This window comes from Labrus mixtus, chromosome 4 (genome assembly GCF_963584025.1).
Source record: "Labrus mixtus chromosome 4, fLabMix1.1, whole genome shotgun sequence".
Lineage (NCBI taxonomy): Eukaryota > Metazoa > Chordata > Actinopteri > Labriformes > Labridae > Labrus > Labrus mixtus.
The window spans coordinates 10603745-10675833 of record NC_083615.1 but is presented as its reverse complement, the minus strand read 5'-3'; the positions used below and the strand labels follow the sequence as shown (position 1 = coordinate 10675833).

The 72089-nt window shown below is 41.1% G+C and overlaps 3 protein-coding genes across 3 annotated transcripts; 1 reads left to right on the top strand and 2 right to left on the bottom strand.

The window, feature by feature from the left end:
• Positions 1 to 26395: 26395 nt before the first annotated feature.
• Positions 26396 to 44763, bottom strand: nuak1b (NUAK family, SNF1-like kinase, 1b). The gene is made up of 7 exons (XM_061035819.1): positions 43461 to 44763; positions 38860 to 38980; positions 34127 to 34278; positions 32988 to 33053; positions 32747 to 32866; positions 31054 to 31186; positions 26396 to 30784 (listed from the first exon to the last, which is right to left on the bottom strand). The coding sequence occupies exons 1-7, from the start codon at positions 43767 to 43769 to the stop codon at positions 29691 to 29693; spliced, it is 1995 nt and encodes a 664-aa protein (XP_060891802.1). The 5' UTR covers positions 43770 to 44763; the 3' UTR covers positions 26396 to 29690.
• A 4683-nt stretch (positions 44764 to 49446) lies between these two features.
• On the bottom strand, positions 49447 to 56404 carry LOC132973485 (excitatory amino acid transporter 3-like). Its single transcript, XM_061036976.1, has 12 exons — positions 56374 to 56404; positions 55178 to 55315; positions 53948 to 54040; positions 53564 to 53669; positions 52742 to 52784; positions 52596 to 52652; positions 52307 to 52488; positions 50918 to 51028; positions 50680 to 50802; positions 50323 to 50514; positions 49719 to 49853; positions 49447 to 49622 (listed from the first exon to the last, which is right to left on the bottom strand). Exons 1-12 carry the CDS (start codon positions 56402 to 56404, stop codon positions 49502 to 49504), a joined length of 1332 nt encoding a protein of 443 aa, XP_060892959.1. The 3' UTR covers positions 49447 to 49501.
• A 973-nt stretch (positions 56405 to 57377) lies between these two features.
• On the top strand, positions 57378 to 71359 carry mov10l1 (Mov10 like RNA helicase 1). The gene is made up of 26 exons (XM_061035818.1): positions 57378 to 57481; positions 57595 to 57782; positions 58035 to 58194; positions 58722 to 58834; positions 59015 to 59202; positions 59457 to 59597; positions 59857 to 60156; positions 60679 to 60876; positions 60951 to 61065; positions 61412 to 61589; positions 61676 to 61746; positions 61841 to 61932; positions 62024 to 62079; positions 62716 to 62783; positions 62866 to 62938; positions 63009 to 63190; positions 65119 to 65265; positions 66628 to 66749; positions 66833 to 66932; positions 67367 to 67513; positions 67638 to 67811; positions 67984 to 68133; positions 68296 to 68403; positions 70348 to 70488; positions 70602 to 70693; positions 71081 to 71359. Exons 1-26 carry the CDS (start codon positions 57382 to 57384, stop codon positions 71106 to 71108), a joined length of 3432 nt encoding a protein of 1143 aa, XP_060891801.1. The 5' UTR covers positions 57378 to 57381; the 3' UTR covers positions 71109 to 71359.
• Positions 71360 to 72089: the final 730 nt, after the last annotated feature.

Here is a 72089-nt window from a genome sequence, read left to right as displayed (position 1 = left end):
TGTGTGGGAAAAGACGGGTGGAGAGTCATAAATCTGGCTGCGCCTTGCTGTCCTGTCTGCTCGGCTCCACACTGGGTTTGTTCAGGTGGCCCTCTCCATCAGCCTCCTCCTGCTGCCGCCGCTGCCTCCAGCTCAGCATGCTAAAAAAGCACCGCCTAAAGAGAAATGTGTCGGTGGGAAAGAAGGGAAGCACTTCATGGTTTTATGGTTTCCTCGTCTTTGCAGGCAAGTTCGCAGACTGAGTGACATGCACTGGGAAGCATGACCTGTGAGCACAAGTTTGGGAGACAAAAGAGTTATTGGGTTGAACTTTGTGCAATACTGTGAACCTTTTTTTACACTTTTATTGTTGAAGAAAAGGTTTTGTGCTGGCTTCCTTTAAATAGTTCTGTTTATGCTTCCTTTGTTGGATGCAAATGTCAAGACAGAGCAAAAGTACAAATGTCCATAAAGACCAATAGATGAACCTTGTAGTAGTAGTGACCACACATTATGCTTTGATAAGATACCGGTTTGAAGGCTTGGGTTTTGAATATTTAAACCAAGTGAATGACAACATGGTTAACTGTAAATGTAGGTGTTTTTATATCTCTTTAAGTGCAAACATGGCATGGAATTTCACCTTTCTTGGTTCTCAGTTCAGGGTTTATCAATGTTTTAACTATTTTTGTTTCATTTTTAATATTACCTAAAGTGGAATAATTGGTATGATTCAAAACAACGACATAACATAACATAACAATAGGAAATCTTTACCATGTAAAGAAAATGCAGACTTTTTACCAAGCTATTTTTATGCTTACAAATAAAGTGAAAATGCTACAATTTTCTTCTGAGAAACATAAATCCAAACTTGTATAGTAAAGGTTAAAAGGTTAGCATTCTTACATGTGTCAGTGCGCCACAAACCCAAATGTAAACATCTCTTTGAGTTTAGAATAAACCCTAACCCTAACGGCTGCAGTTTACACCTCTGCATGTTAATTTTTTCAATGGGTGTTATCTAATTGTTTTGCTACATGCATCTGGCACCATTTTCACACTTTAATTAATGTTATTTTACCTCTACCAACCAGCATTGGGATTCAAACCCGCCCCCTTACAGCCAGAGGCCGTCTTTTCTTGAAGCTGGAGGGTCTGTTGAGTTCAAGTAGGGATTTTCCGCACACACCACCAGAGCCAGAAAGTGGCCTCTTCATGGCCAAGGTCCAGAGACGCTGGCCTAGTGGGCAGACTGACAGTGAGAGACGATACAGAGAACAAGAGGGGAGAGGGGGATAGATAATGGAGAAAACAGACATTTGGTGTAATTCACACTCACAGGAGAGTACTACAAGTGGTCTTTCATGACACATCACGTGAAAAACCCCACACACAAAGAATTTAATATCAAACCCACATTCTGGATAAACAAGAATTACATACATATGCATTAGAAATGGAAAAAGCCATTAGATTTTGCACGCAGAAAACATGCAACACAGAAAAACATGCAGCCCAATGTGAGCACAGAGCCTCATACTTTTCCACTTTGTCTCACGTGCTGGTGAGAAAGTGAATGAGTTTGCTGTGCAGACAGGGCCCATTTTTCTCCTTTCCTGTGGTCAGTGTGTGTGACTTGGGATTTATTTTAACAGTTCTCCGGAGGGAGGTAACTGTTTTGCTGAATTTGAAACATTTGAAGTATCCGAGGCCCCCTATCCCTGTTCCACATTAGAGGAATGGCCCATTCATTTGGAGCTGTCAGAGTGCATAACGCTTCTCAGAGCGGGTCTGCTTTTTGCTCGTCAAACTGGGTCGCACAGACACTCTGGCCCTTGATCTCATTATGTAATTTACCTCTTTACATATTCTGTGCTCACTATATGTAAAGGTAAGATCATTTTTAAAAAAGAGCGAGTGATTAACTACAAGATTGGACAAATTTAATTTAATTTCAGTTTGGGTGAAGTTTCCTATGTCAGAAAAACCTCTCTTGCCGATAAATAGTACACAGACATTAGCTTTGGCTGTATGACATGTATGTAGGCTTTATTTCACTCTTAGAGCCTTATTTTATCATAATGGTAACTTTAAGATAAGGCTGAAGCGGCAAAAAGGATTTCCAGAAGTTTGTGTTACTGTAGGACGATTATAATGGAGTTCAAAGTGAAATCTAGCCGCAGCGACGATCCAATTAGACAACGATTGAAAGAAATCCTCTTCCATAGAAAGAAGTGCATTGACAGTTGGTGATAATTTGCCATCTACAGTGACACTGCTGTGTTGAGTTATAAAGCTGACTGCTGATAGCCCCTTTTGTCTGTAAAAGTCTTAATCTCAGTGGCACTGCCTCTGAGTTCACATTACACTCACTGAGGTAAAATGGGTGTTTTGTGTGTTGAAAACGGGCCCAATTTGAAACAGACCCACTCCATTTTGAGTCTGGTCCACTTAAGGTAATTGAATTTGACTCGAGCATTTTTTCTCCGCTCACTAGCTGCTGCACGTTCAAACTTTTTAAGAAGAAGCAAAGTCTTCATCTGTGTGCTACCTCACTCGGCCTATAAAATGTTTCAAAGTCATGCGGAAAACCACAAGGGTGCAAACACACATTCATGCTCACACACACAAACACAGTTGGGCCTAAAAACACAAGTAAACATTGAGGACAGCTGCCCTTGAGAGAAGTAGACCAATTTAGAGGAGGCCAGTTTAGAACTAGGCCAGATATTCTCAGCCTCATGCTCACTCCCACTCCTCCTAGTCTCGAGATGATGTTTGTGTACTTACATGCCCTCTAAAAAAAAGAGGTGGGTCATTCCTCGTCCACAACAGTCCCTACAAATGTGTGAATGAGGATTACTTTTATTTTTTTTTAGTAGCGCTTCACTTGTGAGGCTCCAGGGCATTTCTAGGAAGATACCAATTTTGAACCCGTTGAAAGTGTAAACAAACATTTCTTTCTGTGAATTTTTTCAGTGCTTGGATTGTGTACTCAAAGGATTAACAAGCAAAGGTTAACAACATATAATGCAATATGAAGATAGTGAACATGATCTGCTACATATCAGCATGTTAGCATCCTCTTTATAAGTAAGTTAGCATGATGACATTAGCACTTGGCTCATAAAAGATTTGTACCAGAAGCTAAAATAGCGCCCACCAGAATGACGTTTACTAAGTTAGTGAAGGTGACGACAATTATTTATATTCCTGGTTTACTTCAGTAATGTTTAGACCGCTGCCTGGCTAATAGACTTCATAGGGGATTTCATATAAAAAATAATTGCATGTTGAGGCTCTGGAGAGGTTTTTGCAAAAATCTTTATGGTTAAATAAAAAAAAGGAAATAAAAATAAGTCTAGTGACTAACCTTGACAGTACCGACATATCTTTCAGAATGGTTTTAGTGTTTAGAAAAGCTGTTTTGATTCTGTTAATATAAAACTTATATCAGCAAGTAAACCTTAGATATGCATCTCTTGCAATGACAACAACCCCATCATTTACCAAGAACAAGTGGTGGCGGAGTCCATTATGCAAAACTAACACGGGTTTTGCCTCATTTGAAGTGGGGTAATTAACAGCACACTAAGTGCATTGGCCCTTTTTATTGAGCCACGGCTAAGTGGAAACCCCTTTTTACAGGAGTCAGTGGTTCATCCCCGAGATATTTGGGGGTTGGCCAGACAACACAAGGCCTCTGACAATGATGAATGGAGGCTTTGCACGCATAGAGCCTCTCGCTTACCATCTTCAGTCCGAGAACACAGACTCGTTCACCTCCTCGCTGTGTTCGTCCACATTGAAAGGCTCCTTGGCTGTGTGTGTGTGTGTGTGTGTGTGTGTCTAAGAGCCATTATGTCAGTGCTAATGGTTGAAGCTCACCAGTTGAGATGATAAAGTGGAAAGAGCTGGTACCATGATGTGTGCAGGTGTGCAGGTGACCTTCTCTGCTTTTCTTAGGCTTTGACCATATAACCAGAGTATGAGTCAACACAAGAGGCACTTACTCAGCTGTGACACTTGTTTCTTGTACTGACATGTGGTTTGTGTGTGTTTATTTACAAGCGTAGCACGTGTGTGGGTTTATGTTCAAATTCACAGCTGTTGAACGTGCCCCACTTTGTGACACAGTGCTTGTTCACACACAGGGACGCTTGTTTTACTCATTAACACAACATTACAGCACATGAAAGTTCCACTTGTCAATGCATATATGTTTTCTGTTCGCCCTATGTAAACACAGCTTCTCTGGCTGCCTGTAAAGACGAAAGTCATGCATGCACAGAGCCTAAACTCCACCCTACTCACACCCCCATCTTCCGTGGGCTAATTAATTTTCCCAGTCAGGCTGCTTGTACACGGGAACAGACCATTTCATCACTGGTATGATCGCTGGGCCTGGCCATCATAGGCTGGTGGTGAAAGACATTGATCGAGGGTATGCAGGCTAGGCAGCGTACAGTAGATTTAGTAGTTCAGTGAAAGCTATGAGAGGTCGTTGGCATGATTTACCTGTCAGAGGAGCCAAACACAGGTGTCAGAGTTAAGGAGGAAGCCGCAGGGGAATCTAAGGACCAGCTGTGACAGAGTTAGAAGAGGATGGCGTAAGACAGCTACCACCTAAACCTGCTCCATCAGTTACATCAAAACTGTGATCAAAGGCAGTATAGATGGCTCCTATTCACGGGAGGCACTGGCAAACAGCTTCACATCAAAGTTTGAATGACCTCATTTGGGTGCATGGGTGGTAGCCAGATCAAGGAGGAGAGGAGAAGCCAAGGCGTCAAGGACACAGAGGGGTGGAGGTGGAGGAGTTCAAGTTGGAAAATGAAGGAGCCATATGACCTTTATTTTCTGATGAATAGATTAAAATGGATGCAATGCTGAACTCTTTTGAAAACATGTAATGTTGTAAAATGTTATTTTTATACTCTTTTTTTCTATCTATTTTTCTATCATTTTTAACTTGCAGATTTGCTTACAATGTAAAGTTCCGTACTAATAAAAAGTGTTATTGTCATTTAAAAAAGTGCCCATTCTAAAATCTGCATTTTAAGATGGGGCCTAATAGGGACTCCTTGGCTTTTGCAGCCAGTCTCCAGGAACTGCAGTTTTTTTCACTTCTGCATTGGCTTCATTTTTCATCAACGGAAGCTGCCACTTGATAGACACCCGAAGAACTGAAACTACTTGAAAAAATTGTTATGCCATTGATATTGTATATGGGTTAGCTTTTAAACTGTATGTTATGATAACTCCCTTGGTATACAAAGTGCCAAACTATTAAATTATATTCCACTATTTAAAAAGTTGGTATCAAATAAAAATGTCAGGTGACTGTGAATATGGCGATGTGACATCTGGCAGTGGTGCAAGATTGACTTTGTTTTTTTTTTACTGGTCAGGTTTGACCCACTGGATAATACTTCTCAACTCTTGAAGAAAATTATAATAATCTTTCCTAGAAGTTACACACTGGTTATGCAAATTATCTGTAAGAAATTGACTTGCCAGTTACAATACCACTGAGTGTTGGTTCTTCAGGCTTTTTATAACTTTCTTTTGTGCTGGCACAGTGCAACTGTGGTGTGGAGACAACTTTGGCAATGTGAGACTATAGGGTCTGGCTGAAGGGCACATAGCCACCACAGAGAATTCCCATTCCTTATTCTTCCCAAACTCCACATTAAACAGCTTCAGCCTCTTTTTTTCTTTCCAGACTTCCATTGCCTAAACAAGGGAGGTGATTTCTATGGAAAACGGATGAGATCAGTCTCTCCCTATGCCGTCTCTTGGGTGTCACATCGTCACGATCTTGGTTATGGAGCCCAAAACGCTCATGGTCCCTGTTATACCCATCTGCTGCTTATAGAAGCCTTGTGGAGACATCTGAAAGGCGGCCACACGACACAACACACACAACCAACCACAGAAGAACAAGGATGAGGAACTGAGACAATTGGAAGAGGATGAAACGTGTATAGAGAGGAAGGCAGTATATTTAAAAAAAAAAGGAAGACAGGGGTCACATGTGCTTGTGGAAAGAGAAGAATGCTGCTCTGAAGATCACAAGCAGAGAAATAATTTATCACTGCTCCCTCTATCATTTCTTCTGGCAGAGAAAGATTGCCTGGAGTCAGATTGGATCACTCCTGACTTCTTTGGGGTTTTTGCCTGCTGTGTGTTTGGAGAACATATACACATAACACATTCATTTCCTCATACATACACACACACGCACACGCACACCCCACACACACACATACACACACACAGCGAAGGAGACCGGCAATTAGCTGCGTCAGCTTAATGAACATCTGCCTTCGATAATGAACTGACTTCATTTGAAAACATGATAATTGTAGTGACAGAACTCAACAGCAGGAACTCATGCAAGGTAGTTAATCTTTCATCAAATCGATTAAAGGGTATATTTAAACAAGTTTTTTATAGGATGAAGAATTAAGAGACCCTTTGAGATAAACTGCAATCCATCATCCTTAGCGCCGGAAAAATATTAGTTTTTGGCTGGTTCCAATTTCCTGCCAGTGATAGAAACTTGAATAAGCTTGCAGCACTGTTTGAAAAGTTGTGGTACAGTAATTGTAGACGTAATTTAGAAACATTTTGCACATGGCCCACCTACCTACTTCATTTAGGCTTCAACTTTTCAGTAAAGTTTGTAGCATTGTAGATTGCATTTTTTATTTTTTTTTAAACAGAAAAAGTAGAAAAGGAACTTTGAAAGAGGCAGAATATAATAACATTAAGTTATAACAGTCTTTCTCCAACTGTGTTAGTGCAAACTACAACTGCAATGAAAACATTCTAGCTTTACACAATGCTTCTGTTTAAGAAGAGGTACGCACTCATGCATTATTAGGACACAGGGATGAGTAAAATTAAGGAGACAAAAAACAAATATGATATTTCCAGATGTATGTAAGATATCTTCTTACATACAAGAAAGAAATGTAACTTAGCATTCAAATCATTTATCAATGTGACAAATGTATCAAAGAGTGGCATAGTGATCCATGCCATAGAAATGTGAAAAAAAAAAAAAAAAAAACTACTGGTCATACTTAACCACCCTAAATACCATTGGCGCTCTCAGACAATCCAATGTCAGAGCTTGAAGACCCAAAAAAGCGGCATACAAATGAAGGTAAGCATACGTCTATGTGTTGCCAAATAATATTAAAATGACTACGTAAACGAATCACTGATGAACAAATGTATATTGTTGCTAAATTGTATTGACAGTCACACTAACTTGGTGCTAGCTTATCCAACTTAGCTGAGACAGAAATATGTGTCACATGATCCGTAGTTGAGTATGATGCTATGGCATATTAACAGTCATCGGGTTAGTAGGCACTATGTATACTGTTTGAGTATGTAGTAGTCAGTGTGGTTTTGGATGCAGCAAAGTTAGTTTGAGAAGGCATTTCCAATATGGCGACCACCAATGTTGGGCTTTAAAACTAACTTGAGAAACCTTCTGGTGATGGCACTGAGACTACGTCCATGTTTTATACAGTCTATGGTTGCAACACACATAATTATAAAGTAATTTAGATAATTGTGTTACGTCTACTTACATTTTTCAATTTCATTGTCAATGGATATGTGATTTAGGCTTGATGCTTGTAAAATGTGACTGTGTCCCTGACCAAACTGGACCCAGAAGAGCTTACCTTTCCAACAAATATAATGATAAGTTTTGCTTAGTGTTAACACAGGTGTTATTATTCCATTCAAGCCTTCTTGTGTCAGGTCCCTGATACTGTGCACGCTGACTCGTTGCCATGGCTTACTGGCACAGTTAAATGGAATGCAGCCATCATTAAATTTATTAGTTGCACCTGTGCTTTTCCTGCAATGGCAAGTCAAAATGTTTGCTGTGAGGAAGGTGTATGAAGGATTTATTGCACTATAGCCTTGCCCCATTGAAGTTGTGGGGATTTTTTTTAAAGATTAAGATGGGATGATTTAAACAACAGGCATGAAAATGTAGAAATGTTTCAACAGATGTATAAGTTTAGAAGGCTTAAAATCTATTTAGCCATTAACGTAACTAAGAAGCAACTTGCACCCCTTGATTCCAGCGGATGCATTTTTATTTATAAAAAGAGCAAGTCGAATCTGACTTGTTACATCTTTAAACGCCGAACTAGCTTAATTCAGATAGCTGCCGGTTAAAGGTTCCCCGTAACAAAAACATAAACTGTGCCTTTATCCATCTTAAATCCAGCGAGTGATCACAGCCGCCATCTCGTAAACACACTCTCGTAAACATGTAAACACAACAGGGTATATAAACATTCACATGGTCAGTTTCACCCACGTAATCATTGCGAAAGCATCCCCACAAAGCAGACATGCTGCGCTGCACGGTAAGTGGACGCTCTTATGTAACTTAAATTAAACCAGAGAGGATGGTAACGGTGATGCCAAAGCACAAGAATGATCTAATTGCTGATTTGTTGTAAAACAAGAGTTGAAACGGCAGTGCACCTGACTCTCTTCTTTGATGATAATGAAATACTGCTGGCCCACTGGGTTTCCACACTGAAACGAGGGCACAGCGCTCCTTTTATGAAATGGAAACAGTAATTTTTGCAAGGATGAAAGTGAGCACAAGGACTCACTCTCCACCTGCTTTTGTATCTATACACACGTACAAAAATGTATCCTCAGATTTAACACTGCAAGGGAACTGTGAAAATCAACCACTTTTTTCAATTGTTATAAACAAATGTGGTTCAGATGTTTTTGTACATCTCCGTTCTTTGCAGGTGTCTTGCCTTGTCTGTTAACACTCAGATGAATCTTGGATTTGAGGAATTTAAGTCCAGGATGTTTGGGAATGCTGATAGGCCTTGTTTTCATCCCAGTTCCATCAACCTATCTTGGCTTTGCGTGCGTGCATTTTGGTGATGGATATGCTTACAGTGGATGCCAACAGCAATCCAAGCGGAAAGAGAGGGAATGATGGGAATAGGCGGAGATTTTGGACAGTGGAGAAGGGATCGAGAGATGGCTCATTTAAGAACCTCAAACACCTGTGTGCTTCAGTGCTCATCAAATATGAGCATGAGTTTTAAAAATAAAGGGGAGGTTAAGTCACACTCGTGATTCACAGCTTGGTTCCTTTGGTGTTCGAGGGATGAGATTTGGAGCTGTTTGTTTGCTCACACCCCATCTCATCGCTTACACTCTTGGGTAAAGTGACTTGCATGAAGTCAAAAAATATGAAGAAACAGTCAGAAAGTGTATTTAACTTGAAAAAAAAAGGAAACACAACATTGCTCAAGACCAACTGTCCTCATCCCCTCCCCCCTGACACAAACATTCATCACCCAGATCAGTCAGCGTGTGAGAGATATGAGCTACCTCCGAGTGATGATGAATAGAGTGCAAGCTCCCCTGAACTTCATAATTACAATGATTACACATGGCTGTAATTCTAACTCGACACACTTAACACTTCAGCTCAGCCTGCTTGGCTGGCACAGACATGCCACACCAATAAATATGCATTCCTGCTCTGCAAAGATTAAAGGGCCGATTTATGTGTACTCTACTCTGAAACTTGCATGTCTGCCTGCTTTTATCCGCATACTGTATTTACAGTGGGATCTTCAGGACATAGTCTCTGAGTTGGCTGACAAAATACAAAGTTTTGACACAACAGAAGGTAATCGCAATGAAGGGTTACATGTTCAGATACTATGAGGTAGTTTGGAAATATTTTAACTGAACTTAATAACTTTTTATTAAATTACATATATAGCAACTACTAGAGTGACAACAGATGTAAGCTCAAAAGTATAAAATACTATTTATGAAGTTTATATTATTAAGTATTAATTAACTTGAAAGTTAGCTCAGAGGAGTTGAACATTTTTGCAAATAGTTATAGTTAGCTTAAAGCAATATTAGAAAGTTCAAGAGAAAGCTACATTTTGAAAATATTCTGAATGTATCCGTAGTATCTGACAGCTGAACATTTAATCAAAACACTATAAGAGATAACTCAGATAGTTCCAAAAGCAAAGCTAAACAGTTAAAGGTTAGTTAAAATAATAAAAAGCTTAGGTTTATCTCAAAAGTTTATTTAAAAATGTACCCCGTGAGCTTTTTAGATTTATGTAGGCTATGATAGTTAAAAGATGGATATGTTTTAATTATATATATATATATTTGCTCAGTAATAGCTAAAATTAATGAGTAAATAGTTTGAATTATTTGCTTAAACCAATGGAAAGATTGTTCATAAAGCTAGCAAATGGCACAAAATTGCTAGTTAGCTAGAAGTAGTCCTTATGAATGAGTGCATTTAACAGTTAGCTAAAAGTAGCCTAGCTAATGTTAATGCTTCAAAAATGTAGCCTGTTGCTGATATATTTATCACATTTTTTATTTTATTTTATCTGTAAAAGGACCATGTACATACATTTTCCAATTTGATGCATTGTACAAGAGTTAGCTTAGAGCTAGTTTACATCTGCCGTCCCTCTGTGGGTCAAATTATGTAATACTTAACGACTTCAAGTTGGATAGTTAGCCTAGCTGCTACTCCATGCAATAGATAGCTGAAAAATATTCAATTGTATGAAAACATAATTTTAAGCGCTGTTTGTATTAAATTATAGATTTTAATAAAATTCCATTTGGCCACTTAAGAATAAGTCTGTGTGAAAATGTTAGACAAAAATATTTAAGAAGCCCTGCTATTAAATACTTACTAAGTGTCTAATTGATGGAAACAGCTCCCACTCTGACATTGTGTTCTTATCATCGACATCCCAAAAAAGCTTCCCGAAAACAAGCCAACATGCCAGCATGCCTCGTTTTCCCAACTACCCACAATCCTTATCTGCAAAGTAAATAAGGGCTCCTATCCTGCCTGGAGGGGGATTTGTCTTTTGTCTCTATCTACGCTGAGCTCTGTCTGCCTACCATCCTTCCAGCATAGTCAAAGGGAAGGAGACAGAGAGTAAGAAAGTGGACGAGGCAATGAATCATCTACCAACTATTACTCTGGCTTAATCATCTCCAATGAAGGAAACAACAAAACACTGTTCTCACTGCTAAATAAAATTCTCCAGCCACCAAACTCCCTATTGTTCCTTCACTATTCAAAACTGCAGCTGTCACTCCTATATTGAAAAAACCTGGTTCAGATCCTAGCAACTTCAATAACCTCCGCCCCATTTCTAACTTATCTTTCATCTCCAAAATTCTGGAAAAAATAGTCGCCACCCAGCTACAGTCTCACTTAAATCAAAATAGCCTCTATGAGCTCTTCCAGTCCGGTTTCCGCCCCCGTCACAGTACAGACACTGCTCTACTAAAAATCATCAACGATCTCCTCATTGCTTCTGACTGTGGCTTATTTTCCATGCTCATCGTTCTTGACCTGAGTGCAGCCTTTAACACTATCTCACACCCCATCCTCCTCAGTAGACTCTCCTCCATTGGCATCACTCACCCCAGGTGTGCCCCAGGGCTCTGTCCTGGGGCCCCTCTCTTCAGCACTGGCAATATTTTCCGTAAATTCAATATACTTTTCCACTGCTTCACGGATGACACCCAGCTCTACCTCTCCAGTAAACCAAACTCCACACTTCCACCCTCCTCCCTCACTTCTTGTTTATCTGAAATAAAATCCTGGTTCTCCTCAAACTTCCTTAAATTAAACAGTGATAAAACCGAGTTCCTTCTCGTCTGCACTAAATCCATACTATCCAAAGTTGGCAGTTTCTCCCTCACTATCGACAGCTCCTCAGTTTCCCCTTCCCCTCTGGTTAAGAGTCTGGGTGTCATCCTCGACAGCACACTATCATTCAAATCCCATATCAATAACATTACCCGGTCTGCATACTTCCACCTCCGCACCTCTGCATACTTCCCCCCTCCCTCACCCTCCATACTGCCTCCATCCTTGTCCACAGCCTCGTCACCTCACGTATTGATAATTGCAACTCTCTCCTCTTCGGCCTCCTTCATAAGTCCCTACATAAGCTCCAACTGGTTCAAAACTCTGCTGCCCGTATTGTCACCAAAACCCCCACATACCATCACATCATCCCCATCCTACAGCAACTCCACTGGCTCCCAGTGAAGCAAAGAATCATCTTCAAACTCCTCCTGTACACCTTCAAGGCCATCCACAACCTCGCCCCTTCATATCTGTCTGACCTCCTTCACATCGCCACTCCAGCCCGCTCCCTCAGATCCTCCTCCTCCATCCACCTCACCGTGCCCTTTGCCCGCCTCAGCACCATGGGGGGCAGAGCTTTCAGCTGCTCTGCTCCCCAGCTCTGGAACTCTCTGCCACCTGACATACGCAACATTGACTCTCATCTTCAAATCCAGACTCAAAACCCATCTGTTCAAGATCGCCTACTCACTCTAACATTTTAACTGTAATTACACTGTCCTACATTTAATTTATTTCATTGTCTGCTGATTCTATCTATCATTGTCTTTTTAAAATGTTGATTGTTGTACAGTGTCCTTGTGTGTCTTGAAAGGCACTTATAAATAAAATGTAGTATTATTATTATTATTATTACAGGCTAAACAGACATATCAGCGTTAGAGACTAAAGGCCTGGTATGTTGCATGAATGTTTGCGGGGAAATTTGTTAAAGAAAACATGTTGGAAGTGTCAGGTTGTAGTCTTGAAAATGATATGGGTTGATCGCAAACACTTTTTGTTCTTTGGCTTGTATCTGACACCTAATAGGCTTACAACATTATTTTGATTGCGACAGATAACTAAAGCTCACACTGAGCTTTCAGCATAACAGACTGAGATGCATTAGTGTCTCCTGAATTGTCATACTTATCTTTAAGCCTCTACTCTTAAGGGAAATAATAATACGTTACCAGACATCTCACAAAACATATAAAACAAAATCCACTCTGACATCAAAGGGCTTTTGTCCTCAAGACGCTTGGTCCTCATGAAGAAGCCTTTTCCTAACATCTAGACTTCAATTCCTGCTTTAGTCTCTTGCAGAGGCAGAGCAAAGCAAGAAGTCGGTTTGCCAACTGGAGAAATGAACTGTAAACACTTGCATGCCTCTCATTTATTCACATTGTAAGCGGAGATGCCAGAAAACAATTCAATTAATCTTTGGCAGAGCGCAGGAAGGCTGTGTGGAGAACAGGATAAACACACACACACTTGGTGAAAGAGAGAGAGAGGAGCTAGATCAGGACATGTAAACAGGGGCTGTGATGAGGAAGCGTGCCATGGAAGCCATCCTGCCGCAGACGAGGACCACGTAAACAGGCCGGCCTGATGAAATATTGGCACAACAGCATCATCAACTGTGGGAATCCAGTTGTAAGCACCGTATTTCAGCAGGATAAGAGGAATGATCGGCCAGTGGTTGTAGACCTGCATATGTGGCAATGTGTGCCAAGCTTGTGTATGTTGCTTCCATGCTCATTTGGTTGTGCATATTTGGGTGTGGACCCTTTTAAAATGAGAGCCCTAAATGTTTATTTTAACTCTTTGTGAAAGCAGCAAATGAAGGTCGCTAGTACAGTGAAGAAGTGGCTTTACACAACCCAAAAACCCACGGCCATAAAGTTGTGTAAACCTCTTCAAACATAGATACGTTACTGTCATTAATCAAAGCAGACATGTGCCTTTAAGTAGTCTTTTTTCTGACTTTACGGTCTATATAACAACTAATTCACTCTGTGTTTATAATGTCATGACTGCATGTTATGTCACCACATCTTAGTGAGCTGGGACCATAAACAAAATGAGCACCAAGGCTCATAATTCAAAATGCAATATCCAGCATCTATATAGGCCTATATAACTTACATACAAAGCAGAAATACCATCTGAAAACCAACACCTCAAGAGCCATTACTGCTTGCACTTTTAAGTGTCCAAACAAAATGTTGTTACTTGGCGCCATGGAAATAAGTGGAGGTAAAAATAGTCCCGGTAAAAATAACACATTCCTACAGAGTGACAAATCTACGTTTGCCCGTTTAGTCCAAATGTTGCTATACTCCTGCGGCTGCAAAGAGAAATATTAGTGGGAGGCACGTTCCCAGGAAAAGAGCCCCCTTTTGTTGTCTGCGTGCTGAAAAGGATAATTGCTCATCTGAGCTCACACAAGACGCCTCTCTCCCTTTCCAATGGCAACATAAACTTCTTCTGCATTCTTGAGAGAAGAGTTATGTTGACCTCCTCTGCCTCTCCCGGCGTGTTTGTGTATTCGACAAGGCTGTGTGTGTGGGTGCCTGCATTTGTGTATATACAGTTTGTGTCTATGCTTACAGACGCTGACTGTACAGTCTGATTATACTTCTATGTTGTATAGGATGTGTATGGTGATTTTTTATACTTCAGGAGGATTCAAGAGAGGGCTTTAGTGGAGTGCGGTGAACTGTGTGGGAGAAGGAGAAGAGTTTGAGGGGTTGGGAGGCAGGGTGGTGGTTGGAGGGTGGTGGGGGGGGGGGCACTTTAGTGGTGTTTGAACTTTTGTGAGTCAGACTCTTGCAATGAGGGAGTAGCAGAGGCCATGAATGAGAGTGCTTGTTTATGTGGGTCAGTGGGCTCCCTTTTAACCCCTTTAGCCTTTTCTGCCTTCGCACAGGAAGTAGCTGCTCCACCCATGGTCGTGCCCGACTGAAAGACAAATCATGTGTGCGGGAAAATAAGTCAAACACACCACCAACCAGACAAAACCCTTTGTAGTCTCCATGGCTTCGTACAGAAAGCTCTCCAATAATTGGCATGTTTACACTGGGGATATGTGGCTTGCTTGTCATCACACGTGCAGCACAAAGCGTCTATCTCCATCCACGGAGCGCAGGGGTTAATTGGAGTGAGATCGTCTTTCTATAGTAAGCTTCATAATGAAACTCTTCTCTCTCTGCAGGAGGGAAACTGATTCCAGAAAGGAACTCTAAACTGCCGCTGACATTTCACTACTGAGAGCCAAATGTGGCGGAGGAAGCCTCGGTGCTTAGCATCGCATGCACACAAATTGCTCGTCCTGTTTACGCAGCTGCTTTATTTCGGAGCTAAATTCCAGATAAAACAGCCATTTTAGGATGTGAGCTGGATGAGGGAAAATACCACATCTAAATACTGTATGTGCACCTGGGTGAACTCAATCAAAGCTCTGTGAGTGCTGGGAAAATATAACGACTTTAGAGAAGTACAGGTAATTTGCAATGATGCACACGATTACCTAGATCGATGATAAAAGCTAACATTATCCTCTACTATAAATGTTGTTTTTTTTTTTGTTGTGGTTTAAAAAAAAAAAAAGCATTGAAGTAGGCACACTAGCATGTTGTTGTTGTTGATATAATGTGTTAAAGGATAGGACTTGAAACAGCCTTTTTGTCCAGTTTCAGGTAGCTGTAAACACAATATGAAGCAAATCAGAACTCTACATTTGTTGCCAATAAACCAAAATTATAAGCTAAAAGATCCTAAAATGCTCTGTAGCTGAGGGGAACGGCAACATTGGGTAATGAGACTAAAAATGACACAAAGAGTGCATAATCTACAGAACACGGATGATTTATTCTTCAATGGATGACTTTTTTGGTCCAAAGGAGAAAAATGCTACAATTCCCTTGAGAGACATACAGTATAAGTGCTGAAGAAACCATCACAGTTTCATTTCCACTCACTTACTCTATCGGTATTGCTGGATACCACTACAAAGATACGGTTTTTCATGACATGTGGGCTTGAGCTGTGTGCCTTAGTTCAGATGACCTGACCTTGAAACCTCATGGCTGTGAGGCCTGCTGAGTCCAAAGTTATTTTTCCTGGTCTAACATCAGAGTCTAAATAAACTTCTGGCGGCTTTTAGATGGATGAGCTTCACAGGGACTCATACAGAGTGATTCACCAGAGTTCAAACCACAGCAAGTCTGGAAGAGGGAAAGAACAATGATATCAAAAGATCCCCTGCGCTGTCTCTGATACCCCCCTCCCCCCTCAGTCATATGCCACACAGGTTGCGAAGAGGACATCTGTCCTCTGTAAACTCACCAAGACATCACTGTCAGAGGGTAGAATGTCTGGAATGTGCCCTTGTGGTCAGCATGTTGGTGAACGAGTCATTTGGCTTGTGTTGCTTCCATAGTCTGGAAACAAAGGATTCCTGGTCCACCTCTCACCTTTGTGCGATTCTCTTTGGACCAGGTCTTTGGAATTTCTACCTCAGGAGTTATGATTCTGACCTCCAGGTCATCCAGTTGGGGACCACCCTCCTCCAACCATATCAGCTCTCACATTATCCAAGGGGTTCATATTTTGGTTTGTAACATCATATTGAGCATATTTTGTGATAGAGCGTTGACATCAGCTGCTAGGAATGTCTGTCAGTTCACTAATCTTTCCCACCCTGCTCAGTGCATAGCTCACCACTATAGCGTGTCATTAGCTTATGAAAGATTTGTGTTTTGAGAAGGGAGACGTGTGGGAGGTGTGTGTGTGTGTGTGTGTGTGTGTGTGTGTGTGTGTGTGTGTGTGTCTGTTATAGTCTTTGATGTTGTCAGGTACCGAATGTCTTGGTTTAAAATGTTTCAGTGGTCAAAGTAACAAGTTATGGCAGCTTCCCCCTAATCACAAAATGATTGTTTTGTAAGAGATGAGACCTGGAATCTCAACGTGTCATGTAAGTGCATGGAAATTATTTAGCATCAAAATTGTTTTTGTTTTTTAAGAAATGCAAACCACCCCTTAAAAGTCTGCTAAGTAGGGTTGCCAAATATTTCATTACCAAACAAGCGGCGAAATATATTTTCTGGGAGTTCAGTGCAACGGGGTTGTGTGTGTGTGTGTGTGAATGTAGTGTATAAGCAAGAAATGTGAAGCATATTAAATCTGTAGTTCTTATGTTAATACTTTAAAAAATGATTTATAAAGTGACAAATTATACCACAGACTTCCAACTGAGAATAGTTTTAGATACTTATATACCAGGAAGTGACTGCAGCCATGACGGAAAGTGTCACTGTGTTATAAAGAATGCATTATTATAGTGGAAACAACTATCTCAATCTTGTCTTGGGACCCCCTGTTGACTTCCTATGCTCTTAATATAAACACAGGAGTAGGCTATTGATCTTAATAGCCAATTGTCAACATAATAAATCATTCCTTTTTCTTTATTCCACTTCCCTTTCACACAACTTGTTGGCATTTTATTCCCTCTTTCTGTGACATTTTGTTCCTTTTTGATATCTGCTTTCATGATACTCTATATTTATTATAATCAGCCCACATGTATATCTTTCTTTAACCATCACTCTCTCCTCTTTTCTTGTCTATATTCATTCCCTGCTCCTCTATCACAATTTTTTTTTCATTTAATTTTTACCCCTACTCTCCCTCCCCACCTCCCCTCCCCCCCCACCCTCGCGTGCGACGGAGAGAGGTATACTCCTTTGTCAAGCCTGCACTAGTAGAGAGAGGAGGGGGTCAGAATTGAAGGGAAGAAAGGGGCTGAGCAGGGAGGAGGTGGAGGGGCTGCTGGGATATATCAATTTTCAAAGCGCTATCTTTTCATTTGTTTTCCTTCAACATTTCCCCGCTATGAGGAGGAAGAGAAAAAAGGGAGGGGGGGGAAAAGAGAAAACCATACACATGCTCACTCACACATACTGAGAAATGGCCCAGATGGCCATCACTCATAAAGGAAATCTTTCAGCAACGACTCACCAGCCTATATACCATGTTAAGACAAGGCAGCCCAACAGACAACCCCCCGCCCCAACAAACCGCAGCTGCCAGAGGAAGATTTGTGTCTTCGCTCGGGAGAAAAAAGAGCAGCGCTTCCATCCAAATGTCACCCCATGTGAGCATCAAACAGCGACTCACCTGTAGTCGCAGAGTGGTTGCTTTTATTTGAAACTCAACCATTCCCAGAAGAACTTCCCAACCTCACGTCTTGGCAGGTAATACAGACCGTGATATCTGTCTAGGATTTTCTTCTTTTCTTAAATCAATCCAAGAAGCGTATATTCACCCCCCTGGGGCTGTTTTTAATCCCCTCCCCGTCATGAGAAGAACCGCAAAAACTCCTCATAGTTTTTTTCCATTCCCACAAGCATGCCTGGGACAAAACTTACTTTCATTTATCTGGTGGAATCCTTTGTCAGTGATATACTATTGATAAAGAACATGAGGATGGTGCGATAGAAAAGAGTAACCCGGGGTGGAGGGGCAAAAAGGTAAGGGGAAAAGGTCACCGCTTTGAGAGTGATTACCTCAGTGGTTAGCACTTCATTACCTTGTGTGTCACGTTGTTTTATGTGCCCGACTGTGTCTTAGGTGGGCTGTAATGGGATAGCAAATGTCAGGCCCCACATACTCATGGGAAGTTTTTTTTCCCCTTTTCCTTTTAAAAAGAGACAATGGTAGATGGACCACCCGGATAGGGATTATTATATACAAGCATTTGACTCCTAAGCCACCTGAATACAGCGAGGGTTCAAAGAGGTCAGTAACAAAACTTTCTTGACGATATGGGGTCACCTGTGTAGTAGTTGTATTGAATAGGTCAAGGTAATGGGGTTTCTTTCTGAACACTGCAGGGACAAATATGATAACTCTCAAACAATACTAATAGATAAAGGAGGGAAAAACTAACAATTTATAGTTATCCCAAAACTGGCAGGGGGAGGTGTTGTAACGTGAGTATGATACATAACAAGGTTATTAGTTTTCGTTTAAGTATGGGTTTTCCTATTTTCTGATGTGCACTTGAACGTCACTCGGTTTTTACCCTTGATTGCAGCACGTTGCCGTCTCGTTCATATTCTGTAACAAACTATTACCTGAAGAGTGACTATCTAGACATAAAGTTGTCGACTGGTCCTTCTTAGGAGTAGAAGTTACCACAAGAGGGATAATAAATCAAAGGATACGTTTAAACAGCAAAGCGCTTGTATTTAAATTCATTTTGCAACCTGAACACACAGTATATCGAAGCACTTTAATTCATTGTTTCAGTCATCGGCACATTGAACTTTACTATACCTTAAATCGTCTATAATAGTGTAAATGGAACTCGATGTGTTAAAACATTTTAAAACAATGTCTTTTACTATTAATTGGACAAAGCAAAGTGGTGGATAGGGACTAAGAAATGTTCAATATAAAATAACCTTTTACGCCACCAGATGGATTTGAGGCGCAAGTCAAGAAAACATTTCTGAATACATAACAGGAAGTGACAATGCCACTAAAAATGACCAGAGATTTCACTGGATTAAATGTGTTTGACGGTTCTGGGTATACAGGGATTCCGCTCGCTATACACTTTAGAGTGGTGTTACCTGTCTGGATTAACAAACAGACCAATATACCTTCTGTACCTGTTATTATTTGTTTGTCAAAGCTTTGGCCAAAATTGTTGGTCTAGCACTTGGGAGTCTGATCAAGCCCCCCTCCGTGTGAAACAGCCACTTGTAAGGACTTGAGGAGGAAGAGGAAGAAGTACAGGGAGTCCACACCCAAGCTCATATCAATCATATCAGTCAGTTGAGGATGGCCAGTCAGCAGGCATGGATGATAAGGCACTGTTAAGACACATTGTAAAAGGGTGGCAGAGCGTGAGAAAGAGTGATAGTGATGCAACAACCGCTTCAAAACTAATGCACAAAGAAAACATAGTAATTACTGTTATAATTGCCAGTATGAACCATCAATGTAATTCATTTTGAGGTTTTGTTGTTGAAGTAGATGTATGACTTAATTGGACGGGAGTTTCCCTGGTTTTTTGGACTATCAAAATTCACAAGAAGAACAGACAGGGGGGGAAGACAGAGAGGAAAATAGCTATGAATGGAAAGAGAGTGGAAAAGCAGAGGGACAAGGAAAAAGGGAAAAGAAACTTTAATCACAGAAACACTGACCCATAAAAGAGGAGAAGCAGACACAAGTGGAAACCAGAGGAATGTTGACCAGCTGGGGGATACATCCATCCATCCAGCTCTTTCTGCTGTATTTCTACTTAAAGCTATTGGTAAAGTGGATGGGGATGGGGGAAGGTTGGTAAATGAAAAAGCCCTCGAAACAAAAACCAAATTGAAGGATGAGCTAAAACCAGTGGTGCTAAAACCGTGCGGCCATGCGATCTGGTCCAGGAGCAGCCAAGGCCGCACATCTCTGAGCTTCAGCCAACGACGACTTTGCTCCCCAGGCCTTTCACACTCTGGAGAGGCACTGCTCTCATCCATGGTGCTGAGGGCTGTTTAATTACCAGACTGGCCAGTTAGCTGGACGGCTCAGCCACATCGTCTGATGGGCTTCCTCCAAGTCTCCATTCTTCCCTCTTCATGGCCCACCATATTGGAGCTAAACCCACATCCCCTTATTGGGAGCCAAAGCCAATTAGCTGTATCCATGCTAACACTGCTGACTGTTCACTTTTCATACTTCCCTGTGTCCATCCTTATTCTAACAAGAACAAGATGTTTTTTGTGATGGGAGTTCTTATCAGTAGCCTGAGAAACAGCAGGATGCAGAGTTCACTGATTTACACTGAAAGGGTTACATGCCACAGAAGCATTTCTCTCTGTTGGCTTCTGAAGAGGCAAAGAGTGCATAAATGCGTGTTTTTAAAGACTTGGCTGTGCACCATCGTGTTATTTTTACACCCTCTTGCTCATGCCCTAATCACTTTGCCTCGAGGAAACCACTCCCTCACCGGATGAACTCTCATTGCCATTTGGAAAGGCAGACTTTATCTCATTAAAATCTGATGGAGACGTATGTAAAACACACCCTGTGGATTCAGATAGTGGCCTTGTGGGAAATATCTAAAGAGCCGTGATTTATATGAATGACAAGCATCAGTATTAAGAGTTTCGTCATTTCTGAATGTGACAGATGACAGATGAAGAAACGCGAGCAGCCCTACTGAAGGCATGCCTATAACGTACTTTTGCAGTGTAGTGCATTGTCTTTGCTTGGGTAATCTTGTGGAATGAATGGGCCTGCGTGCTCCATTGATGTTACTGAGTGGCATGCTGCAGTATGTCTCTCGACAAGGCCCAGCTCAAGCGGATCTCCGCAATCATGAGCAACAGGTGGGCTTGGACAGTGTTCCCTCCACTGCAAACAATTTTGCTTTGAAACCTCTAAAGCCTGATCCAAGACAGGAAAAACTTCCCATTAGTGCTGCTTATTTTCTTTTCATGGACCACACACACAAGCACAAACACACACACACACACACACACACACACACACACACACAATCACACATACACACAAAAATAGTCATAGCATTGACTTTCATTCATTACCTCGAGACTTAACTGAAATATAGCTGTTACCATCACATGCCTTAGCCCAATACTAGCTGTAACTTTAAAATCTAGCACATTATTTTCAGACTGAATAACTTAAGGTTAAAGCTAGCGGCATGTTAGCTTTAGCAAACAAAGTGTAAACAGGGTTAAACTGTCAAAAAGTAACTAAATCCCCAGCCCCTGCAAAGCTGGCTCTTTGTATCCCGTTCTTTCATTTTATAAAAAGGTTGTATTTATGGGGGGTCATATGCCGGGCTTCTTCTTGGCTGGAGTCTCTCCCTGGCAACTGGTCCAAGCCAAGAAATAGTCTGGCACACGACGTAGCTATAAAACTACAAACACTTTTTTGTTCACCTTGGTTTGTTTACCAATGACACTAACAAAATGTTATGTGTTAATTAAAGATCTTGAGAGGAGCTGGTAGATGGAATGTGTAACTCTGAGATAGAACATGGCTAGCTGTTTATTTGTCTGTATCTAGTTTAGATATTTACTAAGCCTATTTAGCTGGCTGCAGCGGCCTAAACTTTAGCTTGACAGATATGAGAGTGGTGTTAATCTTTTCATTCCATTGTGCCAGAAATGTAATTAACATTTCCCCTTAATTGTTAAGCTATTGTTTAAATTAAAAACCAAAATGTTAACCCCAGTCTTTAATGATTTACCTTTTTTTGGGTGTGCCCATACTGCAAGCCACTACGATTACAATAGCACATCAAAATATAAACACAGACAAAAGTTCAGTCATACATAAAGGATAGAGACAGAAATGTGCTCCCTTCTCAGGCTTCAGCCTTGTGTCTGTACTGGAGGAACACTGAGCTACAGCTAAAGCGACCAGAGAGTTGTAATCAGAGCCTTGAGCCGTCCACCCTGCACTGGGACTCTGGAGTGGTTTGAGAGTGGGCCAGACATTCCTGAAGAGATCGCCGCCCAGACACCCAGCAGCAGCCAGTCAGCAACAAATTCCAGAATAGCAGCGCTGCCGCTAAAAATAGTCATCTGGACAGGAGAGGGGATGGAGAGCTGGGTGTGCAGGGGAGGCCCTGCTGGATGGAGCATGAATGATATAGGAGTGGAAGCAGTGCAGGAAAGCAGGGTGGTTTATTCCATTCCATATCCAGTCTAAATGTTATCACAGCGACACAGAGGAAATGGAGTCCTGCAGGGATGTGAGCTAGGACCATGCATGAGCAAAGGAATAACCATGGAAGAGGATGTATAAAATGCTCACATGCAAGTGTGCCCATGCATTTGTATGACTGCAAAAGCTTGGAAAAGTGGCCTCTCAGACTGTGCTTCCTAAAACAATGTGTCAGCTAACCCGGGAAACACACTCCACTGTACTCAGGACTTTCTTCAGACCCGGTCCTCTGTTTATTTTTCCTGCAATGAACAGGAGGCTCGGTTTACAACAGCCAGCCTAACCCTCCACTGTGGAACATCCTGCCTGCGACAGCAACAAGATGTGCCAAGGAAGCACTGAACTCGCCAAATCTTCCACCACTTTCTGCTCAATTTGCAGAATAGCTCCTAACTTTTTCATGCAAAGCTATTTTTGAAGCCTGTGTAGATATTTCAGCTATTATGTCTAAAATGCCCCCCCCCTCCCCCCCCCTCCCCCCACCCGCGTGTGACGGCTTTCATCCCATGCGCCCGGAAGATGTTTGCAAAGAGAGAGGCCTCTTTTCAAGTCTGCGCTACACGCTAAGAGAATAACTTATATCCTCCAACATTATGCAGACCTCCATATCTGCAAGGCAGGGTGAACAGGGTCATGCTAAGGCACCGGATGGGAAAAACTGGAAGGGGTCTGGGCTGGTTTGGCATTTTTTTTATGTGTAGTTGGGTATGCCGTGTTCACAACCCAAACCCAGCCTCCAGGGCCAAACAGGATCACCTACTGCAGATGGAGGGAGGAGGGTACAGGAGGGAACACTTCAGAGGATCTACCAGCTGGACTTTATTTAAGGGCTCACAAAGTGAACCAGAAATGCCTCTGAAGACATAAAAAATATCCATTTGAAACTTAAATCATATCTGTGTCAGGGGTGCAGCTGTAGAAATATCACTATTTTTTTCATTATTGTATCTGTATTGTGTGACCGACAATTAAATACCGATATGTTGCATAATTGCTTTATTGTTTGCGTTGTCAGTCAAAGAAAAAAGCCTGTGGTACTACAACTGGAATTTGCATTCAAGCAAAAAGAAACATGTGCAAGTTCCAAGGATAATCATCTTGCTATTTTTCAGAAAACTTCCCAAAAGTAATAATGACTTTAGATGATGATGATTGATGTTATTTTCTGTAGTTCTCTGTCACTGTGACAAAAATGAATATTGATGTAGGAGGGATTTACAAATAGAAGGCTTAGAGGCTACTTTCATGGCCCATACCAGCTTACAAAGACCAATTTCAGTCTTGGGATAACAGTTTCAATGTGTGATTGAGGAAACCTAAATCCTGCTCTCCACCATACTGAACAAGTATGTGATGTTGTCTTCTTTCAAGGCCTGCAGCTTGTGTCTGGCCCGCACAAGTTTGGGATGATGTCCTAGTCATCAGAACCAAAGCCCTGAAAGACTGCAGAGCTTCCAGCCAACCACCCACCCCCCCTCACAAAAATGTGGATCAAATTAACCCAGCAGAAGCAATGTTCTCCCTCAACAATCAATGGACTCTCCAAGTCCTAAAAACAGACACTCTTCTTCCTTCCCCGAGCCAGACATGAACTGTGTTCTCTGCTACATGTTGTCTGCTGCTGTTTGTTTGACTCTGTCAGTTTTCTAATGACTAAAAAATTGCTTTTCTCCAGGGACCATTGTAGTCTACTTTTTTTTAAAGTAATTACCAGCAGGTATGCACGGTCCAAATAAACACAACTATTCACTGAAGATGTAATATCAACATCTTTGTCACACATCAACCCCTTAGGACATGTTTTATATTTGATCCAATTCGCGCATTTTTCATGTGTTGCCTGTTTGTTTTGGCAAGTGTCATCTAATTATGGGTCAATATTGTCAATCATTTATTTGGAAGCCCAGTTTTCATTAGCTGAACTATAGCCTATTCCCAGAATAACTACTAACTCTAATGTCCAAGAGAATACAATGGCAACACACATCATTTTCTTCTGTATAAAACACTTCTTGACACCTAAAGACTGGCTCAACAAGACTCTAATGAAACACAGTGTGGGGATAGAATTTAGTTTGGTACATTCACTTGAAATTCAACATTTCATTCATGTACCACTCATTTTCATTCAACATGTCTAGGAGGCTAAAATAAGTTTAACCTTGTACATCATGAAAACCTCGGGAACACTGTCATCATCCCATTGTTTTTCTGAACTCTAAATGACCAACACATGAGGGAAATACTGAGGAACATTGTCAATACTTCAGTGTCATACAAAATATTGATAACCCATTAGTTACAATTAGACCTCGTAGTTAAGCCTTTTCATTGTAAGGTAGCACTTGCTAATCAATGGAGAACTGTTCCTTCAGTAATAGGACTAACAACCTAGGAGGCATACAGTATGACATAATAACAGCAACTGATTTAGGAGGAAAATGGCTGTTATGGGAATATATTTGAAAGTGACCAATTTTAGTGGTGAAGTATCAACATTTCTTCGTGTAATTTGTTCTTTAAGTGGTTTTAAAATGTTCAGATGGCCAGGCTTATCTAGAATTAGTCTGTAACGAGTAGAAAACAGTCCCAAATCCCTACAGACTGAGCTGCTGTCACCTCACTCAACTAAATCATTTAAGTTTTGCATACACAGGTTTTTCATTCAAAATTACCTGTCTCATGTACACCAAGTCATTTGTGTAGCACATATAGCTAGCTCTTCCATACATGCTGTTCATCAAACAATCAGTGCCTTGCCTGATAAACCTTAACCTTGTTTGTTGGGCTTGTTTAACTTTACTTGGGTACTTATCCTGATCTACAGAAGAGCAGGAGAGGGTGCGCAAATAAAATGTGCACAACCCACAGTAACTGACTACTAATAAACTTTCCAGAGCTATACGTGAGAATGAAACAGAGACTTAGCCTCTGACTACTTTTTTTGTTGATGGACTCAAAACCTGATGAGAACAGTCATGTGGCCAGTGGCAATTTTGGTCATTTCATTTATAGGTGTCTTAAAAAACTCCCTTTGGCTGTTTTATTCTTTTTTTTTTTTTTTTGTTTCTTTGCTTTGTTTTTGTTTTTTCAAGGAAATCCAGTAGAATTTAATTGCAATCAACGATTGTGCTTCTGTTAGGAACATTACTGTAAACGTTTTACAGCAACCTTTTAATCCTTATGTGATTGACTTTTAAATGCTTCAGAAATAGATTTTGGGTGGAGTATCACTTTAACATCCATCAAATTCAAATTAAGGCAGCAGTTGTGTGGAAACATTGGCTAATTTCACTGCCCCAAACTGGAGTTCTACTTTGCACAGACTGACTGCTTGCTTTGTGACTGTTGTGAGGTTTTGATACATTTTCAAACCAATTCAAAATGACCTGGCCTCTTTTAGGGTGACATCTTTAATCAAACTTTGTGCCCTTATTTAAATGTATAACTCATAGAGTAAGGATGCAATGTGGATCTTCACTGCTGACCTCCTTCATGCATTTATGTAGGTTTTTGGGTCACACATTCTTAATATGGAAAATAATTGAGGACATTTCACTAATAATAGTTTGAACTAATCCCTACTGTAAAAGGAAGAGTGAACGTTCTTTCTCGGTCTAACAATTGGGATATTTGTTTACACAATTTCAGCACTGATCAGTGTCTTCCCATTTAAAACCTGGACCTTAGGAAGACATGCTTAAACTCAGATGATACTTTAAAGGGAAGCTAGCAGAGTGTAAAGACAGCCATCTTGGCCTACTTTGTGAATGGGACATTGATGTTTGCAATGTGAGACCCATTTTCAGTTATATTTATTTATCCTACTCAAAGAGAATGTCCTAATTACACTTCAGCACGACCCAGCAGTATAACTTATAGATACATTTCAACTCAAATGACCACACACAGCATAAAAACAAACACGTGTTACTTTCCAGATCCATTTATTTGAGTTGATACAGTACTACAGAGGCATTGTGTCGAGTAGAAACACACCCGAATGACTGAATTAAGACTTTTACAGGATTTGAAGAACTCCTACTGTTGTTGTTACTAATAAGAAAAATCACACTTGGCCACTGCTTTCACAATGAGATGATACCACTTCTATTTTGAACAAACAATTGATATTTGATTTTGTGCGGTTTGTCCTGAACACAACACACAGTCCAGAGCAGGCCAAAGCATGAAGAGGGAGGGGTTTTTTCCCCCCCTGACGACGAATTAAATGGCTTGATCACCAATAAATACAAAGTATAAAAACACATTGATATGAATTTGCAATATCAAAAAAAAAAAAAAGTTCATAAAAGATACCAAAGGCACACAACTTAATCCACCTTGGTAGTCCAGAATCACAAACAAACAAAAAAAACTGTGGCAATATCCATCAAAAGTAATGAGCCATTACGAAAAAATAATACTTAAATAACATAATAATACTAATTTATTATTATTGTCATAACAATATCCAGTCAAGTTTTCCTATGATTAGACTAACAGATATGCACCACGTGTTTCCAGTTTGGCAGAGTTTTAAGTTTCAGATTCATCCCATTGCTTTATTTCCTTTCTATCGTGATGTTGTTCCAGCATTTTGCACCTCCCTTAGGTAAAGGGGGGGGGGGGTGCATTCTTCTAAGGGTCACCTATTGATATTGTAGTGCATTTTCTTGCATTTTTTCCCCCCATATTCCAATTAATTCTAAAGGGTTGTTTTTGCCATTTGGAGGTTTATCATGGGTTTCTCAAACTGCATCAACCAGTTTCTGGAGCGAAAATTCTAGTACTTCAAGGAAGGAAGTGTTTTCTGCCATAACATAAAGCAATATAAAGTTTCTTATATTTTGGAAAATCAAAAACAGAAGCATAATAAAACAAAATACTAACATAGTATAATTTTCTCACTGTAAATCCAGTTGACAATAAAATGCAAATCCAAAAAAAAGGCAATAAAATGCAATATAATACACAGCGGGTCTTTCGTTTGAACCCAGGACCTTTCCTTCACACCAGAGACCCACTGAAAACATTCAACATGTGATCGATTTCCTCTGGGCCATCTCCTGCATTGTTTTCCATTCACATCACTTGATATCTTGGGTGATGTCAGTCATCATACTCCCACTTGTTTTTTTTTTTTTTTTGGCTGCAGTTGAAAAGTATAACGTACTTTCTAAGGCCATGCAGAACACACTGAATGACCCTCAAGACAAGCTGTATCAATAGCCTCCAGCATCTCAAATGAAATCCCCCAAAAATAAGAAAAATAAACAAACATGAGGTAAAGCCAATGTGGGGATGATTTCATTCACCAATGGGGATTCCAAAGGCAAAGAAAAATAATTGTAAAAATTACCCTTGTTAATCCCTGACCCATCCAACGCCAAAGCTTCAATCCATCTTTGGTATCAAAACAAAAAAACTTCCATCTAATCTTTCTACTCACTTTCTTTACTTTCACTATTCTACCTTACAATTCCTTCAACATAAATCTAACTCCTTGACCTTTCCTGTAAACAACAGAAAAGTCCTCTCCAACCTCAGCATCTTCCCATGTTCCACTTTTTCTCACTCTTTCCTTCTCCCTCTAGCTATAAACCTATACACACTCCCTCCTCCCTCTTTTACTGTCAAATGAAAACAATAGCTGGCTAATTGTGCTTGGTTGACATAACGGACTAGTATACACAGCTGGAGGGCTGAGCACGCACCACAAATCCCACCTGTGCCGTGTCTGGCTGGTGCTGATAGAGATCTCTAGTACCAACACGTCTCCACCCTTTGTCTGAGGAATTTGCTGTGTCATCAGCAGGCTAAAACAAACTGTCTTACTTGGCTGTTTTGAAGGGATCCGTGTAAAATATGATCACGTCTGAGAACGGATAACCTACATTTGGTTTCTTTGGTAAAAAAAAAATAAAGTAAAGTAAAACAACTGCACGTCTCAAGAAACAGCCTGCTTTATCAGGTAGGCTTGAAAAAATATCAAACAACCAAGGTTAAGCGAGCCAGGCACATTCCAGGACTGTGAGATGGTGTCTGCGACATCTCCCTTCACCAAGTGTCCCACTAGGTGAGTCGCTCCAGACCCTTTAGGGGCTGCCAGCAAAAATCTGTGCTCAACCAAGCCACCTAAACTGCTGACAAATCAAACTCTGGGCTTAAACACTGACAAAGAACACAGAGAAGGACTTTTTGTTCCCCCAGACATTATCTGTGTTTTTCTACTTGTGGAAGGAGACGAGGCTGTTTGATCTCAACTGTCTGAGATTAATCATAGAACCCAAAAAACATGTGAAGTTGTGTGCAGAAGGCCCTGGGTCTCTCCACATTCACAATCAACATAAAAAAAAAAAAATCACAACTGGCGACAGATTGGCCTGGCTTTTCCCTCCACTTTTAGGAAATGACATACATAATTTGAATTAAGAATCAAAAAAGGCACTTCCTACATATTCCCAAGTATCATACACATATATAGGACATATGCTTTTATGAAGGTATATCTGCCTGCACGTTTTACAAGCGCAGGCATTCTTATATATGTTGAGTATATATATGTTTCCCATTATCACTGAGTAACATAATTATATATGTCAGTTCCACACAAAGAGTTTGGACTCTTCCAGTAATAAGCCAGCGCCCACCAGTTTTGCACTTAAACTAAAAGCTACAAAAATATCAATAAATAATCAGCAATGTCAGTTATATTTGGAACAAGACCCTGGTTTGTTTCTTTTTTTTTTTTTTTTAAAGGAAGTAAAGATCACAAAAGCATGTGCTCTATGTGAGTTTTAAGGTGCTTTTGTAAACTCAAACTCAAGATTGGTGGCGTACGAAAAGAGCCAACCAGTTTCTGGTTGCTGCGTTTGTGATTCTAACTTGCCTTCTTGCTGAATATGTAAACATGTTGAACACAGCAAAGTCTATGGGCGGGCCAAGAAAGCAGACTGGGTGGCATTTTTTTCATTTCCAGCTCCTTCTCTCTGTCTAAAATTCCCCCTGGCCAGAGAAGGGCATGTGAGTGTGTACATCTGTGCGTGTGTAGACATATCATTTCCAAGATTTCAACCTCACATGAAAAACCACAACCTCCAAAAAAGGTGTATCCCAGTAACACACTGGTCGTTAAAGACGTCTACATACATCTTTACACACACATGCACACACACAGTCATGTTCAATCCAATCTGCTTCTTCTCTCCCTGCCACCCATCTGCTAGGTGAGGTTGCTGCTGATGTCCAGGGCTTGCTGGTACACCTGAGTCATGTCCTCCAGGTCCCCTAGCAAGGAGAAGCTGCCATTGTCTCCCGGGGAGCTTTTCATTCTGGAGCCGCGGCTGAACTTGGGTCCCTGGAGAGGTGGCGCTGCCTGGAAGCCCTTGAAGTTGGCGAGCTGCAGCAGGTTTTCCGCTGAGACACAAGCCCTGATGTTTGTGCGGAGGTGAGGGGTCGAGGGATGCCACTCCGCCCCGCTGAGAGAGCTGGGCGACAAGGAGAGGGCAGAACTGTCCTCCCCAACGATGCTTGAGGGCCGACTCTGACTGCGGGACAGACCAGAGTCAGTCGAGGGAGGAGGCTCACCCAGGATTCCAGCCACTGCTGCCACTGACGGGGGCCCACTGTAGGTGGAGTACTTGCCATTTCGCTTCAAGATGCCCTTTCTCCCTATCACTCTTTTAGGCGGGGAGGTAGCCAGCAGTGACATACTGGTGCCCCCTAATAGCTCAGAGGACTCACTGCGCTCTGGCGAGGAGTAGTACCCTGATTCTCGCTGCTGGTTGTTCTTCAAGATGCCTTTCTTTGGAAGAGTAGGCACCATCTTAGCCGGCGAGCCTCCACTCAGAGTAGGCTCCTCTTCCTCTTGATCTGGACTTGAGGCTTCGTCTCCACCTTCAGCATTTGTAGGCACCATCATTTGACCCGACTCCCCCTCTTCCAGACTGGCAGACTGCTGCTCTTCAGTCACCCTGGTTTTAAGGATCCCCTTGGGTCTCTTCAAACCGGGCTTGTCCTCCGCTCCGCCGTGGGACTGTCCAACCTCCACATTCTCCTTCTTGGACTTTTTGGGCCTCTGGCGCATCAGCTGTGGCATGACAGTAGCTTTGGCTCCAGAACCACGTGGCTCAGTGCGGTTCTGCCAGTCGATGAATCGGGCAAGCATGGGTGAGCCCCCGTGGTCCCGCTGGGTCTCGCAGTCGCACACACTGTTCTTCCATCCCCAGTTCACCCACCAGTGATTAGCGATGTCCTCCACTGTGGCCCGGCGCTCAGGGTTCACCATCAGCATCCAACGGATCAGTCCACGGGCATCTAGAAGGAAAAATGTGTTTTGCATTACAAAAAGTTGCTGTAAAGACAAATTGGGCACTGAGCATCAGATTGAATAGATATTGCAGGTTCTATTTTATGTGCTGAGCGTAATCCAATCTATATATATATTTAAATGTTTATCAAAATCCAGCTGAACTAGATTTGTCAAGATCAGTTTATGATAACGTTTAATAAAGACCACTGGGATAAGGTGTATTCCTCCAAGAATGAGAAAAACATGAGAAAAACAAGGAGGTTTCCTGCCGTACCTGAGGACTGGGTTGGCTCTTTGTACTCGCCGTTGCTGATCTGGCGAATGAGGTTCTTGTGGTCTCCCCCATCAAATGGCATGGTCCCATAGACCAGGGTATACAGCAGCACCCCTAGAGCCCAGCTGTCCACCTATTGAATAAAATAGTAATCAACATGACATTACTTTCATCATGCAAGACACAAAAACAACAATTTGAGAAGTGCAACAGAAACACAGTCCTCCGGTCATGTTTTGACAATGACATGAAACAATTAACAGTGTGAAATTATTTTTGAAGCACTGTAATTATTGTTGACACTAGCATCCCTTCCGAACATCTCTTTAAAAAGAGCTTGTGGCGCTGCTGTGCTTCTTTAGCGGGTTTTTATAGAAATAATGACAAATGCCAGTCTGCTTGTAGGAAATGGCTTATTTCCACAAAGATAAATCCTCTTCTTCGCCCCCTCCCCTTCACTCTTTCCTGCTCTGTCAGGCAGAAGCAAGCACTTTTTGACCACCAACCCTAATGCAATGTGGCCTCCTAAGTAAGTGGTTACATAAGACTTTGTGTCTGGGGCATGAGGAGGTGCACAGCGACGTGGGAAATGGTGGGAATGGAGGAGGGTAATGAGTCCAGCAGAGATGGTAGAGTCTGATATCCTGGCCCCTGAGGACTCACTGGAGATACATCACCAATTCTGCATCTCTGTGTGTTTGTGTGTGAGACAGTGACAAAGAGAGGGCAATGTGATGTTTGTGTTTATTGACTGTAGTACCAAGGGGATGAGATGAACTGAGGGTTTTTTTTTTTCTGGTGGCAGAAGCTGGTAGTATAAAATAGTCTAGGAAGAGGAAATCAGATCAGGCCAGTTAAAGAGCAAGTGTAACTTCCTCTTTAGGATCCTGACCAACATCAGGAATATTTCAAGGGCAAGCCGAGCCACGCTCTATTGTTGTGTTCTATTTTCGTTGCATGTGTTTGCTGCAATTTGCGGCCTCACCCCGACCGATATTCTGTAATTTCGATTGCGATCGGACTTGTGTAGTTTTTAGCACTCTGGAGGAAATTATAGTGAATTACGCTAAATTGAATGCTTGGACTTGAAAATCTAAAAATGCATGTTTTTTTTCCCCTCGTCAGTTGCTTTGTTTTATGTAACTGATGCGATTTCAGAGACAACGCCCTTCGGAATGACTCTGGAATTGCCAGACGAGTGGCTTTGGGGAGGCTTTTTCACTTTTTCTTTCACCAAAACTATTTAACTTTGACCATGAGCTTGTTTTTTTTAGACTGTGGAGCCCATTCCAATCCAGTAAAGATGAAGAGAAAACTATCCTCCAGTTCCTCACTTCAAAGGATCAACACATGGTAGGAAGGGGAGTACAGGGGAGGGTTGCAGACAGTATCTGAGCTGACCCACTGTAGAGTTGCAAGAGAGACCCCCCTTTGACTGGAGCCTAATAGTAATCCCATCAAAGAAACTAGAAAATAAAGCCTTTCACTTCTTTGTGTATGATAATCACTGGTGAGAGAATAATGATGAAAGTTGTATAAGGTGAGAGATCCAGGCGGTTCACACCAAATTTAACAGCAAGGGAAGTCAATAACAATGATGATGGTTACATAAAAAGATAATCATGTCTTAGAAGTTCAGAAGGGAGCAGCTGCTTCTTAAGTCATTGGCATTGTCTGGTTGACTGGCCCTCACCTCTGGGCCTCGGTACGGTCTCCCATTGACGATCTCTGGTGAAGCGTACAGCGGACTGCCACAGAAGGTTTGCAGCAGCTTGTCCTTGTTGTAGAGGTTGGACAACCCGAAGTCAGCAATCTGTGAAAACACAGGTACTTGTGAAGTTTACAATCAAACATGGGATTGTTAGTCCATCATATGAAGATCAATTTAAGATGAGGCATTTAAGTCTGCCTCACAGATCGACGGGCAAACTTACCTTAATATTACAGTTTTCATCCAGTAGCACATTTTCCAGTTTCAGATCCCTGTGCACCACTCCATTCTGAAAGACAATGACAAAACAAAGTAATGATTACCGTAATTAATCTATGGATGCATTTTTCATGAGGGGAGTGCTACACAGTCGACTGGTTTGAGAGATGATTTACTCCGACAAAGCTAGCTTGTGGCTCTCGGGGGAAATCAACGCAGTCTGTTGGTGTAGTTCCCTTTAATTGCCCCTGTCCCCTCTGGGGTCTTTATGCTGACATCTGCTGCGATTTTCTTTTTAAACTCAACTCACATGTGTCACATAAACATGAGCCTGTAATTACTGCCCTGTATGAATGATGTTCTCACAACATCTTGGGGATTAAAAAACTATTCCGGGGTTTAAAAAAAAAAACAAAAAAAAAACACAACAACCCGGTATTAACATGTGGTATGCAGACGGATGTATTAGTTATTGTTTTTGCAGGGAGCTTTTGTTTAAACTGCTCTGACTGCTCTGATTGCTTGCTTGTTGTGTCAGTGACTCACATCACCCCACCCGGCGCAAGGCCGTGCTTGGTGGTGATGATTCATCAGTCATGGCTGTCTGGGACTCTCCTATCTGAGGACCATGACATCATATCTATCTCCAGTTGGGAGTATGACAAGTGGGGAGTCCAACCAAACAAGCATGAGACCTTGTGGGGGGGGGGGGGGGTTGAAGGGTCTAGAGCAGTAGGTTGAAGTGGGTGTGGCTGAATCATAGGGGAGAAAGCTTTGGGGGTATCTCGGGACAGCCTCCTTCAGTGTGTCAACAGATGAGGACAGAATTAATGCAGGGGCCTGTTTGGTGCACTGTAATCGGATCGTAAGCCTGAATTAAACCGGCCTGTGTTCCATCTTCACTCAGAAACAGATGACTCCCTTAGGCTAGAGCGCCAAGAAAAGCATACCGTGTAGGGCCTGTAGATTAACCGGCTGTATGGCTGACTGCAGAGCTGGATGGAGAGTGTTACAATAAGCACGCCTGGAAAACAAAGTCTGTGTGTGTGTGTGTGTGAGAGAGAGAGAGAGAGAGAGAGAGGGAAGCGTAGAAGGAAGTAAGGTAAATACGAAAGAGGGGGGGGGGGCATGTTTTTTTCTCACCTTGTGACAGTGGTGCACGGCGGAGACTATCTGTCTGAAGAAGTGTCTCGTCTCCCGCTCGCTCAGGCGCCGCCGCTCACTGATGTAGTCATACAGCTCACCCTTGCTGGCATACTCCATCACAATCACAATCTTGTCCTTGTTCTCAAACACTGAGGAATGATAAGAAAACAGTTGGAGTCCATTACTATCTACTTTCAAGGAAATACAACTTTATCAACAGCAAGCAAGATGGGAGGACAACTTGTGAAGACAATCCAGGTTTTCTATCATGTTAAAAATCACAAATGGACATCATTATATATGAATCACATACACGCTCTAGTCTTTGGATCAGGGATCCAAATTCCAGAGGAGCACATAATATCTTTACACTATTCCCAAGGTTACATCACCACAAACCCCACCTCATGAGTCTGGCTCCTTCACAACACTGCAGGGAGGGACTGCTAACTCAATCAAACCCTCTCCTCAGAGACCAGCGGAGCAGTGAAAACAGAGAGGCAGGAGTCGAAGCAAGGCGAGAAAGAGTGAGATTCACAGACAAAGAGGGAAAACTTCAGTGTCCCGCTATGCCCTCCGCAGAACACACTTTAACCGTGCATCATAACAAACACGTTTCACAACACTCTGCCCAATCTTATCCCCCAAAACAAAGTGTGCATGTGATTAAGAAATATCACATTGTTCAACACATCATGTTGAAACACTGAGTAACTTCCTCTTCTGACAGCAACATTGCACTCCTAATTACCCAGAGAAAAATTACAGGCAAGAGCATCCGCTTGTTATTGTGAGAGAAATGCTGTGTTACATTTAAAGAAGTATTGGAATCCATTCTTGTTTATTTGAACAGCTTTAAGGAGAGGGAACTTGTTTTATCAATTGAAAAACAGTGACAAATGGAGACAGTGCAGGCACATGGATGCCAATCACTTCCATATTATGTTAGTTAGAAAGTATGTAGAAATGGCAGAGTTTCAGCTTTCACACTCTGGGACAAGATTCAGGGCCAGATCGGGGCTGAGCCGCTGATCATTCATTTCTGCCTTTAGGAATCTGACTAACTGGTAATGTGGGATGTCCCAAGGGGGTTGTGCAACATGTTCATACTGTATGTCGCTGCTGTCAGACAGTGTTCATGTGGAAATTGTTACAAGGACTTGCTGCTGTTGTATGACATTGAACACAACAGCAGGGTCATTGAAGTACTATCTTGTTTTTTTTTTTTTTGGATATGTCCAAAAGTTCAAACCTTTTAAGCTGGTTAAAAAGCTTTAACAAATAAATAGTAGCAACTTGTTATTCCCAAACCTGAAGGAATAGTTGGACGTGGTTATAAAAATCACAATGAAAAGGATTACTCTTATAACCTTATCCAAAAATAACAATAACACAGGCTACAGTACAGCAAAAAAGAGGACGCTGCTTTATTGGAACATAATTAACTATTTCAACTGATCAAACTACTATCCCACCAGGGTGTGTTCTTTCTATTTATTCATCTTTTATTTATTGGGGTTTTTTCATATAAATGTGAACATTTGGTTTAAAAAAAAAAAAATGGTGGCTTGTTGCACATCTGGTGACTGAAGAAAGAAACCATCTGCAGTCACCAAACATATCATTCTGTGCTGGTATGTGGCCTGTATAATTTTCGATTTGGCAACATGTTTCTCTCCCAGCACTTCGGCATGAAGGGAATGAAAATGGTTATGTGTAAAAAAAAAAAAAAAACAAGGACATGACAACAACACACTCCGCCACGTCGCTCTGCGTTGTGCGGGTTGATTTTCCCACACTGCAGGGTCACCGGGGGTGAGGGCCTCTGCTTTCTGCACCCTTGAGTGAGCACCTTCATATATTGTCACACTCTCCTCTCCTCACCCTCCTCCCCAGGTCCTTTTACAGGAATAATCCCCTACAAAAACACACAGAGTCGCTGAGTGATGGTAATGCTCCCTGATCGTGTCTGTCTGGCTGAACGGGAAGAAACGGAGCAATCCAGCCCTCTGATTGGTTGACGGAGTGAAGACCTGTGGTGATATTCACATTGGTCCTTGGTGGGGTTTTTGTAGTAAAGCCAACTCTCAGCTTGCACTCCCATTTACCTTTGACCCCTGGTGGGGAAGTAATTACCTGGCTTACATAACTCTGGTTTGTTAGCCCGGTGGGTATAGCAGCCACCGCTACAGGCTCACTGTCACTCATTGGGGCTTTTGTTCCCGGGTCAAGCCCTCACATCTGAGTAATTAGCACTTATTGTTCTACTGCCTGCACTGATGATAGACCACTGTTGCAGGCATGCAAAGAGGACAAGTTTAAAGTGCCTTTACACTATGTCATACAGAACTTTATGTCCTTTAAAAGCACTCTTAAAAGTTTGCTTTCTGTTTACTGTGTATATGTGTGTGTGTGAGTGTGTGTGTCTGCTTAAAGCCTGATTGTGTGCTGTAGTAAAGATAGGTGAGGGACATGTATGTGTGTTAAAGGGGTTGGTACACAGTTATTTCAAATGTGTTTTCTTTTATTTCACGTGTGTTTGAACTGAGTTATTTGAGGGAGGGACGTTTCCTCTTCTTTGTTTTGCAGTAACATCAGTTTTTATTTTCTTGAACTGCTCTTATATAACTGAACTGAGCAAAGAAAATAAATAAAAGATCCTCAAGAGTTTCACTTACCATCCCCTCTTATGTCACCTTTAGAGAATGCAGCATAATGACCACCGTAAAAATGTTGGCCTTTTGCGCCTCACAGCGGTATTAATGATTTTATGTCTGTTCTAGCTTTATATCTCCTCATTTCCTTTTTCCTTTCATAGAGGAGAAGGGCAACATTTAGGGACATAAACGTATGTTCTTTTCTTGCAGAGAGTTTTATGAGAAGACCTTTCTAACATTGGTAAAAAAAGCATCACCTTCTAGCAGCAGCAGCCTCCACAAAGCTGTGAAGTTCAGAATATACCAGCTGCTGGTTTTAGTGTAAGATTCACTTTATAGACACTTGTGGAATCCACTTGCAAATAATCATGTTTCCCTAAATGTCAATCTTTCCTATTTAACTGAAGACAGCTTGTCAGGTTAACATTCACAGAGCAAGTTGTAGATTGGATGCATCGTTTTTTTTGTAACTTTCAGGATGACTATTTCTTCAAAAAGCTGGAACTGGGTTATTTAGTAGCGCCTGAGGAGCAAAGAGCGAAATCCGCATTTAAATGCCTAGCACAGCATGCTGATGGATGAAGAATGTGAGGGAGTGGTAAAAATCAATCTTCACGCACACATCTGGTATAGCTTTGCTTCACACAAGGCTGTTAGCAGGGGCTGTTGAAGAGGGTGTTGCCGGATACACAAATCTCGGGCCTCCTATATATCTCTAAAGCCCGGCTGGGTGGAGGCCAGGCCACAACAGTAAACGCTGGGTTTGCGGAGAAAAGGCAAGGGCAATGAGTCTGGTTGCGATTGTTGGGGAATTAGACTGCTTCTAAAGAAAAAAAGGCACACATAGAAACACCATACAGCCTCGCTGGAGTTCATAAAACTGGGTGTTCTTTTAATAATTCCCCGACAAAACCCATTAAACTCTGCTGCACTTCAGCCCTCCAGCTGACTGCTGACACGTTCCCATGACAAATAGTGATGTTTGTCACATACACAGATCGCTGATAACAACCTGAAGACTTTGACACTGGACAAAGGAAAGTGGGTAAGCCAGTTTGGGCAGTGGCAGATAAACCAGCTGCCATTGTGCCAGGGCAGCTTCACTGAAAAGGGCATTGAAACCGTTTGCTTCGTTGACACAGGCATAAAAATAGTCACGAGCCACAAATCATATGAAACCTACTCACACACTGCAGCGCCTTGTGACTTTAACTGCCTGCACATAGGCCCAGGCGACATTACAAAGGATGATTAAATGAGAGAAAAACCGTTGAAAGAATTCAATGAGAATTGTTCAACCTTTACACTCACCGTTAATTCAAAGCTGTGTTTTCATACAGCGAGTTAAAGGTCATTCAAACGGACTATCAAAATAAGGAGGTCAATGTGAGCCATTTCAGTCTGACTTTAAGGCTTTGATATTAAAGGGTCTCTTCCTGAAGTAGATATATGTTGACGTTGCTCCGGGCCTTTCCTCTCTTTTCAAAGCAATGGGGCGGGTCAGATACAGGGTGCATGCCTACAGATGACTTAGGTCAATCCATTGTCTCCCTATGCTCACACATAGAAACAAATATATAAGGGCTAATATGTAAAACACACACATGCACACACACACACACACACACTCAAGTACAGTCTGGCTCCCAGCTGCAGTTGTTTTTAAGTACCAGCAGATGTCTGGCCCTGAGATCAAGACCAGAGAAGACAAGAGATGAGACCCCTTAGATGTGGGAGAGGCAATCCCTTAGAATATCACCCTTCTTACACACACACACACACACACACACAAACTTCCAACACACGTGCAAACACACACACACACATGCGGAGAGATCTAGACACAGAACGTCAAAGACATCCAGACTTTTACTGTCCCACGCAGCCAGACAGAGCAGAGATGATAAATAACATCCCAGAGCTGTAGTCCAGGTCTTAATATGACATCTGCATAACATAACATGACAATCCTGCAGCTCGACCACAAAACGTGTGTTTTTGTTTATGTGGATGATCAGTTTTGTGTGTGTGTGTGTGCGTGTGTGCATTTCCAGACATACAGCAGACCCTCACCTTCATAAATTGAAATGATGTGTGGGTGGCGGAGGGATGACATGATTTCTATTTCTCGGCGGATGTGAACCATGTCCTGCTCATCCTTGATCTTCTCCTTCCGAATTGACTTGATAGCCACCTGGAAACACAGAGAGAGAGAGAGACAGAAGATGCTTTGATCAGATGGCAGCAGAAAATATAGACGTCCCCAAGTAAAAGACAGCCTGGATGCATCATGTGTAGATATTTAAAACCACATTTGGAGATCATTTGAAAAGGGAAATGACGAAAGTTAAATTAGACTAAAGTACAACACATTGATGTCACATTCATTATCAGTGAACTTTAAAATGTACATGGCTCACACAGAGTACATACTGTACACAATGTGATGTCCTGCTCAGTGAAAACATGCGGACCAACTCTGATACACCTCTCTCCCAAAATAACTCTTGTATTTCATCAACCTCTCGTCTATGCCGGGGGCTGCCCTTGAACTCTTACAGGGCCTAGGCCTACATGTAACCAGATTTTAGTCAGTGCTCAGGCTTGGTTTCTGATCTGAACCCCCAATCTTTTTTTTTCCAACACACAGTAATCAGAAGTCAGGTTCACAAGGGGAAACATCGGGTTTCCGTGGCAACCAGCTATCTGGATGCAGCTGCTGTAACTAAACAAGCTGAGACACGGGCTGTATACAAATATGGACAAAAAACATCTTCCTGGACAATAAGGGAAAATACATGGCAAAGTAAAGGGGAACGCCAAAAACTCTTTGCTGCTTTCATTTCATTCAGGCCTGCCCGTGCAGTAGTTGGTGAAATGTTTCAGTGATCACAAGTACTGTGAAAAACGACGTGAGCAAGGTGTTAAATTTTCATGCTTTCTCGAGGAAGTCAGGGAGACATGGAGGTCAGAGTGCTCCTCCATAAATCAGATGCCGGTATTAACTTTCACAGCCGTGTTTCCTTCCCCGTCTGAAAGCCTTGAGAAGACACTAAATCACTATCCCTTCTCTTATTCTTAGTCATACTGATTAGGAGCGGATAATGGGCAACATTCGGAATAGCTGACCTGCTGGGAGTTTTATGGAGGAATCAGGAAGAGAGCAGGAAGTGATTCAGTTTCCTTGCCTTGCCCATGGGGTAAATGGGCCTGCTACAAGACATTTAGCAAATAACACTTGATTTTTTTTTTCATCCTCATCAATGCAATGCTGTATCAAGTGGCTGCCTTTATGCCTTAAGCCTTGCACTCTTATTTTGAGAGGTTAGCGTCCTTTTCCAAATAAACCAATGTAGAGCACACAGTCAGGCACATGTCGCTCTAATTGCAGCCTAAACACTCTGGATTGAGTCCTGGGTTTGCTTTGATCAGGCCTGTATGGAGTCTGTCCGCTCTGAATCCTGTTAGTTTAAACTTTTGTCCTATCCGGGCTAAGCGGCTGGTATTCTGAGGAGCCTAGCTTTATTCCATGCAGGAGAAACCACAGGCAGTAGCGAGTGCCAAGCTAATTACTGTGTACATCAATAAAAATAACCCCAAACCGGAATTGTTCCCCTTCCAGAGAATTCCTTGATTACATAGAATTTAAAGAAATGACACCATAATAAACAAGATTGGGTCCAATGGGGTCCGCACGCTGGGTTCATAATTGGTTAAACGTTGTTTGTGTCTTAACACTGATGTTTTCCTTTACCTCATCAGATTCATTACCATTTCACCGCTGATCCCCAGAAACGTGAGTTTATTCTTTCGACTTTTGTGTTTAGTTAGGCTTAATGTGAGTCACGTTCCTGGATTTAATGCAGGAAGTAATCCAGGAATTCATCAATTTAGGCAACAACTAAGAAACAACCTTTAAACAAAAAGCAAAAAATACTTTCTCCCTGAAACTATTCCCTATAAATAAAGTTTCCTTTTCTCCTTGTATCAATCTTTTACAGCTTCTTATTCCACACTGTATTCTAACCCTCCAGCTCTCTCCCACATTGGGCTTGAGAAGTAGCCAGGTATCTTGTATGTTTCTCCTCATGTTCCCCTGCACTGACCCCGATGTGGATCATTAAACAGGACTGCAGATCAGCCACTTGCCAGCTGGCCCGGCTGGCTGACACAGCCTCGCTTGTCCTTAAGTGGATCCCTATTACTGTCACTCACAGTAAACAGGCCCTGCTCTGCTGCCCACATCAGCCCCTGCCAGGTATTGGGGCCCGCCTCATCTTGGTGTCCCCTCAAAAAAAAAAAAAAAAAAAAAAAACTAGCCCGTTTGAAGTGAGGGTCCATGATTTGCTTCACTGGAGCCTGACATCTTCCTGCACTTTCTCAGGCCATTAAAATAGATGAAGTATTCATCGCATGCTCACTCTACCCTGGGTTTTTCTACCGATCGTGATCATCGCTTGTGTCGGCTGTGTGCGTGTCTGACTCAGAGTTAGGGGTGAGAAAGAAAAGGAAAGTTAGTACGAGGAAGAGGAGTGTCAATTTTCCAGCGAGCTTCATTCTCAAACACATTCAGGAATCATAATACCTCATCAAGAGCAGCACATATAGCGGAGGAATGTCAGTGTTTTCCCCTCTCGCGAACCCCTCCAGTGAATCCATTGTTGGACAATGATGTAATCTGGTGCTTTAAGCTCATATTAATATGACTCCCTAACCCCTTTAACTGAGGCTGCCCTTCTCTTGTTATGGAGGTGGGCTTACTCTGTGTGTATCTGTGCTAAATGCCCACCCCCTCCCCGTGTGTGATGGATCCCCCACACAGGATATTAACCTTCCCATCCAATCTCATTTCCTGCTGTGGATGGCCTTTCATGTGTCACTGCCCATTTTAGGCCCTGCTGTCACCACAACCTTTCCACTCTAATCATCTAGATGGCACTGACTACATAAAGACCACCTCTATTTATCTTTCTCACGAGTATACAAACATGAAACACATCTTCCACAAACACACAAGCCTGTGCATGTGTCACATTCCCCCCCCCTCTGTGATGTCTATGATCTATTGCACTCTGTATAAAGTTCCACTGAGCCGTCAAATTGTAAAATGTATGGCTTGGCAGATTAGACTGGTCAGTCACTCAGTTCCACTTTCGCTGACACGCCGAATGTGCCCACATCTTATCAATCTTCCTCAAGTGCCTTCAGTTTACTCCACACATGTGCACACACACAAAAAAACGTCCTCCGCCTGTCCCCTCACTTCAGCTCCTGACTTCGCTGTACGAACACAGGGGACAGGAGTCAGGGGTCAAGTAAACTCCAGCAACGCAGTGCCAGACACACACGTGGCCCGTGAGGTGGCCGGGAGTCACGCTCTGTCTGCTTTCTGCTGGTGCTCTGCGTGCAGAGAAGTTGATTCTCAAAGGACTTCCCTAAGATATACAAACTCCCACGTGAAACACAGTGGTACAAGGAACTCCTATACTTTACTGACATGCTATTTTAGGTCTGAGTGCTATTTTCAGGAAATAACAGTAGATTACAGGGGAATGGAAGGTATGAGGCCACAGAGATTTGACCTATAAAGAACTATTTGTAAGTCTATTTCTTCCTTATCTGACTATGGGATGGACATTTTAGGCATCAGTAGCCTACTAGCAAATGCAAATAAATATTGACCTAGTGTAAAGAAGTGCTATTCCTTCAGAAAAGTCTCAAATAAATCAGTAAAAGTAAACAATTTTGGGCCAATCAGTACAGGCTATATCAAACTAACCCATGTTGAAATAAGATACTTTGACCCTGCACTCAATGTCCATTGTGCAATTTCACGACGCAAGTGAAAGTAAAATACTCCACATCGCAGTAAAGCTGCTGTCATGACGATAATAAATAGGAAAACATACTGAAGACTATATGCCAAGTGGGACAGGGCAAGAGAGAGTACCAGAGCGTTTATCGTCCCCCTATCAAGCATGCCTATGCCAGGAGCAATGGAACCATTGGAGGGGGGGGGGGGCAGCATTGTTGACCTACACTAAATTTCCTCCGTTGCATTTGCTGTGCATGGAAAGTTCCTTGTGTCCTGCCAGAATGGACTCTTGGGGGTCAAATTTTGTCACACGTGAAAACATTTGGAGACATTTGGTTCGTCTGCTGGGACTACAACAGCAGATGGTTGGTTTATTAACTTCTCTTTTTTTAAAAAGGAAATAGAAAAGCTGTGACTTGACACAACCAAACACACCAAAACACAGTTAAACAGAAACCCTACTGATAGGGGAATAGCCTTTAAGTATAAGACACTTAAACACAAAAATGTGCTTTGGTCCCAGCAGTGTCTCTGGGGGACTGTTAGGTGTTTTCCATGATGCTTAACTGGAAGTCACATCAGTCAGTAGCTGGATTTGCACTCTAACATCCGGTAGTGAGGCCCCGCATAGGACGAGGCGTGTGCAGCCACAACTGAGTGGCCCCATGGGCCCTTTGGAGCATCGGGGGAATTCCCAGGGGGGAGGACATGCACACGCCTCTGACTCATTTAAGACTTGAGTTGTTTGTAGCTTAAGTAAGGGTATAGGAAATGTATGAATGTAGGCTATAGGCTACTAAGAAAATGGACCTGCAAAAAGCATCATGGGAGTCGTTAAATTGTCTGTTATGTTGCTCACCTCTCTGCCAGAGTGCCGCTCAATGGCCTTCTTCACTTTGCCATACGTGCCTCTTCCCAGCGTCTCCAGCAGCTCGTAGCGGTGTTTCAGGTTGTGTTTGTGGTGGTGTTTCTTCACGCCCGAGTTTCTCCGTCCATCACTGCTCACCGGGGTCCCTTCAGGTGAGCTGCCGGCAGGTAGAGGTGGAGCGGGAGTCCGGGTTGGAGGGGAGAGGTCACCTCCGGCAGCCGGCTTGCCCGCGGAGGTTTGTCCTCTCTGGGCCCCGGGACGCGTTGCCCCACGGTGGGGCGATAAATAAGCTGTTTCCATCTCACTATCGGGAAGTGTTCAACCTTCTTACTGTTAAATACGTCAAACTAGCTACCTTTAAGAAATTGATAATATAGGCTAATGTGTCAAATAATCGTATTAATAAATAAATAAATTACAAAGAATAACGCGCAGCCTACTAGTCATATTATAAGGCTACATGTGGAAACTAACATTTCCAGATTGTCTTAGTTGATCAATAGGCTTTGATCAAAGTGAACAGAGATTATTCCTCCGACCTATTCATGGTATTATCGCTATAGACTATAATCAATCCACTAATGATAAAGCACAGCAATTAAATGACATTATCGGTTTATATTAAGCTGATACATAACCCTATATTAGAGGATAAACAATAATAATTATAGTGCCAATTTGTGATGAAATGTATTCAGTTGTCGTCTGCAGGCTGCAAGGCAAAAACTGAATACACTTTCGATTTAGTGTTGACAGATTGGCTATAATGAACGAGCGAACTCTTTACCAATAAAAGAAAAAAAAATAACTAAATAAATTGATCTCCTCACTCCTCCATTGACTGGCATAATCTAGCTGTGGATATTTCTGTCTCGTTCATACTATCTGTCGTCCTAAACGCTGCCAACATTACCGACTCACATCTAAAAGGCGAGAAAGCTGCGACGAAACCGGCGTTTTGGATGAAGATGACCCTCATTTTGTCCACGGCCCAGGTAGATAGCTCCTCATTCATCTGGACTCTGTCTATTGTGCGGCTGCATGCTCCGTGCAGGGGTCGACGGCGGTGGAGGTACGCTGTGATCGGACACTATCTCAAGCTGAGACGTTTTGGATACTGCCATGGTCGTTTTGCTACTCCCCTTCTTCTTCTTCTTCTTCTTCTTCTTCTTCTGCTTGTGTGCCCGTCTTCTTGTTTCTCCCCTTTCTCTCTCTATCCTCAACGTGAGAGGCTGTGAATAAGGATTGCGAGAGGATCCGAGACCGGGGAGGAGTTAACGCAGACCTCCTCCTCCTCCTCCTTCCCTGTCTCTTCTATTCCCTTCTCTCTCTCTCTCTCTCTCTCTTTCTGGGCTTTCTTCTACCTCCCCTCTCTCTCATCTGTGATATGACTGCAGCTGAGCAGGGGCGTAGCTCAGATTAATGTGACCCCCCCCCCCCTCCCCCGAAACCCCTTTGTGATTTCCTTTCCAGACTGATATGTTCTTTCAAATTCAGATCCAAATTAATTAACACACACTCATCCCAGAATGCCCCGTTCCGCCAGTTGGGAAGGAATATTAACTGGATTTATTTTCACAAGAACCATAAGCTAATAATTACTATATTTTGAGTCTATTGTCATGATTTTTTTTTTTTTTAGCTTTCTGGCGCTTCTCCTTGCAGTACTTACCCATTTTTTCTTTTGAGAATACTTCATGCATGCGTTAGGACAAGATCAGCAAAGATATGAGAAATACCGCTTAGTCTACAGTGGTCAAAAAGATTGATTATTAAAAGTTCCTCACACATGCTTCTAAATTAAATGATTGACTGTGGTGCCACAAGCTAGCAGTGTATGAAATGGTTCAAATTAGCACGATATTTACCAGCTGAAACATTTAAGTGACGCAACATGAATGCAATTGTAGTTGTAATCCAATAACATACATGAATCTGAAATATCAATGTCATTTGTATATAGACTGTAAATATTAATGGACGAAACCTGAGTGACGTCACATGTGAGTTCCAGTGTTCCTGGAGCCAGCCTCAAGCGGACCCTCAAAGAAACTGCAGGATTTTTCACCACTGCATTGACATCATTTTTCAACACCGGAGGTTGCCGCTTGGTATAGTGCCAATTCATGACCATTTTTTTTCTCAAGACACTTCGGAAAAATGAGATGGTCTAAGCCGTACTCTTCGTTATATTATCTACAAAGAACCAACATGAATCCACCATGAGCACATGGCAACATTTAGCAAAGTAACAATGGCAAAAGAAAAAAAAAAACAAGCAGAAACCTCGAGCAGAACCAGACTCATGCTGAACAGTCATCAGCCAAAAGTGTGTTGGGCTTGGAAAGTCTGATAGAGGGAGATGCAGAAAGAGAGAGAAGGACAGAGACAAACAGGGAAACAACAATAACAACGATGAAACAGATTTATTGCTACATAGTAATCATGGAAAAAGTATGTAACAACATAGTATGATACTAGACTGATCAGTCTAATATTAACATTAGCAACTGTAAGGATGATGACATCATTACTGATAATGTTAGTTATAGCAGCTGAAGTTGAGAAGCTGAGTTTCACATTAACATTTATAATAATGGTAATAAACGTAAGACTGATAATAATAGTTGTAGCAATTGGAGTCAGGCAGGTACACAGCAGAACATCACTGATTGTTGTACATTTAGAAAAATAGTTTTCTTTTTCCAATTTTACTGTCAAATATAAATGTGAAAAAACAAGAGAAGATTTATGATGCCAACTATGTGCTTTACAACAAGCACATGGCACAAAGAGGCCTGCAGTTGCAGCAGTTTAAATTGTTTGAGGATATTTGTCCATGTTACTCATTAACATGTTTCTTTCATATTAGAAGGACTTGAAAGTGTCTAATAGTTTGTGGAATGCTAATAACAATGAACTTTGGTGTAAATCTAGTGACATAAAATACAACACATTGTTTATATTTGGTGTGGAACCATGACTATCAGAATTTAATATCATAATTTCATTGTATTCAGATTTTGGATTATCTATATTTTGGAAAAATGTTGCTATGGTGTGCCACTGGATAGAAAATGATCTGTGCACATAAATCCTATATCTGGGGGCGCAGGTGGCTTAGTGGTTAGTTCCCGTGCCCGATGTACCGAGGCTGTAGCCCTCAAAGCAGGTGGCTGGGGTTCAAATGCAACCTGTGGAACCTTTCCAGCATGTCAGTCCCCACTCTATTCCTTCAATTTCCAACACTCCTGTTTCTACAATAAAGGCATGAAAAGACCCAAAATAAATTTAGTAAAAAAAAAAAAAAAGAATACATAGAAACCCTTTTTCTGGAGCCCTTTAAGTTTATTTCAGGTCAGATTTGGATCAAAATTCACATTTCAAAAATCTTAACATTTTCATGATCAAAACAAAATAACTATTTTGCAACATTTGAGAAGCTATGTGCTCTCTGACTGCCAGAATATACTTTACTGCCTATCAGAAAAAAATCTGCTTCTTGTCTCAAAAAGACAGCTGTGTTAATAGTTATAATGAAAGTGTGTCTTAAGTTTTATCAATCTCAGTCAAAGAAAAATACAAACAGTGTTCAACAAAAGTACAAGATAAAAAAGTAAGTGTATACTAATACAAACAATAACAGATCACTTAGCTAGTTGTAATATTTTAAATGGCACACATTTGAGCTTTGAGTCCAGTATGATGAATAACAAATGCCAAGAAAATAAAAGATCCAATCTTGCCTCAGTCTAAAATGTTTTCTTGTTTTATCTACATTCACCATTTCAAATCAATATCGATGCGCATATCTAATGCCTTACCTTTTCATGTGGCTGCACTGTACACGACGAGCTTACAGCTGTAAAAACACATTTTGTTTCTTACCTGAACAAAAACATGTTAGTAATGTATCCTTAATAACAGAAAAACTCCAAACGGTTGGAAGGCAACTTGTTGCTCTGCACGTGCTCTTACTTACTCAGAGTACAGGAGGGGTACTAGTGAGATGTTTCGGGAGAGGAGCACAGGACATTGTGGCAACTTATCAAACTATCATTTACTGAAGTTCTTGTGTCATTAGGTAACTCACTTGTTGAAGAGTATTCTCATGAGCAAAGACAGTTGGGGGCCAATAATGTATCTGTTCTACAGCAATGGCATGGGTAGGTTGTGGTGGAAAGGTATAAGTCGGGGGCCAGGCAGGTTGACCATCCAATCATTGCAGAATCTAACAGTTAAATAGGCTTATTACTGTCTTGCCATGGCAAATACACTGGATAGTTTTTTCCCCCACAGTTGGCATTATTCATAGCATTAGTTTTCATTGTAGGGCTAAACGAGTGTCCAGCTATAGAAACACAGACCCTGAGATTTGTATCTGATCTGATTCCTCTCCCTGGCCTCATTTGCACTCCGCTCAAGACTTTTCATGTTTAAAAAGAGGCAGCGCTGCCCTCTTGTGGTCAATGTGTGATATTATTTAAGTTAACAAAGGCATTATCTGCAGACCTCAACCAAGAGAGTAATGACAAAGTGTAACATATTCCTTCTATGAATGAAAAGAGTCTGACTGTTCCAGTGCAATCTCATTAAGAGAAAGGAACAAATAAAAAAAAGTACATATATGACTGAAACATGCTCATAAAATGTGACTGTCTTCACAGACTGAGACTGTTTGGTGTGAATAATTCTATATTAATGTTTACATTCTATAAGATGTACTGTTTGATGTGGGAGTCCCAAAACCTGCAGTTCCAGAAACAACCTCTCAAATAATGGCTCGCAAAGTGGGACAATCCCCACAGAGGCCCTTTAAAAAAAATAAAATCAATACACCAGGAAATAACTGTGTTTAAAGGCTGGTATGACATACAGTTTGTTTTATTTCTATAGCTAAATACAGCATTCCTCACAAAATCTCACAGGATTTTTTTTACAACTGTTTGGGTAGTTTATTCTACAACAAAACATTAACATAACACAATATATCTGATATCAAATCAATCATTGAATCGTCGCAAAAAATTAAGTCAATAATGCAGCTAGTGCACAAAAAAAAGGGTACATTTGACTTCAAATGAATGGAATTAATAAAGCTGTATGCTACTTTTGGACGAACAGACAAAATACCAGTAAATAAATGAAGCTAACGAACACACAATACAAACAATCTAACAAATTCATAAATGCTGCTGGTGTAAAAACACTGACTGCACAATGGTACACTTAGTTTTATATAAAATCAATTCCATACATCAAAAGTTTGATTTCAGCTAAAATAAACACTCAACAACCTTTTGCCAATTCTTAGCACTGAATATCATGTTTGGTCTTCAGCTCCTGTCTGGACACTTCCTGCTGTGTCAGCGGCCTTATAGGCTCACATTGACATGGATCTCCTATTTCTCCTCTTTTCATTCTGCGGTCCCCTCGCTGAAAGACATATAGACAAGAATCAGACTTTTCCATAAATACTTACAGTGAGATATGAGCAGGAACCTTCTGCTGGTTCTTTCCACTGACTTACTCCAACCTGCTACTACATCATTTGTACCTTTGCCTTTGTTTTGGAATTAAAGCATTTAATCAATATTTGTGTGTACAGTGGCACACAAAAAGACACTGGCAAATAAAAAGAGCCTAAAAGGTTTTGATGAAATGGGCTGCATCTTCAAAAAATGAAACCAATTCCACAACACATTTAAAAACCCAAAACAAGCATTATTGAAAATTAAAGTCTTCTTTTCCTCCATTCTGTTGAGTTGTTTTGCACCAGTTTGTGCATAATTATATGTGAAATGTTCACAAAGCCGGGAACCACTAACAGCCAATATGGCTCACTGCTCTCCTTCTTACATTGTCAGCTTTATCTGGATATGAACACACATAAACAGTCCCATGGGTAATTGGATTCATTTACGTCACATTTTCAGGTGTGCAAATCTGGACCTTTTTGGTCTAGCTTGAAAAAAAGGATTTTCAATTGATTGTGAACGCCCGCAGCCTTTTCCCCATAAAAAATCGAAGATTTACCTCGACACCTCCTTTTCTCGCTCATCTATTTCTTCAAGCTCTTTTTTTGACAGATGTGCAACAAGTGCTGCACCAACGCAATCTGACAGGACATTAACAGGAGAGCTGAGGCAATCCCTGAAAGTCACAAAGCACAGAGCGAATGAACTTGTGTATCGACCATTTTTGTTTGATGAGATGTGTTATCCCTGCACAAACACAGGTTAAACTTACAGTGCCCATTGTATGATCAACAAGAGGCAAGCGTCATTTGCAGGAATCCCGAGGACTTTCAAAACAAAAATGGTGGTGACTGATTCAGTAGTTGGAAGCCCTGCCTCTCCTAAGCTCGACACAGCTACGGTCACACTGTAGAGGAAACACAGAGTCCTGTCAGATTGCACCCTGGACACTGTACCAGTTCAACATTACTACTCACTTATGGGAGGACATTTAATTTAGTGTCTATCTTGGAGGCTCCTGGGAACAAAGTTGGACCAATCTCTTTGCTTATCCTGTCCCTAAGTAGTGTCTTCTGACTAAAATATCTCATAATGCTATGTTTAGGTAGTCATTGGAAAATGTTAAAAATACAGAAATTAATAGTTGACATGGTGCTGTAATTGCCTCTCCTGACACCATACCTTGTTGCAGCTGTAACAGGCATTGATAATTTACAATAAATAAAGTGTTAACCCTGATGCTGATGGTCTTGTTTGGTCATAAATGAAGCTTCATACTAAAATCGGTGTATAATGTTCATATTTTTTTTACTCACAGCTCTAATTGACAAGAACAATAAAAGAGTGAGAGACAGAATGCTATAGCTGTGACTTACGCGAGGGTAAGTATCTGACTCCAGTTCAGGTAGATGCGGCAGATTTGGGCGATGAAACCCACAGAAATCACTTCATAAAGGGCTGTTCCGTCCTGGTTGACATTGTATCCAAGTGGCAGGATGAAGCGCGTGATTCTTTTATCAATGTGGTTCGCTTCCTCACAACCAAGTATGGACAGCTGAGTAGCAGCGCTACAAGAGACACAGTTTATGCAAGTCCTTTGATATATATATATATATATATATATATATGTTCTCCAATATATATACATGTTTTTTTTCAGCATCAATCACCTACATTCGTTCTGTTTTACAATACAGTGCAAAGGCCAGTAACAAGATACACATTTCTCTTACCTCCGTGAGAAATGCATGGCCTTTAGTAAGGCGGGACAAATCCCCTTAATGAAGGATAAGGGGTTTCGTCTCACAAACAGGAGGTAGATCAGAGGTAGGACGATGATTCCATGGATTGCGAGCCTGGAAAGAGAAGTTACGGTTACTTATCAATTTACTAACAACAGCAGCAAATGTGATTCGTGGCATGCATCCACAAACGACAGCAGGATTGCTAAACGTGCAAAAGAAAACACACCCACTAAAAGCCACTGCAGTGAACTTTCCAAGTTGTGAGAGAGTCTTCCAGTTGACTCCGACCTCATCCACGTACATTGCAGTCATGAACAACAGTCCGACAGGAAAGTAGCTGCAAGGGAGATGACAAAGCATGAAGTTATGGGAATACTTCAGTGGCTTGAAAGCTGCACAGTAGAAGTTTCAAAAGTGTCCCCTCCTCATGCTAACATGCGTTTACACTGCTCATTTCTACCTGTAGGTGATTCTCTGACCTCCTGAGGCTCACATTAGTGTCATTTATTGTGTTTATGATCTGACCTGGTTACTACCAGCCCTCTCTTTCTACATGGATGTTGCTTTTGAAAATGGCCATCAATTATAGAATACTTCATTTAAGATAAACTATATTCATTCATTTAATGCTTCATTGTATATGGATAAGTATGAATATAATTTAAAAAAGGCTCTCACTTCACAGCATGCAGACAGATTCTATAAGAGGGCAAGCTCAAATCCATTTCAAATCTAAGGGACTTTTTAAATCTTTCAACAGTCAAAATGTATCATGTGGTTGCTTATTAAAGGCTCTATATGTAACCTTTTACATCATGTTTTTTTTTTTTTATCGCCCATTAATAAGCGAACGGTTAACTGATGTGAAAAAGTAGATGTTCACTGTCTATCTGTTTTGCTTGTATGACATTTTTACCCGGGTTGTATTTTCCGCGAAAGCTCCAGGAAGTGATATCATACGCGCGTTCTTGACGTCCTCCTCACTCCGCTCCGCTTACAGAGATCAACAGTACAAACTCATCACACACTCCCGCTCTCCACATTATGCCGGTAAATATCCAGTGTTTGGCAGTCGATGACGATGCTCATTTGTGTACGTACGAGCACGTATGACGAGCACGCGAGCGAGAGCGAGCAAAAGGTTACTGGTGCAGTTCGCCTAACGACCTGCGGTGTCACTACAAACGCAGTATTTTTGAAAGTTACGTATAGCCCCTTTAATATAACAATAAGGAATAGAATTACACACAGAACATTAGCATCACGTCTTTGTGCCAGTGTCAGTCGTTTTGTGTAAAATATAGATTAAAGAAAGTCTATATTTCTGCCTTGGATGTTCATGTTCACTTGGCACATTTACAGAGGATAAAGAAATCCAGTGTAAATGCCCCAAATGAAACATGAACTTCAAGGCGGGGTGTTCTCTAAATCACGTTATATCCAGGTAATAGAGGTCAGGTGCAGATCATCTGTAGTGAAAGCAGAAAACACACCGTCCCACCGCTGTGTTGCCCAGGCGTGCATATAATAGCTGGGCGTGGCCTTTTTTTTTTAGTAAATAAAAATGAATATAACATTGAGTCTACAATGGCCTCAGTGCCTTGTTTTACCTTACCCTATAATATTTTGAACTAATACATTGGTGAGCTTGTTAAGGGCGATAACAACATCCACCATAGGTTTGGACCTTTCTCCCATCCTCCTGAGGCATATCCCGATGACAGCTGCCGCGATGATCAGGCCCAAAATATTGACTCCTTCAATATATTCACCAACGAGACGCACTTCTGTGTGTATCTGAAAAAAAGAAAATTAACTGGAAAAAAAAAACCCATTCCGATACCAATTTGATGCATCAACAATACACAAACAAATCTTTATAGTGACAAAAGAAATGTGTTTACCTGGGTAGAATTGAGCTCATCCTCATCAAGCTCAAACTCCATGATCCGAGTCTTGTACTAAAGATAAGAACACACACCAGGACTTGGATATAACATTGCCTCCTTCATGGGAGCGTGTCACACTACTTGGTGATATAAACACATACCTGTTGAAAGGTAGCCAAAATCAGATCATGTGGCACCATGTTCCTATGAAAAAAAAAGGAGTGAAGGGGAGCAAACACAATTACCATTTTAAAACCAACTAACACTGACACCATGCTGTTGCTGAACCCTTTCATGCATGGCATTTTGAACAGCTGACGTTGCAGTGCCATGTTCAGACAACCAGGCTGCAGATCCATGAAGGGCTGGTCTCAAATTCCATGTGATTATATATGTATCTCTTTGTTGTTTGAAGATAAAGCACAAGGGTTCAAAAGGTATGCTGTTTAAACTGAGATGTTGAAAAGGTTTATAATAACAGCAATATTCTTCCATCGTAAGATTTCATTTCATACTTGAAGGGATATCGCTGTTTTTATAGAGGTTTGTTTGTGGCCGACTCCGGTGTTGAAAAATGAAGTCAATGCAGAGGTTCAATAAACTGCTGTTCCTTCGACTGTCCAGTGATGACAGAAAAAAGTCCTAATTTCAAAAAGCCCATTTTGACAGCAGATATGAACATGATCACAGTGAGAAAGATAATGTGATTTAAAGTCTTGGATTAAACGCACAGTATGTAAATTCTGCCACCAAGGGAATTTACATACTGGGCTCTCAATCAAAACAATAACAAAAAGGTGACTTCAAGGCTGGCAGGGAATCATGGAAGTTCTGTCTGCTACAATTCTACATATTATACCTTTAAATGATCCAGAAGGTCCTAAAATGATGAACTAAATACCTTGCTGAATTGGAAAGTGATAAAGTTCAGATGAAGTAGAAGGTATAAACGAAGAAGCTCTGTTTAAATATCCTCTTTTTACCTTATTAGATCCATCAAGGCAAGAGCTGAAGAGAAGGATTCATCATCATCATCGAATTCTACTTCACCACTGACCCCTGGCTTGATACACACCACCAACATTACTCCTACAACACAGAACCCAAAGATGTTTGCTCTGAAGCTATGACAACACTATACAATACCTAGATTAAAAGGCAGATTTGAATGTCTGGGAAGAACACAACAACAAAAAATTATTTCAAAAGAACACATTACAGTTAGTCGGAGAGGAGGATTCAACTTAACGGTCACATTTGGAAGTGAGTCTGTGGTGCAGTTATACCATACCATCTCAACAAGTCCACCAACTCCGTCCTCAAAAGTTAATCATACAAAATAAGTGACACATGGTATTTCTTCTTACCAATACTAACAGCAATAACAGTGGTTGATGTGAAGTACACCGCTGCACGCACGACCACCTTTTTGGAGATACCGAGACTCGGCCCATTGAGTCCTATTAACAATAAAAAAGCTGAAGTTTTACAGTTGAAGGGTTGAACATCAGTGTGACATCATTGAAATGTTATTAATTGACAGATTCAGGCCTACAGTGCACCATAGTAGGCATTGCACTTCAATGATATCTATGTATTTATCCATGTTTAGAAGGGGTGGGCAGAAAACTGGTTTCAACACTGGCAGCAGTTAAGGTTCTGCAATGACATGTATTTATGCAATACCATCATACGTTTGGTTGTAGTGCACACACACAGGGGGCAACCTTGATTCTATACTGCTCAACCTTAAAGATAATGCAAATCAAGTTTGTAGAAAAGGGAAAGCAAGTGAAGCAGGGGAACTATTTGCACACTCCCTCCCACACTTCTGTATGACCTCTCTATCCCTCACTCTCTTTCAGATTTATTTTTTAATTTATAAAAATAATAATCAACTAGAACTCCAAATTCTTAGGAAGCATGTTGTAACGCTGCTCTGTTTCACAGGATGATCAAAGTTCTTTGATTGTTTTGATGACCTTAAAACCTCTCCAAAACACCTTCCTCAAAAATGGAAAATCAAGTAACATACTAGTAAAGTAAAGGAACAAAAATCTGTGACATGTACTACATATCACATAAAAAAGATAAACATTAGTTTAACCGTTTTTATAAAATGCAGCACCCTGTGAGATAAGGTGTCCAAAATGTATGTTTTTGTTGTTGAATGTAATGCACTTCTTTAGAGAACTGAACACGCAGTGACTTATAAAAACATCTTTCTCTGGTCTCATGCAGACATGAGTTGCGGTGTAGCATCACAGGCTTATTTTAGGGGGGAGAAGGGGGGGTCAATGTGCGTGAACATGTGATCATATTGACAATGTTGTGACATAGCGCAATTTAAATTTAAATTTAAAAAAATTGTGTTCATTCAGACTGTAGTTTGGAGGCCTCTGGTGTCTTTAGACTGATTTAGCGCTGCCTGCCTTTTAGCTGCTTACTAACGAACAATGGTGCGAGGTGTCAAGGTGGTAACCTTGCATGAAAAAGCCGAGATGCTACTTCTCCTGCATTGCAATAATTCTAATTATTACTTTTGTTTAATACCTGATGCAGCAATTGATAGTTTGATAATCATACTTCTGGCTTACCTACGATCACATGTGACAAAATGTGAGGAATGGTAACAGACTCAATTAGTCTCATTAGCAATTCTCCTGGTGCACTGATGTATATTTTGTTACTGTGGGACAGAGAGGTGTGGGCCAGAACCACACCCAGGGCAATGCCTATAAAAGTAAAAAGCATAGAAGTTACATTGAATAGTAAGAGTTTCATGACAGAAACGGCAATCCGTTGCTGAGAACAAAAACAAAACAAGAGCAAAACAAACTGAAATCTAAAAAAAAAATGAAAATGTAACAACACAGCAAAGCTTTCAAAAGCCAAACATGTTTTTACATTATGCTGATCACAGATTTATATTCTGTCCATATGTAGTCCATACAGACCTGGATCACTCTCCCTGGTCTGACTGGATAAGCAGAGATTATTATTATTTTTTTAAATTGTGTTTTTACTGTCACTGTATTTGCACGCTGCAGCTCATTTGCTCTTAAAGAATGTGTTTCAGCTTTTTGCATCAAGTTTCCATTGTGGTGTTAGTTTTGGATTATTTCATGTTTTTTTTTTTTTTTGGACTATTTCATATTTTCTGCATTTGAATAATTTGCAGCCTGCCTACACTAATGGAAGTCTTTGGACATTGGTTTAATGGTAATCTCCATGTAGAACATTAGACATATTCATAAAACATTAAACATAAAGAAATATTACGTCCACATTGCATACAATGATTCGGTCGATATTTAGATCAGTTTTGAATATGATCAACAAAAGGATTCTAATCTATTCCCTCACAAACTTATTGGTATTTAGAGCTCACTAAATGTAGATTTGCTGAATTGCCTTTGGATACATTTCAATGCTTTTAAAATATTAATAATTTTACATTAGTAACTCCAATAGAATCAACTGAAAAAAGTATATTTAACATAATAATTACTCGTAAAATAATAATTTAACTTACCCAAAGCAACAGCGATGATGTTTGAAATGGACGGATGTTTGAAAAAAGCTTTGCATCTGCTCTTACAGCTCTGCTCCATTTTCAAGAGCTCTAAAGGAAAGCTGGCATAGCAGGTCCATAAGTAATTTAACAACAACAAAATTCTTTTCATTTTACTGTATGATTATTGCAAGTTAATACTCACGTAGATAGATAGCGCAGGTTTAGTAAGATTTTCTGTTCAGGTATTTTTTTTTCTATCCTGTTGTTTTGGTCTACCGTTAGGAGCCGTTAACTGATAGAACGTCATGATGTCACTTTTTAACGGCCATAATGTCCCCGGTTAAAAAAAGTTACTTCGGTGAGGACAGCAGAAAATAATGTAATGTAAGCATGTGTATAAACACCTGGCAACAACATTTCAAATGGCTCAAACACGGTGTCTACTAATTAAATATTCTTATGTTTTCCCCGCTTTTAAGTTTTTTTTTTTTTGTCAAAAGTATAATTTCTCTTTAACTCCACATTTATGATTTTATTTTATTCTTCTGTTTTGACGCTTTTACTGAAACAAAAAAAAATGTCAAAGTAACACATTATTATCATGCTTTTTTTAAAAAAAAGAGGAACATTTATTTACGGGCTTGCGCACGTGCGCGTGCTCGTAAAGTGGTCTTTCAAGATGCGCGCCATATTTTGATCAGGTCTCCAGTTTTAACACAACCTGCATATCGAGACTGAAACAAGCTACCTGGACTCCAGTCTCGACACCAACACGTGAAGAGTGTCGCGCAATATTTGTGTTGAGAAGGGTAATTTGAATAGGAGCACATATTTCCTTTGTTCCTCTTGTTGTTTGTAATATAACTAGAACATGTTGCAAACACAAGCTTTGAATATAAAACTGCGTTTCCAGGCTAATGTTAACATCTGTGTAAGGTAGCAACACATTGGCTAAATTTGCATGGTACAAAAATTGTCTTGCATTTTGGACACTGTTGTTAGTCCTGGGTTCTGACAGAAATATGGCAACAAATACCTACATTTATTCGTGTGACTTGCTGGTCCATTTTCCCTTTCTTAATTAAGTTTTTAAAAAAAGCTGCGGTTGTCTTAATATGAAGCTAGCATGTAGCCACAACCAGAAATGACAATGCCTCGCTTCAATTCCATTGCTATGCTCATACCCAGCAGGAACAGGTTGCAAATGTTTGCGATGTTGAGAACTATTATTTTCTGTTTTCTTAGTGCGAGTAGCTGGCTACCTCGGCTATAATTTTTGCGGATATGCTTACTACTGTGCGATGTATGTTGTCCAAGCTGGTTTCTCCATTGTGGAGGACAGTAGTGGTGGATGAAGAAGAAGGGATTTTCCCTGGTGCAACAGGTAAATGCAAACGTATCTTGAATAACTAACCTAAATTAGTATTCTCCATTTCTAGTACATTTAGACCCTACATAATCTATACAGTGGTTGTTTGTATCTGTTTTGTTGGTCAGGCATGGAGGATGTTCGCCATCTGCGGGGCAGTGTGGTAACCCAGCTGTGCCTTGACCATGGCTTGATAGACGATGCAATCTACTTCACAAGTGGAGAGGTGTTGGGTGGCGTGTCTTTGAAGGAAGGGGACCTGGTGAACTGTATAGCATTAAGAGATGGTGCCCAAAGGGGGTGGAAAGCTGTACGGGTGAGTATCCTGTGGGTGGAGTAAAATTTTAACCGCAATATACCATCACTTCATAAATTATACTCCATCTCTCCATATATCAAAATCTCCTTTGCTGTCTTGCATACTATAGTTGGTGTTAATCAAGAGATCACACTCCTATGGATGATGTAAACTTTTGTTTTTCTATTGTATTTTTTTCTCTTGTAGCATTTCTGTAAGAAAAAAACAAACTTTATCATGATGAACTTACCACTTACTTCTATCTTCAAGGTGGAGAAGAGTGCAGATGCTTGGGAGGATGGAGGAAAAAACTCTCTTGAAAATGACAGTATGCAGCTGCGGCCTCTCATTGGTACAGTCACATCATTTGATAGAGATGGTGGCTACATAAACCAGACCACATACTTCCCACGCTACAGTCTTTGGGAAGGTAATTATTCTTTCTGTACATTCAATACTAAAGCATGATACTCTTGACCTAATGAGGCATTACACAAACTTACAGGGCGCACACACGCTAGGCAATCCGTACCATGCCCAAGCACACTTCATCCCTAAAGTTTGTTTGACTAGTGTGAGTGCTCCGATCCGCGCTCCAGCACAGTACACTTCCTTGGCCGTGGCACGCTTCAAAGAGGTGTGCTTCGGCACGGTACAGTCCATGCACCTGCACAAGCATGCGGATACTCAACGTTGACAGCCATCATTAAAAAGAAATCCCAGAGTGTGCTGGCTGCATCTAACTTAAATGACTCAAAATAAGCTATCTAGCAAAACTCCAGATTTTTTTTTCTGACTTTGGAAATGTGTCTGTTACTTTGAAATAGCTTGAAATGTGATTTGGTGTAAGGCCAGCATAACCGTCACACCCAAAAAAACAACAACTAGCACTTGAAGGCTGATATTGACTTTCGTGACTGCAGGCACTCTTTGTTGATTGTCTGTCCTTTTTGTTAGGTTATGAGCCAATGAAAGGAGACTGGGTCCAAGCCAAATATTTTATCAATCCAACCCAGTGGACCACCCAGGCTCATTCTGTGGCCCCTTTACGCTACTGCCGCCTAGACCAGGTAAAAGCATCAAGTTTGTACTCAATGCTAAATTAGAAAGACAGGTTTGCTCTTTATTTTGTTAAAGTGTTTAGTCTTGAAGCTAATTATTTTATGTTTTGACTTAAGAATTGTTTAACATTGTTTTTTATTGCCTTCTTTCTATCCTCTCCCTTCTGTTGAATGGTCATCTATCTCCAGGTGCGTGTGACCAGCGTGTATGGTAACAACGGTGTGGTAGATGACAGTGTGTTCTTCTGCCTGGACTCTCTTCTGCTGCCTGCCCAATACCAGCCATTGCAGGGGCACCTGGTCAACCTGGTAATGGTGGAGAGCAGTCAATCCTTCTACAGTTGGAGGGCTCTGTGCATGGCACCCTGCCTTCAGAGGTACAAACCACTGCTCGTAGACTTGAAGCTTTTCTGCACTAGTGACAGCCGTATTTAAGGCAAAGGCAAATCCTTTTTTTGCTTTGCCAAAACCTGAGATGTCGAAGTGTCAGTGTCACTATTTTTGCTAAATAAATGACTTGGTGAAAATTGACTAATTGTTAAAAAATTCTCTAACATAGAGAGAAGTCAAGTTATCTTCTATATTATGAATTGAGTGGTATACATCAGTAATGTTATGGACTTTTTTCCAGTTCAAGTATTTCTGCTACACCTTTCTCGGAGGCCAAACTTCAGAGCCTTTTAGAAAACAAAGGTGGACTGGAAGTAACCGAGTTTGGCCAGTTTGGGGAACTGATGATCGGGGAGGAACAGCAATTGGTGCTGTGGATACAGTGAGTGACCAAAGAAGAAAATGAATATACACATTCCGAGTTTAAACACGAAAGAACACATCACAATAAGCCTAAGAAAAATGGGAAGTAAAGTTATTTGAATAAGCAGTAGTCCCTGTCCAAGAAAATGGTCATAAAACTCTTGGCAACATAGTCTTATAATCTGTCAAATCTGAGATCTAGTGAGACGACTATTTACAGTTTACATCAGTTCCTCAGTATAATGTGCTGTATACTCTTCATCTTTCTCTTATCACAGAAATAAAGGTGCAGACACCCACAGGCTGAAGTGCTGCGACTTTGCTGGCTGGGACTCAAAAGAACAGTTTATGCTAGTTCCTTTCAAAGGCTCCAAACCAGTGAAGCAGAAACAACAACCTTCACAAGAAAACTGCTCCGACTCTTCAGAAAACCCAATCAGTGATGAAAAAGAGGTGGAGAAAGAAAATGGTGAGCCGCTGAAGGACACTATCTATTCTTCTGGCGTAAGGAGAGATGAAAGAGAAGTGGATGTTGCACCAGGAGAGAGGCTGTCTGTGGCTGTTGGCTGCCGAGCAAAGTAAGTTATTATTAAAAATATATGCTGAAGCCTATGAGAGTAGTTATGGATTAAAAGATGAATCTGGAACCATATTTTTTCTTCTCATTCACCTATGGCTGAAGAACCTTTCAGATAGGATGAAGTGGGCACTGTGCTCGCAGCAGTGTAGGGTGCCGATGGCGAGGGGAGTGCGCACATGCACAAATCATTGCCGCATGTCGCTAGATAACAGAAACGTTAGATTGGAAAATAGCTACTTTTTGGATGCACATGTATGTATCTGTCCACTATTCAGTAGAAAGCCCTGACTTTCTTATGCTAAGGAGGAGGAGAGGAGCAGTGAAGAAGAAGAGGGTCAACACACAGACAATGAATGAGTTCTGTGCAGCACCAATCGCATCCTATCTGAGAGGGCCTTGAGTGTGCTGTCTTAGCATACAAAGCCAACTAATCTCTTGTCATTATAGTGTCAAGTTTTCCTGTACAGCTTTTGCCCACGTGTTGTCTGAACTGCTAATTTCCATGTGGGAAACTTCTTAGGAGTCTGGGAAGCTGTGCTGAGCTTCTGTTGCTGCACTTTGCCTCTTTCACCATCGGGAGGCGCCTGGAGGTCACAGTGGGCAGTGAAGAGGAGAGCCTGCTGCAGCCCTCTGAGCCTTACAGTCCTTCTGATATCCGTCTCGTCTCAACAAAACCTGCACAAGTGATCACTGTATTTGCTCCAAAAGACCCACCAAGGTAAACAAAGGGCCTGTACGCAAAATTAATTATGTATGTCATATCTTGTCTGAAACGGACTGTTCTACTTATAGGCTTACTAAGCGACGGCTGCCCAACTTCTTACCTAACTACCCAGTTCCCCAGGCTCTCAGAGACTGTGTGGAGGCACAGAATGACGTGCTAATAGCTCAGCCGTGCCTCGGAGAGGTAAGTGTGGCAATGATGTACCTTGACTTGTTATGCTGGACCTTAAAATGTATAATAAGAAGCTGGAATAGTGCCACCTGCACAATAAATGTGTTATTTAATAATATATTAAAGCACTTTGTATAATGAAGTCTATTTATTGCTGTCTTAGACGCCATCCAAACAGGAGTGGACTGCTGGACCTCTTAATTTAATAAGTAGGGAGATGTATGATACTTAATAATTGTCCTTTATTAAGAGGGCACTTGCTTGGGAAATTGATTCCAGAGATAAAGACAAAGTCTCCCTCTAGTGACCAACTTAAAAATCACATTTTCCATTTCATTCTGCATTTTCTTTTTCTCAGGTGCTGTCACCGTCCAACATGCATTCACGTTTCTCAACCCTTCTCTGGCTGGAAGAGCTGCATGCAGAAAGGGAACTCAAGGAATTCTCAATCAACGGGGCACTTCTCAAGAAAGGAGCGGTCTACCTGCACCTAGAGGTCCTGGGCTTGGCAGAAGGCAGACCCAGTCTCTATATTGGTGAGGAGGCCATAAGCGGTCTTTCATAGTTGTTCAATGATCATAAAGGTTTGCATTTTATGACACATGTGGATTTTGGTCCGCAGGTGACAGAATTGTACTGAAGAAACCACGGAGTGACGGTTTGGTCATGGAGTATGTTGGTTATGTCACAGAGGTACAAAGGTTTTTTACACTCTCTTAAGTTCTCCTCAATCAAACATGAATGGCTTTGAATTTGGTTAAATGAAATGCTATGGTTGGACTCACAGATCAACAATGAGGATGTAAGTTTGAGAGTGAACTTAGACTTTCAGCGCAGCTACCTGGGCGAGCCACTTGATGTTGAGTTTACTTTTAACAGGTTAGAAAATGAGTTGTGTACAATTTCATATTTCACCCAGAAATAATGCTTTAGTTGTAATATGAGGGGTTTTCACTGCATGTGTTTTCAGATTGACTGTAAGGCGATGTCACAACGCACTTGACCAGACGAAACAGTTTGGAGAAAGTAAGTTGCATTCTTTCTTTTCTTTTTGTTGTACTGTGTGTTCTTCCTGGCATTCTAAACTTGATGGATGACGGTAATTAATTTTCAATTCCAATTTGACCTACATTCACATGCATTATACTGTGCTCTTTTGAGGTACATTGTGAGCTGTCTTAATGTTCATGATAGCCCTTTTCAGCTGCTTTTTTTTACAGCAAAGTTTCAGTTACTACACTCGGCCGTCATCACGTCTTTGTACATTAATATTGATTCCACAACGACATAATATTAGTGTCCCAGTCTGTGAATTCACATTGTGTTTTGGCGTTGCGGAAGCTCGGTACAGCCGGAACTCTGCATAGACACACAGTCAAACATGTACACACACACAGCGCTGCGTGTGTAAGTGTATTTCATGTATTTGTGATGTCTGTTTGATAGTTAGTTTTGTTGTATTACCTTTTATATGTTTTGGTTTGGTTTTCATAGAAGCCATTCGTAGGTTTCTACCACACGCACGCGCACACACACACACACATGCTCTAATGTTTCCTTTATGTGCCACGTATTTATATTCCTGTTAATTTAGAGGAATTAATACACTTCAAGATATTCTATTAATGTCTTCATTTTTATTCTTTTCACATTGTTGTGCAGTTCTCTTCCCCTCCAGAGTGACTATTCAGGCCCCTCAGTGGACAGGAAAGTGGATGGAGGACAAAGAGGTGAAAGAAATAAAATCAGACATCCTTAATGTTTTTTAGCCCAATGTGAATGTTGATTTACAAACCTGTCTCTTTAAATCAGACTCCAGCCGTGGAAAATGGAGCGGTGTCGAATTTATCTCTGGGCATGAAGTCAAAAAGCACACAGACCAAAGGTACAGGTATGAGGTTTTTTATATCTGACAATAACAATTATCTAATGACAAATGTTTACTCCTTTTATAGATGGTAGACTGCCATCTAATCCCATCCCCAGCAAAGGACAGTTCTTCAACACTTACCTGAACCCCCCTCAGAGAGAGGCAGTGAAAAGGATCTTGGCAGGAGAGTGTCGACCCACTCCATATGTTCTGTTTGGACCTCCAGGCACGGGAAAGACCATCACCCTCATAGAGGCCATACTACAGGTACTTATACACAGATCACTATGAAATATACTTCCTTATCTGGGGCTGTGTTCAGTATAAGGGTAAAAATCTGACTAATTTAATGAATATGAAAGTGAAATCAAAACAAACAAACTTCCAATAAAGCACCTTTTAATATAACAAACCTGAAGATCAAAATGCTTCAAATTGTGAAGATTCAAATAAAACAGAGAAAAAGTCAGAGGAAAATGTACCACTGTTGATCAAATTTAGTGCTTAACTAAAGAATTTCAACACAAAAAAATTAAACACCAATGAAAAAATAAACTCTAAGTACTTCAAGATATCTATTTAATTCCCCCTCAAGGTGAAAAGATTACTTATCAAAATAAAGCAACCCGAGGCAGGGGTTTCTACAGTTTAGGGTTATGAACAGACGATATTCCCACAGGTACATGTATAAGGCTTATAGGGAACATTTAAAGAAAAACAGAGGAGGACCTTATTGATCCAGCAAAAAATCTGAATTTTAAATAAAATTCTCAATAATTTAACAAAGAACACTGAAATCAATCTGGAATCACTGGTTATGTAAAAATCCTACCTAACTTTATACCGGATGTGGTTCAAGGTTTTTATCAAAAAGGAAAACTAGATTGTCGAAACAAAACAAAATTGTTTAAAATAAAGATAAAACAACACTTTACATGACACAATAACTGACTGAGTGTGTTGTGTGTACAACACTAAATAAAGTAAACAATATAACTGGGGAAAAGTCTCAAGTTTTCATATTTGTCAATTTATTTCATAAATGTGCCAAGTGACACATGGTTGGTGTATTGTGGTTGTTCATGTATAATTGAATACATTTTTTTTAGAATGGTGTGATGTTTTGAGTTTTTAAATACTTTTTTTCCCTGGTCCCTCTGGGTCAAGCCCTGACAGGCAGCCCATTTTACAACAAACTTAAAATTAACCGGGTGCAAAAGAATTGAAGTAATGAACCGTAAAGAAGTTATGATTACAACTTAACTGAAATTGAAAACAAATAGTCAAAATGTATAAAAAAAATTAAGAACTGATGAAACATTCAGAACTATTACAACCTTGGGCTGTGTTCACACTGGATTTCTTTTTTCAGAAAAAAGCGCTGCCTTCAGTGCCTTTTGAGCGTTTATGCGCGAGTGTTCTGTAACCTTAACAACGTGATCTAGCCTACGGTGCAACCGTGCCGGAGCCGGCTAGACCACGACGCATCAATTTAGCACAGAAAAGAACAAACAAGACGGGAAGTCAGACACAGATACAACATTAAAACATCCGGTTTATTTTCAGAATAAAACCCTCCATAAATCTTTTGATGGTTCAGAAAAACGACCGTTGGTGTGTTTGTTTATGTGTTTATAAGGTTTGTATTGAGTTTTCTACCACGTACAAAGTATTATCTCCTGCTGTCGCGAGTGAATCTGTAAAATTACCGCGGAAATTCCTTGGTCTCCGTACTCCAGCTGACGGCTGTGCTCTACGTGCTGCGAACTGAGAACGCAGCCGGTGGGTGTAGACGGATGAGGGTGCAGGGACCCGTAACGGACCGGAGCGGACATGCAATGCACACATATCTGGTGGAAGTTCGCCGTTTTTGGGTGCATGACATCTTTTTGGGCACCGGTAACTAGGGACGTAGATTACTACTCGTCCTGATTGGTCAGCTGTCAGAAAGGCGCTTGACGTCACCCAGCGCTTTTCTGAAAAGTTTAAATAATTCAACAGAAAAAGTCGTTGGGCGTCCGCTTTTTAAAAAGGAATCATCCTTTTTCCTTTTCCATAGGCTTGTATGTAAAAAAGGCGCTGACAGTTGAAAAAAGAAGTCAAGTGTGAACACGGCCTGGTGTGAAAATGTAATTTGTATGCTTGTCAAGCTAAGTCCCATCCTGGCTCCCATCATGTTGTGTCTCTTCCTCCAGGTTAACCACTTTGTGCCCAGTAGTCGGGTACTCGTGTGTACTCCTTCCAACAGCGCTGCTGACCTCATCTGTATCCGTCTACATGACAGTGGCTTCCTGCATGCTGCGAGTTTGGCACGTGTCAACGCATCCTGTAGGCAGGAGGAGGTACTGAGCTGCATTTGGGCATGTTGTTCATCAAACAGCTTATTTACAGAGTTTATGATCAGAAGTTGGGGGGGACATACTTACTCCTGTGCAGTGAGATCCTGAGTGGATGCCGATGCCACCAAGCAGGGCGGTACTGTTGTCAGTAATCCTTTTAGATAATAGATTGGCATTGTGATTAGGGCTGTTGAAATGAATCATTTAATCGATGCATCGCGATACAGGGACAGGACGTAATCGATGCTGATGAGGGTTAGAAAAAAGCATCTACTAACCGCTAAATGTGGTTGTTTTGCGCAGCGTTGAGTGAGTTTGTTTTACCTAAACACACACAGTGGTGTGTAATGAAAGTAACGTTGGCTAACAGAGGGATTTGTGACAGAAAACAACGTAAATTGAGTCCCGGTCCTGTGCTTGCTGACTTTCTGAGCAGAGACAGTTGGTCCTGCACGCTCAGACCACAGTGCTCCGCTGCAGGCTGAAACAGTTTGACTTGGTGTCTCTTTAGCCGACCGCAGCACGGATTAGCATCTTCATTACAGCTAAAGGTGTGTTTAAACGAATGCCTCGTTGTCTTAAGTCCAGGATAACTAAAAGAAGGGGGTTGTGGCGGTGACTCGTGATAAAGTGAGCGGCTGTATACACAGTAGACTCCCAACACAGCGTCATCGAGAATCACCGCTAATAAGTGCACCTCAGCTAAAGCTGTGTTCGTTCGATGATAAACACATTCTACTTCCGACAAGTTCTTCAAAATAAAAGTCTCCGGTCTATCTGAAGTTGAAGTGCTTTTAATGTGAAACATCCATATCAGGAATTGGGGTGTTTACAGCAGTAGCAACTTAACACAACTCATCTGGAATAAAAAGGACAGAAACAAAACTAACCCTGAACAAAGCTCACAGCTAAAGGCTACAACGTCCTGAGAAGGGAACACACAGTGACTTAAAAACATCTTTCTCTCGTATAATAAACTCAACACACAAACACTTGTACTTTTTACCTATACTGTAGACTACCTCGATAATGTATTAATTTTAACTTACAATGTAAAGATATTGATAATGACATTGTTGTCTCAATCACTTTTTAAATTATACAAAAGGAATTCATATTTATAAGACTGTTTGTCTCTGTTTATGAAAAAGTAGCCATGTGCAGTAATATAGAAAATTGAGGATGAATCGTGATATCGAATCGAATCATTGACTGGATAATCGTAATCGAATCGTAAGACCAGTGAAGATGCACAGCTCTAATTGTAATAATGTGCTCTTTCTGAATGTGACATTGGTACACAGCTTTATCTTCTAAAATGTTCATGCAATTGTGGTGTGATCATTTATTTATTTTATTTGTTAGTCCATCCCTGAGGTGCTGAGACAGTATTCCAGGGCTGGAGAAGACATCCGTCACGCCTCGTTTCACAGGATTGTGGTCAGCACCTGCTCCAGTGCTGGCATGTTCCACAATATAGGACTACAGTAAGACCTGGACTGTACGAGCAAGAGTTGTCAGCAGTCATGAAAAACCAGCTTTTGTTGACCAACTTGTTTTTTTCCCTCAGAGTGGGTCATTTCACCCATGTGTTTTTGGATGAATCTGGCCAGGCTACAGAACCAGAGGCCCTGATTCCCATGAGTCTGGTGTCCGAGAGAGATGGACAGGTCAGCACAATTGCACTCACAGATTCATCTCAGACCTGAAAGGTTTTGTTAGTTCACTATTGGGAATCCGATTTAATTTGTAAGTGCATAAGTTCAAGTGTCGATGCTCAAGAAGAACAGTTGTTTTGTGTAAGCCATCACAGTCATATTGTACATGTTCCCACCCTGTTCTTTTTTTCTCAGTATATTGCCAACTTCACAGATTTCTCACTTTGTATTTTGTCTCTGTTTGCATTTTGTAAAGGTTTCAAGAAATTATTCTGAATGTAGATGTGGTATTCTCTAAGAGATAGCTGATTTATACAGAAAGCAAAGAGTCTTGAATGAATAAATAACATCTGATCAACCTCTATTGACATTATGCAACTGTTGTGCTGAGCAGAGTGAGAAAGCTTGGTCCGGGGAATCTCTAATCTCCTTCGTCACCTTCTTAGATAGTGTTGGCGGGAGACCCCTGTCAGTTGGGTCCAGTGGTGAAGTCCAAGCTGGCCACTGCTTTTGGCCTGGGTGTGTCTATGTTGGAGAGGCTGATGGCTAACCCGTTGTACTCCAGACACGACTGGGGATACAACCCTAATCTGGTTGGTACACTTTATAATACATTTAATGTTGTATGAGATAGTTCCCATGGTAACTATCTAGTATTAGCATTCAATAATACTTTAATACAATCTATGAAAATAAAGATTTCTCTTACTCCTGCAGGTGACGAAGCTGATCTACAACTACCGTTCCCACCAGGCCTTGCTAACACTTCCCTCCAAGCTCTTCTACCAGGGCGAGCTGGTCGTTAAAGCTCCCAGAGTGGTAGTGGACGCCCTTTGCCAGTGGAAGACCCTGCCCAATAAAGGCTTCCCACTCCTCTTCCATGGAGTAAGGGTGAGTGGTCTAATCTTGTTTGGAAGGAGGCATTTTAACACAAACTGAATATGCATCCATACCGAGTTTACTGGTTAGTTTTGGTGAATTTAAATGCTTAAAGCATTATTAGGCTTGTCATGTCAGGTTCCCCGCTCCCACGTTTATGTCACTGATTATGCTTTGCTCCTAGGGTACAGAAATGAGGGAAGGTAACAACCCATCATGGTTTAACCCAGTGGAGGCTGTTCAGGTCATGCTCTACTGCTGCCAGCTGGCAAAGAAGCTCTACAACCCGGTGAATGCCTCTGACATTGGCATCATTGCACCCTACAAGAAACAGGTAAGACAGCACAGTTCAGTATCAGTGAAATGTGTATTGTGCATCCTGAAGAGCAAGATCTCCTTTTCTAGGTTTATTCCATAGCCAAGTCTAAGCTGTTGAGATGAAATTATGCATCTTGTACCCAACTTTTCTCCTGGTGTTTTGTTATTTTCTCTTCAGTGTGAGAAGATTCGAGTGCTGCTGGGTAAGGTGGGCTTGTCTGACATCAAAGTCGGCTCTGTGGAGGAGTTCCAAGGACAAGAGTTCCTGGTCATCGTCATGTCTACGGTAGGCAGAAAAAAAAGTATGGGTAAAAAAAAAAAAGTAAGAAATGTGAGGGTATGCTTTCTTTTACATGAGAGCTTTGTTTTTTATTAATTTAAATAAATGCAAAATACAGTGTTGTGGCTTCCCTGGTGGTCTAGTGGTTTTCCGGTCGTATTTTCCGCAAAAGCTCCAGGAAGTGACATTTTATGCACGTTCTCAACATCCTCCACAGCCAGAGGCCATCTTCCACACACTTCTACCCGTCTTAAGAGCTCTCAAAGATGGACAAACTCATCACTCACTCCTGCTTTCAGCCAGTGCCTGCCGAGACTGTCGTTTGTAGGAAGGAGAATGAATACAGACACACAGACTCCTTCACAGACTTTCACATGTGTATGACATCTTACCTCCTCTGTAAACATTATGCCGGTAAATATCCAGTGTTTCGCGGCCGATTACGATGCTCGTTTGTGTACGTACGAGCACGTATGACGAGCATGCGAGGGAGCGCAAGCAACAGGTTACTGGTGCAGTTCGCCTAATGGCCATGCGGTATCGCTACAAACGCAGTATTTTTGAAAGTTACATATAGCCCCTTTAAGATTTAAAGTTGTTTTTCAGCACCACCATGTGGTCAGTTATTGTAATGCTTGTTTAGAGAGATTTTTAATTTATCTGCACCAGGTTTGGTTATATTAGGTGTTGCACTTGTTTCCCTCCTGATAGATAAGGCACAGAAGTACATTCTAAACATTTCAATAACAAATAAGTTGCTGGAATCCCCGATTTATTTTTTTGCATAGTTTTTTTTATTTCGCATATCAAGTCAATACCTTGGTTGCAGTTTGTCACTTATTCAACATTTCTTTTTTGCATTTTCAAATGAAATGAAATAACTTCTTGTGTCTTTAACCACATCTCAGAGGCTTGTGATGTAAGGCACTTTTCATCTTCCAATGTCATGCCTTTTACACAGGGCTGTTTTCTGGTGACTGTACATGGAGACAGATATTTCAGTGCACATTGTTTCTTGTTTAGCCAATTGATAGTTGAGCAAGACATCACAATTTCCCGCATTTTTTAAAATGAGAATATAAAGGGAATTTGTACTAAACAGTTAAGTTTTATTAGAACACTATTTGTTTATGTGTTTTTAACTGGGTAAGAAAACTCCTCTTTAAGGAAAAATCACACAAGAAGGTTCTGTTGTGCGTAATACTGTCATGTATGAGTTTGCAGCAACACCTTGTTGATATTCAGTGAACACCACTACCCTGAGTCTGAGTTAGTTTTATGTGGCATATAGTCGTAAACAGTAATAAATAACAACAGATAGTAATTTCTTGTTTAATTATTCGCTCCATTGACTTGAACTAGACTTGTAACATAAATAAACATTTGTTTTTCGGCTCTCCTGCTACTTGATGTTTATCTTCATCTCACTGCAGGAAGTTCTCTAGTCCAATCAAAGAACCTTGTTTGATTTAACTGTTATAAAATGGTACAGCTTCTCCTTAGTTGACTTTAAATTCTGGATTAAACATTTAAAAAGCAGCTCATGTTTCCTCACCAAAAACATACAGAAAACATTAAATACAAGCCACGTTTACATGATGGAGAAAAGGCGACCAAAACCTGTTCTGAATTTAAACCCTGTCAGCATTTTTTCCTTCAGCTCCCAACTATGTTTGGTAAGCTTTCACCTCGCACCTTAAAATCACGACTGTATGAGGGTAATGCTGTATGATTTGTGGTATACTTTTTGTATAACAATATCTCTTATCTGAAATAATGAAGGTGTATTTTTTATTCCCAAAATTAAACATCAACACAAGAATGAACAAAAACACAACAACTTAAAATTTCGATCACAATAAAGCAAACCTGATTATGCTGTTTTTTCTCACTGAATAAGCAGAAAGAGTTATTATTATTCCTCAGTTACGTTATTCTCTCACAATATAGGTGCGCTCTAATGAATCAGTACAGAGTGATAATTTGCAGAATGTGCTCGGCTTTCTGGCAAACCCAAAACGCTTCAACGTGGCCATCACTCGCCCCAAAGCCCTGCTCTTAATCATTGGAAACCCCCACATACTCATCAGGGTGAGTAGTAAAACATTCTGTGTGATCCTATGGTTTATATAAAGTGATTTTATTAACAGTTGTATGTTGTATCCAGCCTTTAAAAGATAGTGGATATTTGTATTTCTTTCCAGGATCCATGCTTCAGAGCTCTGCTGCAATACTGCTTCATTAACGGGGCATATCTGGGCTGTGACCCCCCTCCCTCCCTCAGAGAAACTCCGATGTATGTAAACTAGTCAGCCATCATTAAGACTTTTTTCATAAAGTTATAATAACAGTAATCCAAATTCACAATCGCAAAGCTGTACTGTTGATGTTTCAAATCATGCTTTAATATCAGGGGAATGTATGTCTTAGCATAGCTGCCAGGCCAGTGTTTGCATAAAGAAGATAGTAGCCAGGTTTTGTACTTTAGTCATGTGTAATTTTGATTTAAAATTTGATTAATAAGTAACTGTAGGTATGATTTTAAGGATGATTCAACCTTGTTTTGTTCTAATGGAAACACAAGCTTTTATTTGCATTTCAAAGTGACTGCAAAATCATTGGCAGTCTTGTTTTGAATGATTTCTTGAACAAAGGTTAACGCTCTTTTTGTCGTCTGCCACAGTGTTTCAGAGGAGCAAAGGAGTGAATAACGGGATGATGCAGTCCTGGCTGGTGTTACTCAGCTCCATCCACACGACTGTCTGATCATGTTCTCAGTTGTTGTTTTTCCCCCTACACTTTCCTTAATGTGTCTCTTTCTACAGTTTACAAATGAAGCTGTATTTGTCTTGATCAGTGTTAATTAAGGGTATAAAAGGAGAAGCACATTTCTTGTTTCTTTGAAATCTAAGTGCTCATGTATAGAGGGGTGGAAATAAAAATGACTCTTGTGTATACTGCACAGCTATTTCTGTGTGATTATTAAGGTGGTGTGCTTGACTGTGCGTGAAATGTTTTTTTCAATGAAGCTATAACAGATCATGGTTAAATTATTGTTAACTACCTACGTCATAGCAGCTCTACTGTTATTATCTGCTGAGGCAGTACCATAATGCTACTAGATGGCATTGGCCTGAATATAAGAGTAGATTATTCCCAGTGCTTGAGTATCTGCGCCCTGAGAATGAAAAGACAGGAGAAAAGAACTCACTTTTGTTCTGTTGAGTGCATGTCTCTGGTTTAGAACAAGTCGATCCACGCATGTCTGCGGTTTCCGGGGTCAAGTTGTCTGCTCACCTCGGTGTGGCAGCGTCTGCTAACATGGTTGGAGACTGGATGTGACAATTGAGTGCTACTGACAATCTGCACAGGGACTGTCAGTCCTACTGGAGCCCAGCAGGATGCGGGGGGGGGGGATTGTTGGAAGAAAAGAGGCAAATGGGGGCGCAATCTCTTAAGTTAATGAGCCTCTTATGTGCAGGGAGGAGACAGCTTTCATCCGAGTTCACTGCTGCAGTGGAGGCCAGCTCAGACACCCTGTCCCACCACGCCTGTCTTTGATGTATGTCTGAGGTGTTTATTCTGCTGTCCTCCACTGTGTTTGTAGATTTGACTGTGGAAAAATATCTTAACTTAATAAACAATTTGTCATTACATATATTTTTTTTACAAATATAAGGCATACCAACTGA

Bases quoted from the DNA above. Each gene is read 5' to 3' on its own strand.
- nuak1b (XM_061035819.1), bottom strand. From the start codon at position 43,769: ATGGAAACAGCTTATTTATCGCCCCACCGTGGGGCAACGCGTCCCGGG. The intron at 31,187-32,746 runs GTGAGGGCCAGT...TTTATTCAATAG, and splicing joins GACCGTACCGAGGCCCAGAG to GTGGACAGCTGGGCTCTAGG. The intron at 30,785-31,053 runs GTACGGCAGGAA...TTTTCCTTCTAG, and splicing joins AGAGCCAACCCAGTCCTCAG to ATGCCCGTGGACTGATCCGT.
- LOC132973485 (XM_061036976.1), bottom strand. From the start codon at position 56,404: ATGACGTTCTATCAGTTAACGGCTCCTAACG. The intron at 55,316-56,373 runs GTAGACCAAAAC...TTACTTTTATAG, and splicing joins TCAGTTAACGGCTCCTAACG to GCATTGCCCTGGGTGTGGTT. The intron at 51,029-52,306 runs GTAAGGTAAAAC...TCTCCCTTGCAG, and splicing joins TTAGTTCAAAATATTATAGG to CTACTTTCCTGTCGGACTGT.
- mov10l1 (XM_061035818.1), top strand. From the start codon at position 57,382: ATGCTTACTACTGTGCGATGTATGTTGTCCAAGCTGGTTTCTCCATTG. The intron at 57,482-57,594 runs GTAAATGCAAAC...TTTGTTGGTCAG, and splicing joins GATTTTCCCTGGTGCAACAG to GCATGGAGGATGTTCGCCAT. The intron at 68,134-68,295 runs GTAAGACAGCAC...TTTTCTCTTCAG, and splicing joins TTGCACCCTACAAGAAACAG to TGTGAGAAGATTCGAGTGCT.